Source organism: Fringilla coelebs, assembly GCF_963513975.1.
Source record: "Fringilla coelebs genome assembly, chromosome: 2".
NCBI lineage: Eukaryota > Metazoa > Chordata > Aves > Passeriformes > Fringillidae > Fringilla > Fringilla coelebs.
Genome location: NC_140029.1, coordinates 69,542,130 through 69,613,882, shown reverse-complemented (window position 1 = coordinate 69,613,882; position 71,753 = coordinate 69,542,130). Strand labels below are relative to the sequence as shown.

Sequence of the window (71,753 nt, the reverse complement as noted above, 5' to 3'; positions counted from 1 at the left end):
CCAGGCATTCAAGCTGTAGTGCTTGGTCCTTCCTGTTTTTACTGAGGAACTTTTGGGAGGTCAGAAATACATGAATTGAGCTTTTGCTGCCTTAATAGGTGAAAGGCTGCTGGAAGCACGTGGATAAACTTCCTCTGTGCCAAATGACCGTCATTTAAGTCAAACACTTTTTAACAATAGAGGCAAAATTTTAAAAGGTGTAGTTAAAAAAAAAAACCCCACATTTGCCTGTCTGTCCTCCTTGCTCCGTGCTGCTCTGCCTCTTGCTGCCTAGCTTGATCTCGAGCACTCCTGCTGCAGGGAAGGAGCTTCTGATGTGGCAAACAGGTAGACTAAGCTAATTTATCACTCAAGTCTTTTATTCCATCACAGAGTGGCAAAAGGGAAGGCTCGTCTCTCTTGTGGGTCACCTCTAATAGCAATTGCTTCAGCAAGATGGATTTCAAAATTAGGTGCTCTTGAAGCAGAAGCCACACTGTATTTTTCAACAGCACAAAGCAGCCGTAAGAGGAATCTGACCTTCATTCTTCATAATAAATTCACTGGGGGAAAAAAAAAATCCATCTTTGTTTTTCAGCTTGAAGTACTGTCAAAAGAAAAGCCAGGGCACACACAACATTTACAAAATAAAAATACAAGACAACTTCAGCAAAATGATAAAAAACTCAGGGATTTACTTTTCCTGCTTTTTTCTTATTTAAACATTGGAATAGAGTCTGACAGCTTGCCTGCAAGTACATTGTTTTGAAATAAAGGCTGGTGTTAATTTAAAGTGGATCTATACTAGGCTAAATTAAGACCACCTCAAAGTGGTTTTCAGATGTAGAGTGCAATCCAGTAGCTAAGTCTGGGGAAAAGTTTATCGATACACACCCACATTTAGGCACTCCATTGGACTTGGCATGTTTGTAAAATGTCTCTGAATGTATTTCAGGTGCTAAAATAATATCTGCTGCAGCCTGCCAAAGGAAAATGTCACACAGTTATTTTCTGCTGAAGTGCCCCAAAAAGATGTGATCTGCAGACAAGTACAGACTCGTAAGCCAAAGAATATAATGGAGGAATGCTTGAAAATATTTGGCATTTTACTGTTATTAGTAAAATGATTGGTACATTTGAGTCCTAAAAGCCTGTAGCTGGTCAGCTGTCACTGGCACAGCCTGGAAATGGTGAAAATTAATCATCTCCTGTATTAAACACTATCTTTGTATTTTGCCATGTCTCCATTACAGACTCTGTATTGAATAACTCATTATAACCCAACGCAGCACATTGCCTTTATTCCTTTAATCTCCTGTCAGGCATAGCTGGGAAGGCAGAATAGGAATGTTTATTCTAACCAGCAGGTCTAACCCTTAGGCTAGCAAGAACTAGGAGAGGTTTTTTCCAAGCTCGGCTTGTCCCCCATCCAGAGAACCTAATGCTGTGGCTGCAGTGCACCTGGCTCCTCTTCTGGAGGAGTCACTCAAATCCATCTTCCCACTTTCCAGCAAGCCTAGACCCAGCTGTTACTCAGCCTTTTCTTTCCAGGATGGGCTGGTTACACGGATAAAAGCAGCTGTAAAGAGGCTGTGTCAGCAGTGCCCTAATTAAGCTGCAGAAATCAGCCACTTCACACCCCTTGGTTCAGGTTTCCAGGGGCCCGTTTGCCTGGACAGAAACATTTTGTTAAATAAGCTCAGCTTTTTGCTAGAGCTGGTGTGACCACTGAAAGCTCAGCAAGAGGGATGAACACTGTCCATACATTTAGTTAAACCAGCTTAAAATTACAGAGCATATCTAGCATATCTAGGTGGCTGCAACTGCAGCTCCTTTCAGTACAAATTCGAGATAAACAACCATAAACATCAGTCTGGCTTCATTTGGCATTCAAGGTATCATAACTCCCACATATTAACATTCAAGTTCTCTCCAGACCAATCAATTTTTTGTTGCTGTTTAGACAAGGAAAAGCCTTTTCTTGACCTCTGCAACAAGCATTTATGTGAAGGTTAAAGCCTGAGGAGATGCTTTTTGATAGTGATGTCAAGGCTGTCAGCTCCCCTGTAGGGAACACCTAAACAGTCGCAATTTCACTGCTCATTATCCCTCTTCTACAGCGAGCACCCACTTTTAAAGATCAAGGGCAGGCAGGTTCAAGCTGAAGTGTCAGCAGTAACTGACCTCTGACCAAGTAATCTTGGAGTGGCCAAGTCTGACCTATCGGTGAGGACGCTCAGACAGTTTTGACCAAGAGGATTATTTAACCACCGGAGCTTGCAGGGGAGCACAGCTGCGGAACAGGGAGGTCCTTTCCAGCAACAACCCTCAGCAGCTCTTCCTTAAAAAGGGCAATTAATCTCCCTGTGGCATTCCTCTTCACCGAAGAACACTTCCACTGTTTCAGAACAGTTTTATAGCAGACACAAGCAAAGGCTTCGGTCCCAATATCCATGTGCTGGCTCAGCTGAATTACAGGCACCTATCAAGTGCCTGTGAGAAAACCACGGCCACTACGGAGAGCTGAGGAAGCTTTGGAGCATCTCCCACCCAACGCTGGCCTCTGCACTGAGATACAGGGGGTTCTCTCCTCAGTGAGCAGCACTGGTAATTACATTACCTACCCTCTTCAGCCTCCAGCACGCTCTGTTTGTTACCAGCGTGCTAAAGGCAAGGCAAAGGCCGTGCCTGGCTGCGGGGAAAGCGCTCGCTACTCCTCTTTTAAGTTCAGCTGAATCCTCTAGGTTACTTCTGTCAACATCAAGCACCGAGAACAAGATTATGGGCATCTCATTAAGTATGCTTGTTCCAAGAACAAGAAATGTGTCTACTTTCCTCTGATGACCTGGGGAAACAAAAAAACCCTTCAGCACAGAAAATTTATTTGTCATCAGTTACGAGCATTTGAATGTGTAATATCCAGTTTAAGGAGACAAAAGAAGTCTGTCTGTCCTACCCTTTCTATATCGAGACCTTGCAAACAGCATCATTCTTCTGCTTGAAACAGAAAGCAGGGATGTACATATCTGAGAACACCAACACACACAAAAAGCCCCAAATCCTTAGGGTATTAAGTGAGCCATTTAACTAAGTATTTAAAACCTCTGCAATTATTAGTTTATTAGTATCATCCAGGATTTCAGATGTTCAATATTTCTCCTGAAGTTATACATAAATGCAAATTGAAATAAGAATCTGAAAGTCAAAATTGTATAACAAAACAATACTCCATCACAAAAGCGTGTAAAATTACAAGAATGCTTTTTTTGTTGTTTGTTTTTAAACACTGGCACTTAAGAGAACCATAATTTTGTAACCACAAAATTGCCGAATTGTCCCCCAAACTGGTAAGCAGGTATATGTGAAAATAGTTACAGCTGCCAGCACTTGAAGTTTTACTAAATATGCAAAAAACCCCTTAGCTTTGGTTTTGGAAGAGAACTGTATTCGACCAAATTAGACATTGTTGGTATACCATAAACATTTAACTTTTTAATGCAAAATTTAATAAAATGTACTTTTCCATACAACTATATTTAACTTAAAAATGGGCAAACATCAAGAGTGCGGTATAAAACCTAACAGGAAAAATACATCTTATCTCATTTTCAATTTGAGACAATATACAACTTTGTTTAAAGGGCTAAAACTAGAATTTCAAGAATACAAATATGAATTTACATAGATTTAACAAATAATAATGGTACCATTTATAGAAATCTTAGAAAGAAAAATCATTTCTTGTGGGCCCTTTGCTACCAGGAGTCTCATGGTACAAAGCCCGTGGCCATCACCAGACCTGTCACCAAAAAATAATATGGTCATTTCATGCTTTTAACTTTACACATTTTAGGTACGTTCATCACTCCCAGGTGTTCAGAGATTTACAAATATAACTTCCATTACATGGTAACAGAGTCACACGTGTAAATTTCTCTACACCGGATGGACATACACTCTTCCTATGGGTCCTTCTAGGACAAAATTTAACATTCCCTCCCTCCCCACCCCCCAAAGTATTTAGTTTCTGTAAAATTGAACTCTATACTTCTCAACTCTCCAAGACTGGTAAACTCATGCAACGCAATAGAATATTACATTTCACAAAAATCTGAACAAGTATCCGTTTGCTGAGATTGAATTTTGTTGTTTCCAGTTATGGAAGATTTTCATCATATGCCTATATATTTCTTTTCTTACCCTATCATGATAATGCAGGGTATGCAGATCAAAGCTTTGTTTATCAGCTGGTTATATGAAAGATGAAAACTGTAATATTCCCGTGATCCCATACGGGCATTCAATAAAGCAAAAGATGAGTTCCCCTCAAAAGAAAAAAAAAAAAAAAAAAAAAAAGAAGAAAAGAAAAAGTATGATTCTCAAGGGCACCTATTAAAAGGACAACAATACTAATAAAAAAAAAAATTGTATTTACTTAGAAGCATTCAGAATGTCAACAAAACAGCTGCAACTTTTTTTCTTCCTTTTTGCAATTACAGAGTGGTATTCAGTTAACAGAACAACAATTATTTTTATGATGCATCAGAGACAACTGAAGATGAGAAATGAACTACATCCCCAAATATAACTAAATTTGTGCTGTGCACCAACAAGAACCTGCTTTATAACTCCCATGCCAATTTACAACCCCCACACTGTACCAGGCAAGGTTAGTGGCCATTGAAATACCACTAAGGACAGGGCTATCTAAAGACACATTCGGTAGTGTGTTAACTATACAAAAAAAGAGACACTGTACAGTTTAAAAACAAATCTTACACAGCCTTACATTTCAATTTTTTTTTTCTTTAAAAGGAGTGAGTTGTGTACAGGGGGGTTAAATGCTTTATAGACAAGAAAGAAATTGCTCTAAAAGAGACTTATTCATCATCATCATCATCTTCATCCTCCTCTTCTTCCTCCTCTTCATCATCTTCATCCTCTTCATCTTCGTCCTCATCCTCCTCCTCTTCCTTCTTCTTCTTGCTCTTCTCAGCCTTGGCAACTACTTTCTTGCCTCCATCAACCTTCCCTTTGGCCCGGTATGCAGCGATATCCTTGGAGAAGAAAAGCAGGAACAATCTCTCTAAGATTTAACCAGCTGCGAGGTCTGAGCAACCTCCACAGAGCACTTGTGGAAGCAATCACCCAGCTACCTGCCCTTTCTGCACATCCACTGGGGCAGGACCAGCTCTGAGGTGAACTGAAGCCAAAGAAATGGCAACCCTCTAACACAGAAATGGCACTGGCATGCTACTGCACACTGCTTATGGCTCTTAAAGAATCTCCATTGCTGGGCTTCTGGGAACAGGCTGGAAAAGCTGCTACCTCTGATGGTAAAGGCACAGCTGAGCCCACTATCCCATAAGGAAATGAAGCAGGGAGACCTCTTAAGTTCCCTTTCGAGCCCTACCTTCTATAATGCACAGGAAACCCTCGTTTGAGGCATGAACCTGGGATTAGCCACCCAGAAGACATCAGAATGACCCAGCCCAACAGCTGCAATGTTATGCCCCAGCAAAGAGCAGTTAGACTGAACTCTGCCTAACAGAAGTTTACTAAATAAAGGTATAAGAACTTGATTAAAGGGTAGACACTGCCACCTTCTGCATGCAATAAATTTATTCCAGTCGTTAGAAACGCACAAAATTCAGTTCCTGTTACAGGGAAGTTAAAACCGTACCTGGAAGGCACAGTCATAAAAGCAGCTAAAACTTCCCAACTTTATGCCTAAACAGTAAAACCATTAGGTAGGAGAATTGATCTACAAAGCTTACACACACCAGCTAGAGAGAAACATCAACACATTCACACAGATGGTCCAAATCTTCAAATATTCCCTACCTAATAAACACTACACCACTAATCTTACTGCTCTCTTGGACTCTCTTAAACTTAGCAGGAAATTTTGAGAAGATATGATAGCCACTAAGTCAACAGCCAAGCAGTGAAATAGTGAAGGTTACGACCCCTTAAAACCCTACATGTAAGTCAAAGAAATAAAGACATTGCTAATGAAAATTAAAATAATATCTGCAAATAAAGACTAATAATTCTATCATTTAAAAAATGTCTGAGTTGCCTTGGCTGTGTGTACAAGCAATTACTATGAAGCTGTACAGAAAGCATCAGGTGGGAAAGCTCCTAGATCTGCAACTCCTCTCTGGCACATCAACAGAGCTCCAAGGCTCCACCTTGCACACTACAGTGCAGAAATTTTTAACTTGGATTTGTCTGCTAGCAGGAGAAATACCCAGAGGAAGGTGACAGCACACAATGGACAAAAGTGCTGTATGCCAGCACACATGACCCACTGTGAAGGATGGTCAGGGGATGCCAAGGCGCATCCCTCCTCTTCCTTTGGCTTCCACATATTGGGATGGGAATCTGCCTCTACAAATAAAACCACGTGTAGTGTGCACAACAGAACTCTGAACTCCAATTATGACAGCAGGTTTAGCCTTAATAATTAAAAAAAATGTATGACAAGCTGCTTCACATGCACAATTAACCAAATTCATTACTAGAAAGGACATGGACACAAAGTAGGTCCAGGAAAAACACATGCCTAAAACTATCTCCTCTGTGTTTTGTCATTTTCCCAGGAGTATATTTTAAAAATCAGCTATGTGTGTCAATTATCCTAACATTCAAGGATGCTCACCAGTACCTCCAAAATTAGGGAGAACCAATTCATTCCTTACCAGCATTACTTACTGCTACAACTCTACTCAAATTCTCCTGTGACCTATGGATTTAGTAACAATACAGAGCCCACGGTATTTACTCAAGCACCTGTGACAGCTCAAAATTACAGACAAATGCAAATAGTTCAAGGTAAAGGACTCCAATTTAGTGTAATGCAAATTAATCATTTGCCCCTGCATACAACCCTTTTCAACAAATCTAATGAATTATGTCACTAGCATACTATAATTTGCTACATCAGGTATCAGGGTACACAATAAGGAAAAAAGTGTCTAAAAAACTGAGGCCTGACCTCCCCAAAGCATGTCCCTGACTGTCAGTGTTACCTTTTCGTATTTCTCCTTCAGCTTAGCAGCCTTCTTTTCATAAGGCTGTTTCTCGTCTGCAGCGGTGTTGTTCCACATCTCTCCCAGTTTCTTTGCAACATCTCCAATGGACAGACCGGGATGTTCTCCTTTGATTTTTGGACGAAACTCAGAGCAAAACAAGAAAAAAGCCGAACTACAGAGAAAAAATAAGAGAAATAAGAGAAGATTATTTAAATTTTAGACTTCGTTACACCAGAACTTTTGGGACCTTTGTTACTGTTCCTCAAGAGTATTTTGGAAAAAGCACCTAAAAGTGAGACAGACATTGATTACAATGGAAGGTATCAGAACTGAACGAGCCACTTGGCAAACTCAATGCACCCTTTTCTCTGAAGTAATGCTGCACATCTGGTCCCATTTTTGGCAGGATCCCCAGACAGGCAGATTTTATATACCAGACACAGAAAAGCTTTAGAAATTAAGACTAAGTCAATGATACTAGGGCAGCAAATGTTATGTCAGAAGTGTTAGAGGTGGGAGGCTGCAATATTTGTTAGAAAAGTAGGATTTCCAGACCACAGCACAAGCCCAAGCAAGAACATTAGCTTGTAAAGGAACTTACCTGCCCCTTTCAGCATTAGCTCAGTTTAAAACACAGACATACACACACAATAATGTACTGGTGTCCAGTAGATGAATTTGAAGCCAGCTGTCATTATGTTGTGGCTAAAGTTTGAATTTTCCAAGCTGCTTTTGAGGAAGATCACCCCTCAAACCTGTTCTGTGCAAAAGCCTACAATTTTAAACTGACTGCCAATCAAAAATTCTGCTCAAGCCAACAGGTGATGAGAGCAGGGCCACCAGTACTTTACTGCCATATTACACTGGAATTATCCTCTTAGGAGAAATTAGAAAAATCAGTCAGAATCAGGCATCTACTTTTAAAGGCTGCCATTACTCCAACTTTGATAGTGGGACTGCCTACCTGAAAATAAAAACTTAGCACTCGTAACTAAAATTTCAACCTATCTTTACACCACTGGTGAGGAAGATCATATACTCTTGCATTTCTGAAGCTCCTGGATAAAATTACCATTTTATAGATCCACACCAGTGTGATGGTCCCAAACAAGACAACCTAAAGCTAGGATTCTACTTACGGAGGCCTCTTCGGTGCATTTGGATCCTTGAACTTCTTTTTTGTTTCCCCCTTAGGTGGTACATAGTTTTTCATTTCTTTTTCATAACGAAGCTTGTCAGCCTTTGCCATATCTTCAAACTTCCCTTTCTCCTTAGAAGACATAGTCTGGAAGGCAATTAGAATCACAGAATACCTTAGATGGGACACATAAGAATCAAAGCAGTATTTTTAAGATTCAAAAACAAACCAAAGCCCATTCCAAAATTTCGGCTGGGGGAGCTAAGGGTAAGAGGAGGACGATGGATAGTTACCGCTCACTTTACAACTACATTTCATACTTACCCAAAACCTGAGCTTCCAAAGAAACAATTTACAATCTTGAATGGTATTTCAAAAAACCAGTCATTTAAAGTTTTGTGGCTTTTTTTATTTTTTAAGCAGCTATTCCTACCTTCCATCGTTCTGAGCATTTTTTTGAGAACTCTGAGAAGTTCACTGACGCATCTGGATGTTTCTTCTTGTGCTCCTCCCGACAGGTTTGCACAAAGAAGGCGTATGAAGACATTTTACCTCTCGGCTTCTTAGGATCACCTTTACCCATTTTTGCTGATTTTCTGTAATGAAGCAAATGAGACACCTTTAAAACTTGTATTTTTAACAATCCAAGGCAGGAAGTAAGACACAACCAAGGGTCATGCCAAACAGGACCTGCTGGAGCAGTATTCTGAAATCATATAATGAGAAAAAGATTCGCTTCTGGAAAATTTACTGAAGATTTCTGTCATCCCTGTCTGAGGTGACCTGGATGTAAGCAACCTGAAATCTCAAAGGGCCATCAAAACGTGCAGTTATGGTCTCCTGCAAACAAGAAGTGTCCTTCCAAGCAATCTGAAGGCAAGTATTGCAGGGGAGACTACATAACACAATTATTACCGGTGTATTAATCATAAGCTTGGGAAGAATAAAGGCAATTGAAAGGAGGGAACAAGTGCCCAAGTATCCTGTCTCAGCAGCCCTCTGGATTACGGATTTCTTTCTTTTCACAGCCCATGTTCCCTGTAGGCCCTGCGTGTTTATTTACAACGTATGTTTTTTATTATTTTCTATACCATATGTTTTGACCAATCTTTATGTGTACTGCAAAAGCCTACTCTTTGCAGGTATATCTTGAAATATGGGAATGAAACAGCTCACTTGGTCAAATACGTTATAAACTACGCAGGGAAAAGCACAACATTTATGTACAGCCAGCAGAGCTGTGCTCAGCAAGAGCACTATGTGACACTTTCAGGGACTGAAAAATGCCTTCCTGGGACTTTCACACCCAAGTCAGACATTTGGAGTATTTCTTCATAGCTCCCTGAAAAAGTCACTTGCACCGTGACAAGCTCTGCTTTTCAGCACGAATTAAAAGAAGGGTAAGAAAAAGAAAAACGAGAAAGAAAAAAAAAAAAAAAGGGCAGGCAGTGCCTGTCTGTATTGCCACAGAAGCTGTATTTCCTATCGGTTTGGCGGATAGACAGAAACAGATTTCTGCTCTGTGACTAAACACGTCCGGTTTGAAGTTTCTACCAAGTAAACAACAGGGCTGAAGAAGCAGGAGCCGCTGCTGCCTGCCTCGGGGCCGCTCCCAGCGCAGCCGGGCCGGGGCTCGGCCGGGCCGGGGCAGCGGGGGCAGGCGGCTGCGGGGACGGGGGCGGCCGCGGGCCGGGCTCGGCAGCGCGACCCCGGGGCTGGCGTTTAAAAGCCTCCTCCTTCCCGCCATTTTGGACGCTTCCCCTAGCAGGGAGGCAGAGGGAAACTTCTGAAGTCCCTCAAGAGACCTGCTGGGGGGTGGAAGGAAAAAAAAAAAAAGAAAGGGAAAAAAAGGAAAAAAAAAAAAACTAGTCCCGTTATAAGGGAGAACATGTGTAAGTTTTATCCCGCGTTCAGGGGAGGGCTCGCAGCGGCGAGCACATGCCCAGGAGTCGGACACCCACCGGGGTGCAGCTGCCCGCCGGCGGCGACCCCCGGCCCCGGCGGGACAAAGCGTTCTCCCGCCGCCGCCCCCGTCCCCCCGCGGCGGGGGGAGCGTCCCCATGCCCAGCCCTGCCCGCTCCGGCCGCCATGAGGCGAGGCAGCCCCGGCCTGCGCTCCCTCCCTCCCTGCCGGCCGCGCCGCCGCAGCGGCGGTGTCGGCGGGAGCGGCCGCCATGGCGCAGGCTCCTGGCGGAGGAGGTCACCCGCCGCCGAGCCTCCTTCCATTTTGTGCGCCGAGGAGCAGAGCCGGCCGCTCCCCACCCCCCCGCCGCCACCACACCCCCCGCGGCCGGGCGGGGCGGCGAGCCCGGGCGGCGGGACCCCCGCCGAGAAGGGCCGCGGCGGGGCTGGGCGGCGACCCCCGCCCGCGGAGGCGGCGGTGGCAGCGCAGTCCGGGCTGCGCGGAATGGCCGCTGTGGCGTCGCCCGCTGCCGCCGCCGCACAGAGAACATGGCTCCTTCCTCCCTTCCCTTCCCTTTGTGTGAGCGCGCCGCTACCCTGGCGCACACGCTCAGCCATTGCAGCCGAGGGAGGGCGGGCGGGAGACGGGGGGAGGTGGGTGGGAGCGGGGGGGAAGAAGATGGAGGGGATCAGCGCGCTTTCAGTGCCCGCCCGAGCCTCGGCGGCGCGGTAGAAGCCCTGCCGAGGACGCCCCGCTCGCTCGCTCGCCCCGCCGAGCTGCGCGGCCCCGGGGCTGCCAGCCCCGCGCCCGGGCGAGCGGCGGCTGCTGGAGAAAAAAGTTCCCCCGAACTGCGCCCCCGCCCGCCCGAGCGCCTCCTCTGCTGCTCCGCGCCGCTCGCCTTGTTTTCTCGCTCGCGGCTGCCGTCAGCCATGTTACAGCCGGGCGGCCGCGGGGCCAGCGGCGCCCCGGCCCGCGCCCCGCTTCCCCGCGCTCCCCACCGCCCCGGCGGCGCGGCGCGGCCCGCCCGGAGCCCCTGCCGCCCCGCCGCCCGCCCCGCCGCCGCGGCGATGGCTACGGCGAGGTACCGTGTAAGCGGCTTACGGCGGGGCACGGCGCGGCCCTCGACCCCCGCGGCGGGCGACCCCCGGCCGCTCGCTCGGTTCCCATCGCCCGCCTCTCTCTCCCTACCTCGCTCCTTGCCTCCCGCTGCCCCGCTCTCCCGAAGTCGCCCGCCGCCCCCGCCCCGCCCCGGCCGAGGGGCTCTCCGCCCGGGAAAGGGTCTCCCGGGCACAGCCCCGCTCGCCTTTGTGTACGGGCGTCCGAGCCGGCGCTGCCCCGCGCTCCGCGGTCATGCAGCGGCGGCGGCACGACGGCCACCACAGGCTCACCGCCCGGCTGCGAGCGAGCGGGCGGGCGAGCGGGCGAGCGCGCCCGGCCGGCCCAGCGGCCCCCGGCGCGTACTCACCCGTGTCAGACAGAGTCGGCACGCAGCCCTCGCTCGGCCCCGAGCCCCAGAGACGCTCCCGCGGCCGCCCGCCCGGCCCCAGCGCTGGCTGGGTCGCTGTGCAGCCCGGTGCACCGCAATGGCTGAGCGCGGGATCGATACGCAGCCTCCTCACACTCGCGGCGCTGGTAACATTACTCTCTGCACAGCCCCGCGCCCATTGGCCGCCGCCAAGCCGAGCGCCGCGCCGATTGGCCCAGGCGCTCCCATTGTCCTGACCAGAGCGCGCCGCGGGTTGGGCGCGCGGCGGGACACGTCACCGAGCAGGGAAAGGGCGCGCAAATATAAAAGTGAGCGCAGGGAGCCGGGCGGCGGCGGGGCCCGCACAGCGGCGGTGGCCGCCCGCCGCCGCGCCGCCAACCGCGAGGGGCGCGGGCCCCGCCGCCCCCGCGGCCGCCCCCGCTGCCCCGGGGGGACCGCCGCGGCCGCCCCGCCGGGAGGAGCAGGGCGCCGCCGCCCCCCGCCGCTGCGGCCGCGCCGCCCCGCCGCCCAGGCGCGGAAGCCGGAGCTCAGCGGGGAGCCGAGCCGAGCCCGCGTGTCTCGGCTCCTCTTGCCCCGTTCCAGCCGGGGCACGGGACTCCCCTCCGCTGCCGCGGCGGTGTGCGCGGCTCTGCCCCCTCTCTGAGGGTGGGGGACGTTTGTTTTGTTTTGTTGTTCGTGTTTTTTTGGTTTTTTCTTTCTTTCTCCAGAAATGGCTTCATCATCTGTATGAGCAATAGGCGGAAGATGCTGGCTTTGTCCATAACCTCCCGGGTGACAAGGAGCAGTCCTCCCAAATTCTCAGCAGTGGTGCCTCCTGCTGCAGGGGCGCTCTGAGCCACACCTCACCTGTCCTTCGCTGCTGCTCCCCTCTCTGCTTTTTTACTGACATTTGCACCGCACGAGGCTGCCGTACTGGACTAGCGAAAGGGAGAAATACCCCTTAACATCAACTTCGCTGTTTACACTACTTTATTAGTGCAAACAACGCTGGGAGGAGCGCTGCTGAGAAAAATTCAAAACCACTGCTCTGCCCGAAAGGCAGTGTCAGCGCACTTGCTGTAGTAACACAAACTTGAGCGAAGAGAAGTGTACATTGCTCAAAAATATTCGAGTGTAAATAGCTGATTTCAATAATTGCTTAATTATCATGCTCCCTCAAAATCTATCCATGAAGTTTTGGAAGGGTCTGTGCTCTGACACACAAGGGATAGCAATGGTTGGGGAAGGCACAGTGCTTCATGGAAGGCAAAGATCCTTCTGAACAACAACCCTAATTCTAAAATTGCCTCATTTGTGAAGAAGTGCTAGTTGACGTACGAAGACAGTTGATTCTGCTACCTGAAATCATGCAAAAATACGTAAATAATAAGGAACACTAGTGTTTGTCTCAAGAAAGGTTTTCTTTGTGGTTTGAGGGGTTTTTTTTCTGATTTGCATTTAAAGTTAAAACCTTTATATGGAACAGAAGAAAACTGTAAAAATCACTACTATTTATGCGATGTAGTGTGCAGAAGCTGATAGCTTTGTACATACAGAACTTGAAGATTTATTCTGTGAAAAACCAGACCTGAAAGGAAAGCAAAGTAATACTTTTATTTCTTGCTCTTGTCCATAGCTGAACCTTCAGTAAAAGGCAAGTGAGGAGAATTTGATTACGTGACATACTCCTGTAAGGGTTTTCCTTCATCTCTGTCAGTTATATGCTCAGGCCTGTGCAGGTTTGCATATTCCAGTGGGTTTTTTCTGCAATCCTTGATGACAGAAATACAAAAGAATTTACTAATCAGTTGCAGAGAGTAGCGCTTTTTACGGAAGCAATATATGTTTTTTCTCTTGTTCATGCTGTGCCACATCCCTTCTGATACTTCACAAACATGCCTTCTTCTGCAAACCTCATTGAAGTTCAAATCTGTTTTAAATTACACTCCACTAGACAGGTGCAGTCACTGAGATCACTTGGATAACACGAAACACCTTTGACTTCTTGCACATAAGCTTTGCCCACAGAACATTTGGGTCACAACAGCCCAGTACCACTGCTCCAGGAAAAAAAAGTATGTAGCTGCAAAGGAAGTTTCAAAACCCCTGTTTAGTAATTCTGGTATTTTGCAAACTAGGGTATACTCTGGGAAAAGACACACAGATTGGTTGTCATATTGCAAAGCAAGACTAAAACTAGGATTGCTATCAGAAAATAGAATACTTCAGTTCTTAGGATACCTGTTGTAGCTACTTATTTGGAAACCAGCAGAAATGGTTGTAAGAAGCCTTTTGGTTCAACTATTGTTCCATTTAAGGCAAGCTGAACTTGAATGGAAACATCAGCTATACATTATCAACCTTTTTTAAAGCATCATTTTGTTCTCCAGTTTCCTTTAGAGGTAACAGAGGAAGGCCTCTCCGAAGACAGAACTGTTCTTCTTAACAATGTAGTACTGAGTAGAAACAGAAAAGTTCCAAATGAATGGCGAAAAAAGTTTTATTAAAATTTTCCTCCTACTTCCTATCATCCCCATGTAGCTCACAACCAAAGACTTCTAGCAAACACGAACAAGGGTGGAGAATTCCAGCAAGTACAGACTACCTGGTTGGCAGTGGAGCCTGACTGAGAAAGAGATGCAGAGATCTCATTCTCCCCCATTCCTGAAATAACAGTGAAACACATTGGTGACAATTAACCAGCAGAATTTTTGATGAACTCACAGTATATAAAGAACCTTAGAAAGCTTCTGCCCACTTTAGTACTGTGGTTGTTGACAGAGGTGGGAAAACACACTTGCATCAATTCCAGAAGTTACAGGGTGTGGGGCAGCACACTTCCCGTGGGGCAGAAACGTGGTTCTTCCGTGCCCTCATGTTCTCCTGCAAAATGTGTGTTCTGTGAAGGACACTGCTTACTCCCCAGCAGGATTTGGCAGGAAAGCGGATGATTTCATAGCTTGCTTTGACAACGAAGAGATTCAGTGTCGTCACGGGACCTCCAGATTTTGTCACCCTGTCCTCCCTCCCAAGGAATGAGATCATTGTTTCTTTGGGTCAAAATTACTAGACTATTACAGTGAAAATGGCATAGTAACAACCACCTTGTCAGTCAAATACAAAGCTACTATTAGGCTATTTTTAACAAGATCTGAAAGCCTTTTTCAACAAAAAAGTTACACTTTCAGCTCAAAATGAGAGCAAAACATCTGTGGAGACAGGGCACCTGGGCACACGTACTTCTGATGGAGTTGCTGGTAATGTAGATTTTCACTCTTGCTTTTGAACACTTCCATCCCTACAGTGGGCACAGTTTTTGCAGTGTATTTGAAAAAAAGTCCTGGCCATATTTGCCTTTCTCCTGAGGATGCAGTGCCAGCCTGTGCACAGCCCAGACGAACACAATTCTCAGTTGCTCATTAGATGCAGACTTGCAGTCAGTAAATTACTCTGGAGTCTTTTTTGAAATCTTCAGGAGACAGACTTTAAATATTTCCTTAAAATCATTTCTGGAAGAGAAAGACTCGGTTCAAAGGAATGAGAATCAGCACATCTGCAAACAGTACCAAAGCATGGAACCTGATTTGCTTTACCTCTCTCTGGATTTGCTCACATTGTGTCAAGTCATCTGTGTAGGCTACTGTCCCTCTTCTATCAGTGAGCAGGGTTTCAAGAGAGTTTTTGTCCACTCCCCACGGATGAGCGGCTGGCTGACCCAGGTGTGTAAGTGGTAACAGTGGAGCAGTGGCAGACAGGCAAGGGAACCTTGACTGACAAAAGGCAGCATTCAGGAAGAGGCAGGCAGGGAGCAGGGATGGCACCGGTGCTGCTGCAGCGTTTTCCTCGCCAAGCTTCACGTGTGAACCAGCTGATCTTTGTTGACATGTGAGCCCTGAAGACAATTCCATCGTTTCTAGAGCCGATACATTCTTAAATCAGGGTCAGTACTTAACACAGTGCTTTTATCCACAAAATGGGTAACATGAAAATGTGTACACTTTTTGTGGAATTAGCAGATGCACGGCAAAGTATCCAAGTAAACAGATTTTCATAGCAAAAGCATATATTCACACTGTTCAGCTCAGAAAGATGGTGAAAATACATCAGTATGGACTTCTTCTCAGATGATCAGTATACCGTGAACTTTTTTTTAAAGTGAATATGTGTCTAGAAAGTAACCATTTTATGGTAAGATTAATAGATTTACTCTTATGAAATATGATTCCTTCAGCATCTTATTCCTTATGCATAAGTACATAACTTCTTTAAGTGCCTCTGTGAAGCTCTCAATGTACAGTTTCAGACAGATGGAACTGTGTTCAGCTTCAACAGCAAAAAGGAGTTCAAAAAATGTTCTTTCAGGACTGCACTATTTCTGAAATCGCTGACCTGCTGAGATGCTTGCTTTGCTGAGAACACAACATGCAGTGCAATATCCACTTATCTCTTCAACTTTCTGGAAACATGGCATCAAATATTCAGTCCCCTCCAAAATCTCCACATCATTTATGTATTGTACACTCAAGCCTACCACTGAGATAAGAGTTATCAGCTGCTTCTAATAAACCCAAAATGCTGCTGTCCATCTTCACAGACACTGCTCTAAAGGTGTTAGTACTCCATCTCACTCACTCCAGTATAGAGGCAGGTAAGCTTCTGATGCTGACACCACCGTTAGACTTCTACACCCAAACAGGCAGAATCCAACCAGGCCTAAGGTGATGAAAAATACCTGAGATGCCTTTCCTTCCTATTTTATCCAGCCCAGAAGATTCAACAGGACATGCTCTCTCACTGAGAGGACTCCTTTAGACAGATCTCTGCTCCACGTCACACTGGAAAAATCCTTGAGCTAGGTACAATACTGGGACTGAGTTACTTTTTGCTTATCTACATGTTTTCTGAAAATACACAATATATAAACATCACCTGACCTGTACTCTGGTCCTTTATATGGGACTGCAACACAGACCAAACAATATGCTTCTGCATATGAAGATGACACCTTAATGCCAACACAGTCCCTGATATTAGAAATCCTAGCACAATCTTATGTGAATTTATGGGATGCTGATATCCAAAAAACCAGGATGCAGCACACATCAGTCTATCTAGTAACTACTCAGGACCTACTGTGAATGTTACTGCATATAAGCAGTTACAGGAACTGCTGGAGGAAACAACCATTAGCTCACAGCTTCAAAAGGGGAACTTGCACAGTTTGACAGGACAGTCTTACCCTTTTGCTGAATACAGCCAAGTGTACAAGTGTCACCGAGTAGTGTCTGTCTCATCCCTTACAATGCAATGGAGAGTTTCTCGTTCATTCAAGGAATTGTCCACATACTCGGGAACTTGATAAACCTGCTAACTTCCCATGGAGATATGGTGCTCAAGGAAGATTACAAGTACTACAAGTTATCAGCATATACCACTCACTAGGGAAGGCAAGGAATATATCCTGGAAGAGCAGAAACAGCCTCAGAACACTCTTATCCTTTCTCCATCTCTCTTCTTTCTGTCCCCGTTTTCTTCTCTTCTTTTGTCCACACTTCTGTGCAAAGATAAACTGAAAAATGCATTCTGGCAGCTGTATCTGCTCACCAAATAGTCATTGGTAGCATTATTTAATGGGAAAGTAATTTTCTAGCCAGACCCCTCTCCCCCTCTTCCAAAACAGTTTTCCAGTATGGACTGCACTGCACTGGGTGCTGCATTGGTGAAACACCATTACATGCAGCCATAGCAATTTCTTACTGGTTCAGAAAGGAGGATCACCTTTTAATTGGCTGTTCAGAGAAAAGAAGTCATTCTAGTATTCTCATGGAGACTGTCTCCAGCTTCTACCATAATCATCCTGTTTCTTCTACCTTCTTCTTTCCCAGGGATGTCATCTCCTTCTATTTAATGGTTCTATTCCAAGATTTCTGAGACCCAGGAGAAGAAACCGAGGCAACCTAGGATGTAAGAAATCACATACTTTACACTGACTAAGCCTGTGATACCAAAAAGCATTCAAGGGAATGCCCACTTCTCTTGCCTTGTCCAACAGCAGATGGTTGTTTTGAAAAGGGCTCTGTGAGCTCATCATTGCAGGGGGACAACTTCTACCCCAAGTCACCCAGTGTTACCAAAATCTTAGTAAAAACTTTTCCATTAACACACAAAAAATAATAGCTTAAATCTGTTTAGCTTAGTACTTTCTTAACTAGAGGCCATTTGGCTATTCAGTTCTTGCTCACCTTTACTTCTTTTCTGTGAGTTTTAGAGGATTCTAAGTCTTTTGCGTTACTTTAAATCTCATTCCTTCCTCATTTACCACGTTTCCATGAACTTTCATTTTGCTGAAACAAATGAAGACCCTTGTGGAATATGCCCCAAATTTCACAGAGGGAATGCTGCCACAAGGGAAAGAAGCATTCTTTTCAAAGTCAAAACTCAAGTCACTTTGGACAGAAAGTCAATGCGGTGACCTCAAAGTTTTGTCAGGCACAACATTAACGAACTTGCATCAAACTAATGTGCACCACTGAGAGTTTAAACAGTCTGAAGTTGAATTTAATGTAAAATCTGATGGTTTCCAGGAGGGTTGAGTGTGGGCCTGGGAGTGCAGATCCAATTCAGATGCTTATATGCATGATATGCATGAAAGTCATTGGGTAGGCTGAGATGTTTTGACTAGACAGGCATCTGATTAGTCTTGTTCGTGTAAATTTAACTTAACTTTGTCCTCAAGTATGGATGCAAATCAAAATAAATAGCCACCCCTTTGGAAAGAAATAGTGAACAGGGAAACTTTCAAGAGCCTCTTTGAAGCTCTGGATTTTGATTGTTTGAACTTTTATATAACTTAATAGTGACAATCTTCATAAAAAACTGAATTTTAATACTATGTTATTTCTTCTATTTCAGCATAACAGATAACATAACTGTTCTTGGGTTCCCAAATATAAGCAAGTGGTTTCTTATAGGATTAAATGGATGTAAGGGATATGTATATTCACATCCACTTGCATCTCTATTTCCAGTGACCCACAACAGTGTGTTAATAACAAACATTTTTCATTGTCTTACAAAATTTCTGCAACTATGAATTACTATGCTAAACACAGGACTTAAGTTTTGATGTATTATTGTGGCTTTACAATTAAACTTATTATTTTTATTTTCACTTCAGCTCCTTAAAAACCTCAATATAAATACTTTTGGCATCCTTCCTGCACACCCACTCTTGCTGATTTGTGGATCACTTAAAAATATTTAAATGTTTTTAAAGTAATCCATCATTTTCTTCCTCTAATAACTACACTCAGGTGTGCAGAAGTCATATTAGGTAGGGTTTTTTTATCTGACCTTGCAATAACATCAATTTCTAACCATACTAACACAAGAGGAATTAGAGAAGTAATTTTACTCCTGTGCATGTGACTAGTAACACACAGTTTTAGGGATAGAAAAGAGCCACAAAAAATCATCCAGGAATGTGAAAAAATAATGAGAACCCTAAAAAGCACAATCTGTTTAGTTTTTTCTTAAAACAAACAAACAACAACAAAAATAATATTGAGAAGTAACTTGATAACAGGGTAAAAGCACCTTCCTGGGGAGAAAATAGTGAGTCCTAAAGAGCCCTTTAATCCATCAGAGAAGGCATAACAAGAGTCAATGGCTAGAAGCTGAAGGCAAACAAATGCAAATGAAATAACGCAGAAAATTTTTAGTGGCAGGCATGATTAGCACTTGTATTATCCTAGTACCTGGAAGCCAAATAATGAATCAGGGCTCTGTTAGGTGCTGGTAAAAAAACCCAACCCCAGACCAAAAGAAGATACCCAAAACACAGAAAAAAATTGTGATCCCTGCCAAAAGGTTACAAAAAGCAGGTAAGAGGAAGTAACATAATAAATCAGTGATAATATCTGATATGACAGGCAGCAGTTTCAGGCCATGGTTTCATGATACAAAGTGTTGAGTTGAGATACAGACTTAAGGTGATTCTACGTATCAAGACTGTTTTGTCCTATTCCCCCCATTCCTCTACAGCTATGAAATGTTGAAAACTGATCCTTATTAAAAAAAATCAGCACTAAGATCAGGGTTTTCGTTTTATTTTGCAACAAAATGCCAGTGAATACTTTTGCAAGTATTTTGATTTTTATGAATTTCAGCGAATGGATTGAACAAATTTTCCTTAACAGTATTCCCACCAGCTCTTTTTACAGAAACTTGCTGCATTACTTGCAAGAAAAGACTGTATATACCAGAGAAAAACATGCAAAAGCAAAGTATGAGATTGTTTTGTTTTCCTCATAGCAAATCACTAGGCTTGGTGACCAAATCTCAAGCACTATCCATAGATAAAGCAGACATTACCAAAAACCAAAACTCAGACCATGATCTGGCAAGGTTTCTCTGAAAAAAAACTTATGCTACCAAATTCTAACATAAAAGATTACAAGATGAGCTTGTGTTCCCAACACAATTGCTCTGGCACTGGAGCCTACACACCATTCTTGGTAGCTTACAAACACAGTAGGCTACTACAATTTGACTGGGAAGAAGATTAAAGGGCTAAACCAAGAGCAAAATTTTCTATTATTAAAGTTTTTGCCATCTATTTGTGAGATCAAGGATCAGAAGGATAGCCCCTGAAATTCATTGTGGAGAGAACTGGGAGCATCTCCTCTTATTTTTCAACAAGAAAATGTACAAGAAAAGTCCACCTTCGATTTTTGTTTCTTCATTTAAATTATTAGCAGACTACACCAACACCCCCAATGTCTACTGCACTCTAGAGGAGCTAATTTTTGGGGTGGGAATGCTGAAGAGAAAACAAAACCTAAAGAGCTGGGGTCAACACTCCACAAATAGTCTCTGAGACTTGGAAGCAAATTCACAAGCTAGACAGGGAATTGGTTACAACCAGTTCTAAAAGCTTTCATTTTTCTCTTGTTTCTCGTTAAAAATACTTTGAGCTATGGCTATAATAAGTGACATTAAAAGAACACTGTCTCATTGCAAAGTTTAGGGACACTTAACAGCCTTACTCTGTGGCCTCGTGCACTGTGCTGAATTTTTCCACGGGATTTGTGGCCGCTCCGTGCGTGCAGGACACAGCTCAGGAAGTGAATCAGGGCTGTGCATCAAATTAGATTATTTATTGGTTGGTATACGTGTTGTCTTTAGGAGTTCTGCTGAGAGCAAGACAGACAACTACAGGAAGAGAGCCATGGGCATGTGGTTAAGGCAGTTGAATGCCACACAGTGAAGAACACTCAGTTCTGCCTCTGCCTTCACCAGCAGCCCCCACGAGCCAGTCAGACCTCGCACCCTGGCAGATGGCCAACCAACCTTGTCTTCCTCATTTTCTGGCTGTCCAAACAGAAACACCTTGGGCCTTTCACGTAGAAATGCAAAGCAGATGATGGCAATGGAAGGTTTGGGTCTTGAGGGAAAAATGGAGCTGGAGGCACAAGGTTAAAAGGCAGGAGAATCCATTTAATATCATTGACTTTACTACTGACTAAAAAAGCGACTCGGCTTTCTCCTTGGTCTAAAAGGACAATGGTGCTTTTCTGTTCAGGGAATATGCAAAAAATCATCAAATACTGTGAGGCTCCTTAATATCATTGTAATAAGCCTACAAAAACCAAAAAAGTTTTTCTGATTCTCTGTATAGAAAGGATGTTTTGCATCTTTTAATCTCTTAATTATCGTACACTGCTAAATACTTGCTTTAAAAATATATAAAATAACACAAATACTAACATGAATAGAGATAGAACACATCTATTTTTCCTCTCACATTCCATTTGTGATCACACTCTACCTGTGATTTTTCAAAGTCCTTTCTACAGCTTCTACCGAGGCTACAACTTTACTATTCAGTGAAACTGCAATATGGAATAGGACAGGGAACAGCACTTATTGTCAACAGAAGGTATACACTGGCTCAAAAAATAAAAATATCTTCACTCTCGGTTGTCTGTTGTGTAACCACAGCCACAGGAATAGAAAAGCAACAGGAGAGCTAGTAAAAGGGTCATTTCCTACTTATTTTATTAAATCAGAGTATCATCATATTGAAAGCTTTAGTAATACTAGGCTACCAAATTTGCAAAATAAAATATTATACTTTGTATCCAGCAAGAAATAAACAAATCTACCTACATCTTTAAAAATAACCTGAACAGTTTGAACAGTTACTCTGACTTAAAAATCTGAGTTAAGAGAAATACCACAACAATTGAAAACACATGTGATGATCTTCTCCATTTTAGGTAGAAAGGCACTAAATAGAAAAATCTAACACAATAATCAGAGCAATCATGAGGTTTAGGCACACAACAGAAGAGAAATATTTTAACAATGTCTGACAAGATCCCAAGCACACAGTGTCTGAACACTATAAAGTGGATGTGCATGAGACTCAAAGACAACACCATTCTAAAGGATAATTTTCATCATTTAAGAAGCAAACAGACAGGAAAACAAAATAGAAATTTAGGTTCAGGCCTACAATCAGATCTTCAGAGTGAGAACCTGCAGTCACCAGAGTCCCATGGACTTCATCAGGCCTCCAGGCTATCAAGGTCCATTTGAAGAAATTCAGTTACAGGACTAGGACCTAAATATGTAAAGAGAAAAAGAATTAAATCAGGTAACACAGCACACAGCTCTAATTAAAGAGACACCAAACTAATCACAGAAAAATAATCTGAGTGCCTAGACCATGACAAGATCTCTATTTTTACCCTAAAATGCTGCAGCTACAGCAAAGGCAACAGTAATTTCATATGCCAAGAGATTTATAGAGCATTAATTGATCACAGCACATTCCCCTTCAGGCAAATACAAGTACCTGCAGTGTGTTTGCTCACCTCCTGTGTGCTGCTGCTTTTTCATTGTTATATGTAATTTGTTTTATTATTTTTAATAAAAGAGAGTGGTCTAAAATCAATAAAAGTGATATATTTATCTTCATCGGCTCTTCATAGAGATTTTCAGCCTCTTAGTAACACAATGGCCAAAACTAAAATGAGATAATCTGCCTGTATTTTAAAACACTGTAAAACTGACAGAAAGTAAATAAAATTTCTATAAGACCTCTCACTGCTATGTCTATCTGAAGGTTGGGAGAAGTACTAGCTTGGCAGTGTATCTCCCCAAGGTTTCAGTAAAACCCCATGGTAGCATGCAGCTAGTATCATTCAGCTGCTAATGAGAAGAGAGACTAGCAAAAAAATGCCTACCTCATAATAAGGAATATCAGATTTACGGTGGCACAAGCACATGGAATCCCTACAGGCTACACAGTGGGGAGCTGTGTCATCCAGACTTCCACACCAGCACTTATCATCTACCCCAGGAAGGGGTCCATGCTTTCTCTCTGCCTGAGGCTATCTCTTAGCTTGGGAGGCCACAATGGCCACCTTGTACCTTCACTAGCATGACCTCTTTGAGACAGCCAGACCAAATACAGAATGAATTGTCCAGGAGTATGATACCATTCTTCTTATTACTAGAGCAGAATTATACCTTCAGAGATCAGCAGGTAACCAGACAAATCAATTTAAATACACCTTCTACCCAAAAAATGTTCAAGACAATCAACAGTCTCTGATTACTTTTGTATCTCCTACAGAATGACTTAAAATGCAGCAAGATCCTTTACATAAAAAAATTAGTAAGTTTAAAAATTAACTCAAGATACATGAGGACATGAACATCTTAAATTCACTGAGACATTGAGTTGCCTATAGCACTCATAGAGAGATAAGGACTCAAACTGCTATTATGTCTAGATAGGAAAAAATAGTAGTACATCCAAAGCTTTCCATGCACATGGACATTAAGAAGCTTTTTTGCCAAGATGACACACTGACTTAGACCACTTATGTATAAGGAAACTCAGAGATATGCAAGGCAGATGAGATTTCCAAAATGTGTGAAGAAAGGAAATGTGCTTGTCGTTTTAGAATTGGTGTTAGCTCAGGACAAATAACAAAATTTTTACTCCCATCTTAATATTGAATTCCCAGTTATATCCCACATGTATCTCTGAAACTGGCACATAGTAATGAATCTACAACACTGGACTTCAAAATATAGCGTCAGATTTTGGTTATTTTATCTCCAGAGAGTTACAGCCTCAAACCTGGGGTCACTCTGTAGGCACACGGGGACTATGGGGGAAGATGCAGGCGGCAGGGCTGAGCCTTGTGCAGGCAGAGGTCCCAGGACCCAGTATGCCTGTGGGGTATGTTTGCTCAATGAATTTATGATTTCACAAATGATCATCAAGCAGAGAATAATCTACTGCCTTATCTGGCTAGCACTGCTCTTTCTTTGAAGAACCTGAAACGATTGATGGGCCATTAATATCAAATTCCTTGCCAGATTTGCATTTCCTAAGAAAGGCAGGTTTTCTTTTCCTGAAGCTTTATCTTTTTAATCTGGACACCTAGCTACTCAATACCTAAGACAACCTTTCTTCTTGCTCATGCAAACATACATTAACAGTTTAAATTTCCACACCTGGCAGAAGTTTATTGAAAAACAACAACAACAAAAAAAAAGCTGTTTAGATTTTTTCTTCAGGTTATGCTTCCGTGATCCTAAAGCTGCCTCTTCCCTGGTTTAAGTCAGAAAAGCCTAGAAACAATTCTAATTCATACCAGTGGTGTGTAGTTGTATGGTAGCAAACTGGAAAGTTAGCCAAGGGCAGATGTATTTCCTCCATCCTTTCTCAACCTGTGAGTTCCAGGACATGCTGAAGGGGTAAGGGAAAAATTACTGTGGATGGTATGGGACCTGGCAATAAAATTCTCAAGCAAGCTGAAAGCTTCTTCCTCCTGGGGGGAATTCTTGTATCATCAGGCAGAATCAGAATGAGGAACAGAATCAATTAATTATTACTGAAATACTATGGAGTATTGTTATTAGAAGACTTGACTTCATAATTTAATTGTAAGGAAATTACTGCATCTGTGTTCACCATTACTATAAACCAAATGAAAAGATCAGTACCTTCCCAGCAAATGCAAAATACATCTTTTTATACTAGGCATCCCACTGTGAAATTACAAATCAAACTCAACAATTAATGTCCAGTCCTTTGTGGCAGGTGGGGAAATATTCTAAGCAATATTATGTGGGAAGCAGTTGTAGGAGTGAAGAACGTCAAAAAATAAATAATACAATTATATTTGAGGACAGATTTTACAGCTTTTCCTATGAATGACTTAACTGTTGGTCACACACACAAAGCTGCACAGCTACACCATCATCCTGCCTATTGCTCAGACATGTAACTCTAGCATCACCTTACATCCCAAAGACACTCCAAATCCCAAGATTCATATTCATAATTTGCAGATATTTTCAATGCAACATTTCCAAGATGATATTTTTCTTAATCCTCCCAATCAGCTAAAGTATTCAATCAGGTTAATCATCATCATCATGTTTTGATTCAGCAAGATTTTGCTCTCTGGTTTTTGATTCAGCAACATTTTTTCTCTTTGCTTTTGACACACACAGTCTCATATCACACACATTCACTCAGAGAACTGCTGCAAAGACCCTTTTCCTAGTCAATCACTTGGAGAACACATCACTATCTCCACAGCTCTCCCTGGATACTTCTGCAGCATCTACCACTTGTCTTCACTTTCAAGGTCCATCCTTGCTGATCACCACCACACCTATTACTCCTTAATCTTTTTCAGGAAGACAGCTGTGGTTTACTCATGTTTGAAACCGGGCCAACTTCCATAAAACATAAAGCTCAAAAGACCATTAGATCATACCGTCTAATTTGATTGTTATGTTGTTTTTGGCTAAAACATTTTAAAAACCCTGCACTTTTTACTGATACAAAAATAAATTTCAGGGATGCTTCTTGTATCTCTTCCCTTCCTATCTCCCACCTGCCATTCAGTGTCAGGAGTCCAGTTTCCAGCTTCTCCCACACCCACAAACTTCTTGTGCCTTTTTCTGTCTTACACCTTACACTTTATGGAAACTCCCTTAAATATCTGAAAACATACTGCATTACTGTTGTTCAAAGCTTTCTCTGAAATTCAGCTTACTAACATGCCCCTACAGCCCCTATGAGCAAAATGTGTGATAAGTAGTTATATACACATCACCTGTTTTCAAATATCAAAAGTAAGCAAGAGTGGGATGTAGGAGACAGATCCTGTGCTACAGTAAATAGAGAGAGGCTCCTTGAGAGAGATTTGGTTGAAGGAACTCCTGAAATGCTACAAAATGTCCTGTGAAGGGGTCTCTGCATATGCTGTGGAAATGGCCTAAGGAAATCGGTCTTTTGATTTAATTACAGGAGTTGGATCCCTAAAGTATGAATGTTCCCTGACTACTAGCATTTCCCTTTTCCTCTGTGTATTTTCTACTTTCAACTGTATTGTATTTACACTGCTAAAATTTAAAATTGCAGATATTCTTTCCAGCACGTCTGCCTGATGCAAAGCATCATGGGAACTAACTATTTTACAATCATACAAAAACAATCTTACAATGCTATACAGTATTTCATTAGACAGATCCTGATCATGTAATTATCATAGCATTACACACATATGTCTGGTGAATGATGCACAGCTCTGTGCACTAACTTCAACTCTGGTATTTACTAAATTCCTCAATCCTATAATAAAGACCTGGAATGTGTTCATGGCTGGCACCAGCTTTTTTCTCCCCACTGTGAATCATGGGCAAATCCTCAAGACAAACCAACATAGCTAAAAAAGCGGAGAAGGGAAAATAAGAATCTTAGGAAGAATGAGGATATCAAAAAGAATTTATTCATATAAAGGGTGATTCGACATTGGAATGGGCTGCATAAACAATAATCAAAAGTCATACCAGGCACCATGTAAAAAAGAAAATAGACTAGAACAACTGCTACTAGTGATAATCTAGTTCTTGCTCCAGATAACAGGAAACATGTTCTTTCAAAGCCCAAAGAGAAAAATGCCTCCTGAAGCAATCAAACAAAAAATGAGGACACAGTCAGTCATAGATGAAAATCTGATCAAAATCTAAGCAGGGAAAATATTGAATTAAATTATTTGATTTCATGATAATAAATGTCCTTAATAGCAAAGAGTTAACCGCAAAATGCTGGAAGGGACATATTTGGCCCTGCATTACAATACAGTTGTTAATAATTCAGAAACTGGGGCAAGTATCATGGCAGAAAATCTGTAGTTATTTCAATTACTCATAATGAAGGAAAATTATTAATCTAACCAAAATTAATAAGTGGACCCCAGAAACACTAAATAAAGTTTAAATGATGACAGACAGATAACAGACACATATTAAAACAAACCCTTTAAAAAAAAATAGTCTGTGTTTTATGAGGTTTCAAATTAAAGACACAACTGTAAGGAACTTAGTGCAATAAAACTCAATGTGTTAGGCAAAGGGAGGATAACAGGTACCCACAAAATCTCCAGATAAATTTATGCTAGTCACTAACATTTAGTCTCCCATAGATTTAATTTACTCACAGTCTTACGTTCACTTACTCACAAGCACTGACACTTTTAAGATCTGTTTAAAGGTCTGGCCAAGATAACTTCCATGAAAAAACAAAAGACGAGGGCCATCAGCTATAAAATCCTCGCCCCATTTCAGGAGTTGTTTTAATTATCAATATCAATTAGACAAGTCATACAATTATAAAATGGTTTGGTTTGGAGGGGATCATCTAGTTCCAACCCTCCCTGCCATGGGTAAGAACACCTTTCACTGGACCAGGTGCTCAAAGACCCATCCAACCTGGCCTTGAACTCCTCCAGGGATGGGACATCCACAGCTTCTCTGGGAAACTTGTTCCTGTACCTCACCACACTCACAGTAAAGAATTACTTCCTAACATCTAATCTATCTCCTTTCAGTTTGAAGCCATTAACCCTTGTCCTATCACTACATGCCAGTGTCAGGTGCAAGGGGGTGGTAGGATTGCATCTGTTTAATGGAAGTCAATCATTAGATCAGTTATCACATAATGGGAAAACACACCAGTTGCTTTGGCCTCAGGGAGGAACCAGGGCTCACTTCAGCAGTTTAGTGAAAAATGTCTGCTCAACACACCCCTACAACAAAAATAAAAATAATAAAGCAGGCATCTATAACAATGCAAAACAATTAGAAGAAAACCAGTGTAATAGGATTATAAAAATCAGTGCTGTGACCTTACCAGAAAAAAAAATCCTGTATGAGGTACAGACCACTCTTCCTCCAAAAGGATACTAAAGATATAGACAGAGTTCAAGTGTGAACAGAACTAAACATAGAAAATATCCTATGAAGAGAAATTAGAAAGTTTCAAATCAGGTATATTATGAATGCACATGAAAAGTAATTGCTCTAGAGAGGTCAGATCAGACATTTGTATGCTTGTTATCTCACAACACGAGAAAAATACAAAGAAACACTGAAAGTGTAGAAAATTAAAAACTGAGCAGAAGAAATGTTTTTTTCACATCATATATAATCCACTCATATTGATTATCATGGAAATTGATTTAATAATCCCTATCAATGACAGTATAAATTAAACCAGTTACATAGAGAAAGGAAGCAACTTACTCATAGTTAACATCAACTGAAGCATTAGGAGGTATTTTACCAGTCAAATGGGAAACTGTATTATGGTTTAAGCAAATATCATAATGCCTTTGTAAAAATATAAATTAAAAAAAGAAATAGCAGCTTGATTTCATTATTGAAATTTTATTCACAATCTCATAGTAACTCTTCCTACAGTTTGCATTAAATACTATTAATAGCTCATTAACAACAGTAGTTGTCTTTAGAAGGTTTTGAAACAACTAAAGTTTGGACACATTAAACTTTTATGTAAGCAGCAAAGTCAAGTACATGAAAAATTAAAAACTGCATGATTATGAACTTGTGTACTCCATCACTGCAGGTTCTATCTAAAATATCTTTTTTCCAATCACAGCCAGTTTCTTGGAAGCTTGTCTGTTTTTCAAAGACCTGATATTGAACAGTGTTCCCTTTATCACTTTTTTAAAGGATTATTTTAACAAGGATTCTCATCACAAATCTTGCTAACAAGCACCTAAAAACTGACTACTTACCACTCACCCACAGAGAAGCCAGCTAGAATTAGCTTAAGCACTGAGTCCTTAGCATGCCACAACTATACTGCTTGGTTATCTTGATAAGATCATCCTGGTGTAGTTTAAAATGCACATTGTCACTGCACATACCAAGACCCACACTGCCCTGTTGTATTAACAATTACAAAAACAGATATAACATTACAATCTATATAAAACATATAACATTATAATTTTTTATCAAAGAGCAGAGTCTTAATTTTATTAGGATAAGCAAAAACGAAAGAGAGAATAAGGATGTGGCTTCAATATATATATTTTCATTGATTTTTTCCATCATATCTGAGAGGGTAAAGAGAACATGATATTGTCTGGAGGTGGGGGAGCAGGAGAGGCTGCCAGCACTGTCAATGCAAGGTTGGACTCAGGGGCTGGGTCAGGTAAACAGGGCAGAAGTAAAAGGCTGCAGCATCACACAGTACCAGAGACAGCAAAAGTGAAGACTCATACGTCAATAATATAGAGAGTGCAAAGAACCAGAAAGATTGCCCTGGGAACTGTTTCTTGGACAGAGAGAATACAGCTTGTACTTGGACACAAGAAATTGAGAGATTTAAAAAGCTACGTGAACTTCATGTGGTGATACTTGAGTGTAGGCTCTGGTTGTGGTAGAACAGGGAATTTCAGTCCATGGGCAGCTGTGGGTCTGAGAAGACCTTACTGCCAGCAATGATGTGAAAACTGGCTGGAATAAAGGCAATGCAACAGGTTGCAGAAAGGCCGTATAAAATTTCTGAACCCAAAAGGCAACATCATCTGTACTCTGAAAGCAGACCATTCACCACCAGGATACTAAGAACATAAAAATTATTCTCCTTGCTAAATTACTCTGTTTGGCTGTCTCCATGGGCTGTGTATTTGAACTGTCACTTGGCAGACTTACCTTTCAGTTGTATAGTTTCTACCTATGACCATTTTAATAACACATCCCATTAACAAATTACTCTAAAATAAAAGTGTCATTTTGCTTTTATAAAGCTATTATATGCTTGATAATATCTTCTGAATGTACATAACTTGAAATATACCTCATTGGCTATTAACCTGCAAAGTTGCCCCGTGATTTTTTCCTTTTAAGTAGAAGGTGGGCAAGAGCAATAAACTAAACTCATGGGAGAAACTTCATTTAAAAATTACTTCATTTAGATGTAAAGGAATTTCTTGTTATGGACACTTCTTTGCTCATCCCAACAGTACCAAAGCTATTTATCCGGTAATAAACAGTACCAAAGCTATTTATTTGGCAATAAGAATTTCTGAACTGAAACAGACATTTCTGAACTTGTTGTTGATGATTAATGTGCAGTTTAAGAGAGCCATTACTTTGTGACAGGCACTACAGAAGCCAAGTGTCAGATAATATATCAACTTCTGCTCCAGTCTAATTCTAATTTAATGGTTAGAACTCTTATTCTTACGGTCTTGTCTCAAATATGATACTACAAAGAGTTCAGCAGGATACGTAATAGTTGCTTTAAAAGTTTGCAGCGCAAATATCACGTAGGCATTAAATTCGATGTATTTTAACATTAGCCAAAGCACGTTTTTGAAGACGAACACGTGCCACAATCCCCTGCATAACCATTGAAGGAAGAGCTAAGTTTCTGCTACAAATGCATGAAAGAAACCTGACATGAAGCCAGCGTGGAGCGGGCGCTCTGCCCGCCCGGTGCAGCGGCTGTTCGGCGGGCAAAGGTCCCTCCAGCCCCAGCCCCGGCCCCGGCCGCTGCCGCTCCCCGGGGCCGCCGACAGCGACCTGGCGAGGGAGGGGGAGAGAGGGAGGCATGACCTGCCGGGTCCTAATGCCGCCGAGCCCGGGCAGGAGCCGCTCGCCTCCCGCCCCAGCGGGCTAACGGCACCGAGGCGATGCCCGGAGCATCCCAACGGAGAAACTTCTGGCGGCGCTGGCTCGAGGACAGATCTCACGGGAAACACCCTGAGACCACTCGGTCAGCGCGCAGGTAACCCGCAGAGCTGAGCATTGCCACGGGTGAAACCCCCTCCTCCCTTCCCCGAGAGAAAAGCATCGAAGGATTCCACGGGAAAAGGAAGAGGACGGTACCCCACCAGCCCCCTGACATCGATGCTCCTTCTATACTTGTAAGAAACCCTGATTTGTTAGTCAAAACTCAGCCCCTGAGCTTTACCTGAGAGCTGCTCATCTTCATCACGCAGTACAGGAACAGAAAAAATGCTTTGAAACAGGTGAGAAAGTGAGAGAGCAGGACTAAAACTGTACATGCTGCAGCAGACACGAGCACAATCGCAATCTCTCCTGGCAAACAAAGAAGGCTCTTGACAAACCAAAGACTGTAAGAAGTCCAGCGAGGCAGTTTTTACACCTATAGATGTGGAATACACCAGCACATTTGCTTTCTGGCTCGCTGTTGTTACTATGGTCTATTAAAAGCAAATGCAGCTGTACAAGATTACCACGCTCTGCACCTTCACACCATTCTTTCAAACACATCAGCTGGCCAGAGCAGTAATTTCTGATGTATTTTCACTTTGCTACCTCCTTCTTCTTGCCTATACATCAACACCACTTGAATATTAAACAGTAGACTTGTTATAATTTTATATGTTTTAATAACGTTTTAGTGAGACATCCTAAAGTGACCTGAGATGACTTGGTCTGGGGGCGCTAGAACTGCAAACAGGATCGAAACAGTTGCTTTTATTGCCTTCCAGTGTTTCCTGCGCAATTGCGATCAATGCTGTTAACAGTTGCACATAGTTTTCATTAACGTGCCTAGTCTTGCTGCCAAAGCTGACGGGGGACAGGACAGACAAGCTCCCCACCAGTGAAAGCAGAGTTAGGTGGGCAGTTAGGTGACAACCTCCTCATGAAAACAAGCAGGGACACAGACAGAAAAAGTTGCACCCACTGTGCAGCCATGGGTAATGTTGAGTGAAAAATTTATATTGAAGAGTGGTCTTCCCATAAATGTATCTGTTCACTTTGGCATGAACTCCTCCATTACATACTATGCACGACAGAACAAGACCATTATTTAAAAGCCAAAATACCTGACTTGTGATATGTTTTATCTATCCTGTCACAGCAATCTGTCTTACTCCTATCAAAAACACAGAACAAAAATTCTGGAGCCATACACATGCTTTCACTATATGAATCAATGAAGGCTTAGAGTTACCACCACGATACAGCACATGAAAAAAACCCCAAATGTCCTAAAGATTCAAAACAGTATCAAAAAAGTTTTACTTCACATACATTTCAAAGCCTTTCCTCTCGCTGCTATGAGTGCATATGTCTCTCCCTATTACAGATACTAAAGAACTTGCTGCTAGCAACATTCTGATGTGAAGCTTCTGTAATGTGATAATTTTTGTGACTTCATCAATAGGTAAATCTGTTTCATCTTTCACATTCTTATTAAACAATGAAAAATCAAATGGGTAAGAAAGCCAAAATTCAAAGGAGAGCTAAGGTAATCAGGTCCAACTTGTTCAATCTAATACTAATTAGTGTTTGCACAATGTGGAGAGCATTAGATCTGTGCTATCAACTACCAAAATAAAACAATTTATGAATCTGTCAAAATACTTCAAAAAATGCACAGGTGGCAATGCAAATCAGATACTTCTGTACCCTCTCATCAAATAGTCCAGAAATTAATACAATGAAACTGTACCACCTTGTTAAAAGAAACAAAAAACCAACTAAAAATTACTATTTCTCAGTTCCAACTTGAGCTCACAAGACAGATGTAGCTTACAAACTCAGCAAAACAACAGTGTGAAAAAGAGCAATCAGACATGGTAAACCACAGCTTTTTGAAAGAACATACATTGAGTAATTGCTACCACACGTGTCCAAAGTGCACAAAACTTCCCAAGGATTCAAACGGATATGAGCATCTTCCACATTTTTCTGTGCAATGGCATCAAGTTTCACTGTGGGCTGCAATAGCGAGGGCATGCCTTGGGGCTGGCATGTTCATTTAACATATGAGTCATTCAGTGTGGAAACAACATAACAGAAATATCCACAAACCAATGAATTGTGAAAGAACTATAACATTTTTCCCCTCAGGCCTGCACCTACTAAAGTGTCACAAATGAAGTTAATATCACAGAAATTATTCAGCAAAAGAGGAATTAAGCAGAAAATGACAGTCAACTCTTTTACAAGTCAATAACTTGACTGTTTTTATTTGAAACCATACCAGTCAGTACAGTCATCTTAGAAAAGATCAACAAAAAAAGACACTCCAGACTTGACTTTTATAACTACTGCAACCACAGATAAGATATCTCTACAAATGGAAATTGCAAAGTAGGTTTTTCTTCACTGGTATCCTCCTTCAGAATCTGAGAGAATTTAAAACTAAGAACTTAACACCCCTCCCTTAGCCCCCTCTCCCTCCACCCCTCCCTCTGAAAAAAGTCGGTTTAAAATATAAATAAGATAAAATAATTAACCAAACACTTGATGTGCAATGAACCTGAGTGAAAGATTAGCCTGGTAAGAAAAATGAAAGTTGTAGAGCAGCCTAGTTTCCTCTCCATTAGCTTCTTACTACATTAGCCCACAGAATCACAGAAGTCAAAAAAAAAAAAAAAAAAACATTTATAAGTCTATCAAAGCAGCTAAGTTTACATTCATATATCTAACATGCATATTTGTCCAAGTGCACTAGGGAACCTAGTATGCCCCTAAATTTAAGGTGCTGATTTATGTTTAATGTTTTGGCACTGGAATGAGTACGTAGTACTTTGAGGGTCAGATTTTATCTCCCTCCCACCTTGAAAGTAAGAATGAAAAACTGAATGTTGGAGAAAGGGATATTAAATAGTCACTCTTAGTCACCTTGCTTGCCAATCTAACTACAAATAAGGAGACAGCTTACATTAATCTTTTTAGGTCTAACTTGTGCACTTATATGAGACCTTCGGAGTGTGGCCACAGACCTTTCAGGAGCTCACCTACCAGGCATTCTCTGTCCTTCCTCCCCCAGTATCTCAGTGAGGATGCTCTGTTTCAATTAATGCTTCCCTAGGTACCTGTTATGATGTACATCTATACTGTGCAATGGAGTCCAGAGCAGCTGGGTTCTGCCAGCTTGGCTGGCGCTTACCGCCACGAGAACAGACTGCTGTTTTCCTGCTCTCACTGTGTGTCCATGGGAAGTATCTGTGTTGGCACAAGGATGTGTCTGAGCTCCTTATCCTTGCCTCTCAGCAGGGCTAAGGCCTCTGACAGGCCTGCTGTTGCCACTCAGACATGAGCCACCAGCCCTCTGACCAACACAGACTATCCGATTAACACCTAATCCGCTTGTGAATCGGCTCCCAGCCACCACTGCTTTCTGCAGGGCATGACAAAATTCAGAGTTCCTGAGGTGTGTCTAAACCCTGATTTCACTGGAAGTAGCATGCTCTGGAACAGCTATCTCAGCTATGAAACTGGCTCAGCAGAAGAATGTGCAGTGTCTGTGCTGCTCTTTACTACAGAGCATATGTACATCCAGCACCTCAAAATACCCTTAACCAAGGAGCTTTGAGAGCTGCCAGCTGCCACCAGAACAGTTCCACTTCAATATAAACCAGCAGTGGGATTCAAAGAGTAGGATGGAAAAGAGGCACAAATTCTTTATTGATTTCAAGAAGTCATTATCTACACAGATATGAATATACTTGGCTTTGGTGAAAACAAAAATTTTTGCTTAGGGAATTGTTGGCCTAAGTTATTTCAAATATTAAATTTAAAGGAATCATTTGTACTACATTGCAGTTACAGTAAAACTTTCATTGGTGTTTTTACTTGCACTTTCTAATTGTGTACATCATTTAAATGGTGTGAAACTTCCAACAAAGTAGTACCAATCAATAACTTAGCATGCTGCCATATTTTTTTAACCAATAAGAGGATTAAAAGTTTCCAGCTATGATTAGTTTGCTAATAATTATGTGTTTTGTATCTCCTGCAAAGCTGGATGCAATGCCTATTAGAACATTCTCATGTGTAGTGGTGAAATATGCCATGAGAGATTATACTCTGAGTGAAAAAAAAGGCCATTTTTTTTTAAATGACAGTTCAAAAATATTCAGTTTTAAATATTCAGAGAAACAGGCTCGCAAACAGTGAGCCATAAATGGCTACTAACTCCCTCTCTAAAATAACTTTTCTAAAAAGATGTTTTCACTTTTTTTATATGCAAGAAGTCAATGCTAAGTGAAGTTGTTGTACAATGCTTCAGAATTTAAAATACTTCATGATATAGAGCAATCCTCCTACTTTTTACATTTTAGAAGAATATTTCATCAGACAAATCCTCAGAGAGAAACACACATTTTACTAAGAACTATCACGTAGTGTTTAATAAATTACATGCAAATTCTTACCAGAATTCCACTGCTTTTGAAGGTGCCATATCCATTGTTATCCTCAAGATATCCATTCTTATTCATCATTAGTACCCTGTTCCTTTGCACTCAAGCTTCGGAACGGATTTCTGACAAGCAACCCACACCTACCAAAACGGTTTCTAGAAAGCAAATTATATAGCTGTAAGACATGGAAAACAAACCAGCAATTTGCAAACCACTGCAAGTGCAATGCAAACACAGCAAATAGAAAATTCATTCTGAAATGTTCATCCTAGTATTCTGGACACTAATATAACCACAGCTGTAACATTATACTTTTAAATCACTGGTTCACCTATAGAAAAACTGCAAGAGCAAAATTCCTTTTTATCCCATGGAATCTCATCTATTTCATCTTATTGAGGGTGGTCATTTGCTTATGAATGATTTTTATAAAAGAACAGGATGAAGGAACATTACCCTAAACTATATTTAAGGTCTTCTAAGGACTTATGAAAATTGAAGTTCCATTTATGCTGGATAGAGCAAATACACAGAACAGTAAAAGGTCTCCGACCACATAAAAAAAACAAGTCTAAACAGGTAGGACAGCACAGGGGAAAAGTCCACACACAGCACAAACAGCAGGACTGCAGTAAATGTAACAGTAGTTCTACTTTGCAGGTGGCTTTTGCTTGCAAGCAACATAGAAGGAGGTACAGGGTAAGGAGGGCACATTGGGTGGGAGGAAGCATATGTAGCATGCAGGAATGAAGCAGAAGTGAAGAGGCAGAATGGTCAGTAAGAGGTGGAAGAAACAATCAGTAAGCACAGGACAGAGAACAGCTAATTAAAGTTAGTGAATGTTCTCTGAATGGTCAAAGGTCCCTGAGCTTTTGGCTCTTTCTGTTCCTGTGAGTTAGTCTATGGCAAGGTCCTTTCTTTACTTCTCCCAGGCTTAGAGCAGTATACCTAGACTTATTTTATACTTACTTTCAGTTCTTTTCCACATCATAATCCCCTCCCCACATTTTAAGATGGGATCAAAGATCTCTCCCTCACTTGGAGCTTTAAAACAGAGACGATCTGAATCTACTCAACAATATCTGTATAGAACAACGCATGCAGATCAGCCCTATTTGCAAGTGATCCAAGTTCTTATATTCTGACTTCAACCTTCCTAACTCTTTCTTAGGTAGCACATACTGGATAGTAGAAAAGTGAGGCAAAACACTGTTCTATAAAACAGCAGTTGAAAGTTGACAAGAGTACATAAAACATTGTACTTCAGGCTGAATAACAGAGTTGTTAGGATTCAGGACGGGGACAGCTGCTCTATAGGCTCTGGTGCACACAGCCAGATGGAAATATTCTAACCTTCACAGTAAACTGTACTTGTTCTAGCATTAACTGAAAGGATTAGGCTTATATCAGAACAGAAGATGCATTTTCATTGTCAAAACACTCATTGTTTATATCCTTCAGCATAAATGGAGATAAGTCAGTGTAAAGAGCAAGTCTGCCTACAAAGGCAAATCAAACCTGTGAAACTGAAGTGGTGTAATTTTTTATGGGGCTGTATGGATAAGGGCACATAAACTAGATTGAAGTCACTTTCATCTGGCGCAAGATCTCCAACAGGAATAATTTATACTGGCATAGCAACTGCAATATAATTAAAAACAATTCCTGGAATTGGGCCAGCCCTCCCAGGTTGTTTCCTTCTATGTGGAAATAAGCTACCAATAGATACAGTTTTATACTGATACAGCTCTGTTCACTCCGGGGAAAGGTGGCTGATACTTTAATTATGCCAGTACAGATAAAGTAGAGAAACGTCTGATAGAAAACCAAGTGTCTCAGATATAGTCCATTTACCTATTGCAAGACAGTAACAATATTCTTAGCACAGGCAACACTTTAGAGTACTAATTCTTAACTTAAAAAATAATCCCTCCTGTGTCATTTCCAGAACACTACCAACCTTTGAAATGCTAATGGAATTACTAGAGGCAAATTAGACTTTGAATTTCTGCCAGATTCTGTCAGGAGTTCATCTGACAAAAGTTTTCTCCGTCCCACTCAGGTGTCACTATTCCACTATTCTCTTCATACCTCCTCTTTTAAAACAAACTTTTTTTTTTAAAAGCAACAATGTTGTGGTAATTTTGAATCTTTGTAAAGACGCTGGTAAAAGTAAAGTGTGTGTCTTGGCTTGAAAAATACATACAAAAGTAATTATTACTTCTCTGCCAGACTACAGCTTTGGAAATTACCTGTAACTTGCCAATGACAATAACAGGCAAGTAGTTATCCAGCAAAATTCCTTTAGTTCAGCTGCACAATAATACTTCCACACTACCTGCACTTGGTTGTTTGAAACAGCATCTGCCAATTCCAGCTGTGCTGTTTAAAAAAAAAAAAATCAAAAAACAAACAAAAACCCCAAATGTTTTTCTTCTAAAGGAATAACGTTTAGCTATTTATCCCAGTGTTCCTTAAAGGACAAAATAAATGAGAAAAAAAGTTTTAACTACTGTGTTGTCCCTGGGACACTAAGAATGGTAACTCCCAGACAACTGAGTTGAGACACCAGCATCACCTGATAAAACAAGAATGCATTTCCTCTTGTGACTTCTTTTCAACAGCTTCCAAAACAGACTCAAGAGAAATGCATTGTTTTTGTCTCCCTATCTCTGCCTCCCCCTAAAATAAGACCTCTGCTCTCAGGAATCTTTGGATAAAGTGAAATATCTACAGTTTCAAGATATACCTATCAAAAGAGAACTGCATGTGCCTCACTAAGAATATGAACTGCAGCAACTATAACCTAGCACATGTACTGATAGGTATATTAGTTATTAAAAAAATGGTAAAATATTGACTTTTAATAGCATGAGTGTTCTCATCCAGGGATCAACCTGTGTTAAAAAGTGAGGTGCTTAAAAGTAGGGGGTTTTTGTTTGCTTGTTGACGAACGTCAGTGAGAAGAAAAAAGTTGAAAATGAAACTCAACATTACAATTCTTGTATAGCACACTATCATAAATTAATGAGAAGGGCATACTTATATAGAAAATCTTGTTAAACAAACATGATGTCTCTATTTAGAAAAATTATCTCATGGCAAATAGTTAACAGAACACTTTAAAGACCTGCCAGTAAATGTAGTCTATTATATGCAGAAATTATCATTTCTCAATACCCTGAAATTCTGTAAAAATTAATTTAAAATACTTTTAACTTACAGAAAGCATCTTGAAGGATGCAATACTTAATCTACTCCTTAAAAATCAACTTCACTGCTTTTTTTGACAGTATTCCATAATGTACACAATTACCATTCCACAGCATGATAATGAAGTTAATCTTCAAAGCACTACATAGGCTTCATCACCTCTTCTTGGTGAGCATGTCAGGAATGAGATATTCTCTTTTGGAAGACCCCGAAACTCCCATAGCTGTATTGCAGATAATGCAACAGATTCTCCTCCTTCAAAAATATAACCAGCCAGTTCAATATGAGAACAAAAGAGTGGGATCCAGGAGGAGAGCATTAAAGCTGGACGGTCATGACCAGGATAACAAATTTCTGGGCCTGCTCTCAAAAAAATATCATGATGTTGGGACCCAGAATCAGTGTAGCCCATTGGGTGGTATCCAGTCCTGCCATTGTTGCTAAGCCCTAAGGTAAGCTACACATCAGCTCTCACATGAGCCCTCTCTTAGACATTCTTGGAACACAAGTCCCAAGAACAAGTTAAGATACGTCCTTCTGAGCAGGCAGGAAGCTAACTGTGTTCTAGAGAACATTGGAACAAAGATATTCCATAAAACTAACATATCAGTCGGTTACCCACAGAGAGAGGTACAGGCACAGCTGATGTGTTACTCAGATACTTCTATTTTAAAGTGCTAATGGCACAAACTTACCTATAGTGGTATGAACTCTCTCTTAAAATATATCACTTCTCTATTATTGGATGTGCTGTGTGCTACACAATTTTTTTAAATTATAAAGAACCTTTAATAACTGTTGCACAGATTTTCTATAACCTTACAAATTCAAGAGGTACAGGAATTTGCCCCCAATAGTTTAGTATATCCTGTGGCAAGAATTACAGGGATTACTCACTTCTATAGGGGAAAAAATCTCCAAACCTTGTATTCTTCACCACTTAGGAACACACAACTTATTACAAGCATGTGATTCTTCTTCTACTTACCTAAATGTATTAGGAAGCTACTCTAAAGCCACTTGTATTTTAATAGGTTTTTTTAACCAATTGCTTGGAAAAAATAGTTGCTTACTTTTTAAAGCAGATGATCTATTTCAGATGCAGCTGTTTCTCTCACATTCTATATTGCCTATAGAACTGAACATAGAAAACCCTAAATATATCCATTGATGTTAACAGCCCATTGAAGTTAAATATCTTAAAAGGTAATACATGTACTTCTTTGATTTGTTGTAATCTTTTATCTTAAAATACTCTCAATTTTTATTCTTGATCTCAAAATACTGATCCTTTTATATTATCTTTCTGGTCTTGAAGGTGGCAAGGAAGTAAGTCAATAGTTGAAATTGGATCTTAAAACAAATACCCAAATCTGTCATGTTTTCTCTTTGAAACACTACAACAGAAGAAAATATTTTTGGTTTTTTTTAACAAGGAAAACTTACTGCTTTTTTTAACAATTACAGAACTATTTTCCACTTTTTCCTCCCCATCCCCCCCAAAAAGCAGAGCAAAAAGGACCCTGGATGTTGAACTAGAACAAGCTACCAGAGGTGGCCATAACAGCTCCTGCTGCCGTTGCACACCGTTCCTCTCCAAGTTTCCTGCCCCCAGTACTGAGGCAGCAGCACTGCTGTACTTTCCAAGAGCAGAAATAAATTACAGCAGCATCAGTTGTGGGTGACCTTAAGGCTCTCTGTTACCAACTATACTGAGCTGTCACAACACAAACTGAGTGACCCTGTGCTTGAAGAAAGTGGGGACTAGCCGAAGCAGGAAACAAACCAAGTTAATCCCATGATCTGAACAGAGCCTTTATCACTTACTCTAATATGGAAGCTGTTAGTTCTAAATTATACATTCAATATGAGAAGACATCTCTGTCTTTGCAAAATAAAAACCACAGTAGTTGAACCAACTACACACAGGTTCACATTGGAAAATGGGATTAGAACTAGACATTCATGTTCTGTGTCAGTATAGAAGTCCTCTTTAGAAACAGTACTGCTGGAATGTTAGATAATTATATAAGGCTTAAACTGCAACTAACAAATCCTCTCACAAATATAGACATGTCTATTTTAAATTAAATGTTAAGTGGGAAATATTTATAGTTTAAGTTGCACACTTTGCTACTTAATTATCATAATTTCAAAAAGAAGACACCTTTAATTTCCTCCTCCAAAGAAGTTATTTACCTGATCTGTAGCCTGGGAGTCCCCAGCAGTCAGTTCTGAGATTCTCATCCCACTGAATGTCAAGGACCTAGCATTTGAAGGATGGTATTTCAACATCAGTTATTGACAACTTAACTTTGACTCACCAAAGATAAACCAACCTTCATTCCCACTCAGGTCAGCTCATTGATTTCACAGAAAACACATTTAGAAAGCAGAGCTGAATGCTTTCAGAAATTCCACCCATGAGATAAAAAGGGGAAAAAAACCCACAGCCAGCAAAAAGGAACTGATATAAAATGTTTGAGACTTCTTGATGTGTGATGAATCAAGTATTTTTGTATATTTCTGTGCAAAGTAACAAATAACCAAAATTACTGTTAATTGCTTGCTGAAATGATATAATCTCAAGAATCTTATCTTCTTAATCTTCAGATACAGGACTCTGTTCTTTGACAAAAGCCCAATTTTATCCTTGTACCAGAGGTTGTGTTAGGAAAATAACAATTCTGCTGAAAGAATCTGAAAAAAAAATACACTTGCAGCTCTCAATATCCATATTATAGACACCATAAGCATTATTATGAATAATATGGAACTAGGTTTCTGTTTTACTCTTGTCCTACTTTGGGTTCAACAGAACTGTGTTCCATTAAAGTTTGACTTCATGTGCAGCCAGAATAGATTCTCACCAACAGGACCTAATAAGCTGAAGAATAAATATTGTCCTTCAATTACATTAAAAATAAATTTGGATACACCAAAGCCCTCTATTTTTATGACTCTGTATCATAAAAAAAAATAAAATTGTATCTAGTGAACACTATTCACAGCATTCATACTGCAAAATAGGACCAGATAATTCTGGTTTGTGATGATTTTATTGACACGCATTTCAATTTTTAGAAGTACATTGAAGCAACAGCCTCCTTTTCACTACTGCCATTCCTGTTTGGAGTACACAAACAATTCAAAAGCTATTTTAAACTAGTTTCTGACTTCTAATCATCCATTACATTATACAGCATTTATTTAAATCATCATCTTCATGATTCCTACAAGAAGGAGGGGACTAAACTAAAGGCTTACACTTAAAAAAACATGATGCTCTTTCTATGTCACAGAAGTTCTCAGCATCACTTCTCTACCAGGAAGTCAAATGTGCATAAAAACACACAGAACAGGAGCCTCTGTTTCCAGACCCAAAAGATACCACAGTAATATACCTGAGAGATTTGAAATACATTTAATTCTGCAGGATTTTTAGCATGACAAATTATATTGTTAAGGCTTCTCAGATCATAGCATCTAGAAGGATGCAAGGGATCCAGTAATTTAACTAATAAATCAAATTAAACTAACTAAACTAGTAATTTGACTAACAGAGTAGACAGATATAATAAAAAGATTCTTCATTTGTGCACCACTGAAAAGGCTGACAAACTGTACTCTACCTGACAAGAAGCATTTGGCTGTTGAGTTTTTTTTCCCCAAATGATCATTTATTTGTCTGCTGGTTGAAACACCAAACCCATCACCAGTTAAAGAATCCCCAGAGTTTGCAAAGAGAACACAAGAAATTCAAGTGCCTGTTTAAATATTCACAATTATTTTATTAATTTACTGCTAATAGTTCTTATGGAATGTACATTGCATATAACTCCCATACAGAATATTACTATTCTGTAGAATAGTAATATTCTACAGAAACCAACTTGTGCTGTGAAGTCATGATTAAATTATTAAAATAACCGGATGTCTTGAAAAAAAACAAAACACTACATAGAGAAACCATTAGTCTAAAATTAAATCCTGGTCAGGTGTTACAATGCCAAGATTTAATAACACACTTTAGAAAAAATCAAAGCAAAATAAATTTTTTTAAAATTCCAAGGCTGATTTTTTTAAAGTAGAAAATTTTCCAAGTTGTGAAAACCTACCTGTGCCTTCCTTTTTACTGTTTCTGAATGACTTGAGACTTAATAGCATTTTGATCCAAAACAACAATTCAGGCTTAGCAAAATACTGAACTTATATAATAAACACATTCAAAAAGTCTAAAAAAGTATGCAGCAGAAAGGAATTGTGCCATTAAGATCATAACCTCCATTGACAGCTACTCCAGAGATAATAAATGCCAGAATTATTTTCCAGACTATTTCCCTCGACTCATCTCGTATAAGTATGTCTGCTCCTACATGTGCCTTTTAAATTCAACATACATACTTCATGTGTCAAATGACCAACACAAAGGCTCTGACAGGACACAGCATATATGCTAATGTAAATGAAATGCCAGTAAGTAACCCAAGTAAGTATAATTAAACAAAACGTACCTGGACTTGAAAAAGCACCCTTGAGCTGCATCAGTGCTAATTCCCAAATGAAGACTCTTCCTTGCAAATGAGTGAGCTTTCTTCAGATCATTATTCTGTGGCACAGGCTCCTCCAAATGGCAGAATGAATGTATTGCCATTATTGAAAATTTACAGATCATCTGAAGTAATTGAACTGAAAGAAAGAAATACATCAATTTTATTTCGTCTAAAGTTACTGAAAATACTTAGTTTCCAAGAACTTGCTACTTAACAATAGCACTTAAAATATATAACAGATACGTATATGCAGTGATTCATAAAGTACAAATTAATTCATTAAACTAGACAGACAGTTCATCTAAGCAGAGATGCCCAGATAAGGAACTTCCATTTAATGCTGCAGAGCATAATTTCCATACATTTTAAAGATGTTTCTTATACATTATATATTTCTTCTCTTCAAAGAGGCTTTCATCTGGGTATCTATAATGATACATGTATTTTGCAGAACATTTGCTTGTAATATAGAATTATCTTCAAGTAGTTCAAGTTACTCCTTCCAGCATGAATTATTTTGTAACTAAAACCACCAAATGTCATCTACCACCATGGTGCTAATACAGACAGCTTTAGAAGGCTACCTTCAAGTTTCTCACAACTTTCTCTGATTTTATAGAATGTATTTAGTATTTTACTTGGGATTCTTACTTGAGGGCAAGATGAGTCACAGATTCTAGAGGCATAATCTGACGAGCATCTGTTCTGGTAAAATGCCAGTTCAAATAGAGAGGACCCTCCTGCTGCTTGTTCTGATCCCTAGGCCATAATCCCATCTCCTACTGGAGCCACCCACTAGACCAGAGTGAGGAACTAGTTCAGGTTAGAAATTGCTGCTTGCCACAGACCCCTCTTGAAGTCAGGATCAATTTTCTGATTCAAGTCACTGCATGATGGCACAAATCACTGTGCTAATACAACAGGAGGGGAAGTGAGGGAACAAGACCATACAATTAATTGCAGCTACAAATGTCAGTACTTAAGAAACTGCTGCTGTCATCTGAGTGTAAACTACAAGGTACATCACAGCTTTGCCACAGAAAGCAGCATAATGTACTACTGGACTGCTTTAACTTTCAGTTCCACTTCTGCATCACTGCTCATCATCCCCACAATGACATCAAAAATGACGACTTGTACAGCCTCACCAAAATTGTGTGGGGTACAGTTTCCTGCCAAAGGCCATACAGTGCAAGTTTAAGGTGGGATGAACTAAACAGGGTGAGTGAGTGTATCAGTATATAGGTTCATCCCTCTCTAGTCCACTAATAACAGAAGCAACTTAGTCATTCTTTAGACTGCTAAACACAGAAGAGATTAATGCAGTTAAACATCTCTGCTTAGGTGGCATTTTCTAACTTTCAAATCCACTCCCTGATTTCAAACTTTATCAAAAAGGAAAATTGAAAAGTCATTTATAGTTTAATAAGAAATCAGAGATTTCAGAAATCTAAGTACTGGGCAGACAGATATAGAAGACCAACCCACAAACCAAAGTGAAGTACAGACTGCAGCCTTTGCCCTTGTTATTAAGGAACAAACACGCAAGCAAGAGACACATGACAAGTAGCCCAGCTGCAGCTGGTATTTTTCATTGCCTCTAAGATACAACTGCATAGAAAGCTGTTGTATCTTGTGCTCACAGAACTACTAGACTATCCATACAGAATTCAAAGCTACTTAAGTGGCATTAAAATAAGAGTCCTTGGTCTGCAAATTCCAGCTCTGCTCTTTGTGTTCAGTTTAGAAGTACAGTATGTACAGCACTTGACAGTTTCCGGTCTCCTGGCACAGCATCTCATCCTAACGAGATGCATTCTTCTTAGCAGATCAGCCACTTCATCCTTTAGAACCACTAAAGGAATGAATAGCATCGAGTCCCGGTGACTTAGGAGTCTTTAGCACCTCATTCTAGCATTCAGTCTTTTGCCACTCTAATCCCATAATCAGATAACATCCAATCAACATTATTTGAAAAGAATAAAATGCCCACAACCCCCTTGTGGTTAAGAGCAGCAAAAAAGAAATAACTCCACTCCTTCCTAGCACCTTTTATTCCTTTTAATTGCTTTCCATACTCCCTAAAAGCCCGAGAGACGTGTCAGGTCCTTAACACATTACTTGCGATGTTAGCATACTCCTTGTATTTTTAAATAAAATCACACAACCAAGTGTTTTCGTGAAATACATTGTTACCAATAAGACTTGACAACAACGATAGCCTGTTACTGAGATTAATGCAACTATTGGGAGGCTTAAAATGTTACATAAAAACATTTCTAATTGCATGCAAGTGAAAGTGATTGGCCTTTTACAGGCAGCAGTTAAGAGATTTCCTCTCTTATCACCAACTTCTTGCTTAAAAGTAAGTAATTAACAATACTAAATGAGAAAAGTTACAGAAGTATCAATGGGTACAAAGTTAATCCAGACACAGGAAGAAAATCCATATGATTCCCTGCACATGAGAAGGATTATTGTTTATTAAACTCAACCAGCTGTGTCTCAACATCAACATATATTCAGATTCTACATAGCATATTATAACAGTGGGGGGATTTGTTGGGGTAGCAGTGGGTTTGGGATTTTTTTTAAATATAAGAATGCCCTCTCACATTCTGAGTCCTTGCTTTGAAAAGATTTTAGGGCCTCAAGCCCTTGTTAGGCTGCTAACCTGCACTGATGCCTTCGTTACTGTAATCTCAGTATTAGTGGTACCTCAATTAAGCAGAGTAAGTTTAAATCTATTCAGGAACCTCAGTTGCACATAAAGCATCAAATTTTCAGCCACTCCCCCTGGACTAGTTCTAGAACAAGTCAACTGTATGCTAGGAAAGAATTCCCACACAAGGAATTCAATCTGACATAAAACTGTATACAAAGAATTTGAAGCAATACACAAAAAAGGCATGAGTTTATTCCTCTTACTGTTTTAAATCTTAAACTTGGGTCAAATTTGCTACTCCATGCTACAACATGATGCAATTAGGTAAAATAATGGCAGTGACTTACTAGAGTTTAGCTTATCCAACTAATGATTTTTTTTATAAAGGAAGTTATCTATTTGCATAATACAAGTGTGATAATAAAAAGTTATTCTAGTAGGAATAGGCCTCAGAGGTCATCTAGTTCAATCTCTGCTCAAAGCAGCATTAATATGTGAATACTCATTAATGATACAAGTTGTACTCTCAACCTTGCAGCCCTCTAATCGCATGTAATCCTTAATCAAATGCACTCAACTGCCTTTGATAGGATTACTTATCTGCAGAAGGGTTTGTGGGACCAGTCACTTGCCACACATTATTCCTAAGCATGGAACAGTATAGCACTTCCAGCTGTACTCAGAACCAGTACCACGCTCGCATTTTACTTCAAATGTCTTCTAATCAGGTACTGCTATGAGAGCAGCTTTCCAAGGGGACCTGCTGTACAGGGATAGATTTTGATGGATGACAAAAGGATGGAGTGAAGTAGGGGGTGATGAAACCCTAAGCAAGGTAGAAGTACAGGGCTGGGTCCTGGTTTCAGATGGTTTGCAGGTTGATGAATGTAGGATAGAGGTCCTGCTCTGAGAGATACTTATAAACCTAAAAAATACCTATAAAGAGAAATTAACACCACTGGCATCAACAGTCCTTTAGATATCAAGATCAGGGACCAAACTTCAGCAGAGTAAGTTTGGGAACCTCTGCTATAGCACTGCCATTTTGTTTTGTTCCTCCAGTTTTGCTCTGATAAGGACCTCCACTTTGGATTTATGCTTAAGTTTACACCTTTATTTCATGCATGAAATATGGTATAGCATTGCTAATTATGAAAAAATAAAAAGTTAAGAAATCCTCACTAAAACAATCCACTAGTAATAACAAAAAAAGTTGAAATGTTTTATAAAAACGTGGTTACCCAAATTGGATTACAAAATAAATTTGCCTTAAATTAGTTCAGTAATATCCTCTGTTCTGAAGCATGAAATACAGTGACAGTTTATCTATGCTGTGCGACAATACACGAACTCTGCCAAACAAACTAAATAAAGTTCATCTTCTAAATAATTATTTCATTTGAACATTTAATACCTGATGTTGTAAGTAACTTCAAATATTAATATTGTGGCACTACTGTAAACAATATAAGCACTATTTAAGTGGTAACAACAGCAACAAGAAATAAATAGCAAACTATGTAGGAAAAAAGAAATCTACTTTAGCAACTTTGCTAACCTTGGTCTTAGGACTATTCAAAAGGCATTTTAAAACACTGGGTTCTGGGTTTTTTATAAATACACTGAAAACCTTTTAAATTTTACAGTTCCAGACATTATTTACATGCCTTCCCCAAGCATTCATTAGTAGCCACTGCTGTTTGCTAGGTCACAGAGGGCCTGTCCCTATTTGACCTCACTCACTTAAACTGCAGGATACTCCAACAACATCCACAAAAAGAGTTAAATTTTCCACCAGTGTTTAAGTGGCAGAAGTTAGGTCACAGGATGGTGCACCCACACCAACCACAAAGTCATGAAAGAAAGGGACTTGGTTCAAAGATGCAGATAGGAAGCAGCAAAAGAAACAATCAAGCCAGGAATTCTAAAGCCAAAAACAAGAGGTCAGTCAGATTCTCAGACTAACAGAACATCTTCACTAGCAAATTCCTACCTTAGATATCTTTATTTTATACTTGTGTTAAGAAACTTCAATATTTTTTCTGATTAATAAAGGTGAGTAATTGATTCCACTAAATATTTAAGTTCCCTTTTAACAATAAATTCAATTGTTTTTGTGATTTAGGAAGAAAAAAATTACTTTAGAATAGATGTTGGCAACAAAACTAACTGCATTTCCATGTTTGCAACCCTTCTTAGAAGTGTGGCGTTTGGCATACTAGTTGAGAAAGGAAGGGCAATACCTGACTATCAAGCAACAAGTCCCTGTCCTGGCACCCTGTCTGAGAGAAGAGAGAATAAATTGCAAGGAGATGCTCCATGGTATGTTGCCAACACAGGTATGCCCACACATTGCTAGGTGCTGCTGCCATGTAAAAAACAGATGATTGGTTTTGAGTTTTGGCCAAGGTGCAAGATTACTTTACTAAAAACTTTAACTAGTAAAAAGGCAACCAAAAAAAAAAAAAAAAGAGACAGAGTTGTGTCAATTATACAATATTGTGTACAGAGAATGACATCAGGACACTTCAAAATTTCTGCATTAGCACACCACAGGTTATATAAAAATTACCAGTCTGACTAGTTAATAACATTTCTGATATATAGAAAAAGCACTATCAGGCTGAAAAGGACAATTACAGCCATTTCCTTCTGTTCTAAAGGCAAAGGTAGAAATTATGCTTTACATAGAGCAAAAACTGAACACTACCGTAGCTTTGGAACATAGCTCTAATTTTAAAGTACAAAGAAAGGTTGAGAGATTGACAGAGAAGAGGACATGCAATTAGATGCACTTAACAGGCCAATGGGTTGCAGCATTTGAGAAGGAGAGAGGTGCTACATCTACATCAGCAAACCAGAACTCAGCAATATTTCATTTCAGCTAGAAGTTGAACTATGGATATTTTAAGCTAGAGGGAAAAAAGGTAATTATTTTTTGTTACCACTATGATCCCACTTATCCACTCCCTAAACCCCTTGTCAATCCAGGGTCCAGGAATTACAGAAAAAATGCTCTAAAAAAACTTTGGAGATTTAAAAAAATTATTTATTTAAAAAGCATAGTGGTCTCCAGGCCCAAAATGTCTCCTATTTGAGGGTGAAGAGCCATATGCATTCTTACTGCAACTAGAATAACAAAATCATGTGGTGATTCAGCACCAGAAGCAAATAAAAACTCACACATAATATCTGGGTCCTACACCTTAATAAAGACAAATTATTTTCTTTCACTATCCCTACCTAAGGAATAACTTCATACACAAATAAATTTTTCATACATTAAAAAAACCAAACAAAATCACCACAAGATAACTCAGAAACAAGAAATTTTTTGCAAGGGCTTTAAGTTCACACAGAATTAGTCCTACCGACTTTAACAAACTCTTTAGACTCAAGCAACTCTGAAAAATCAGGGAAGTATGCAATATGCTGGCAATTCCAGAAAGAGGAGACAGGACAGGCATTTGAAACTCTTCAGAATAAGCATAAGTCTTTGTTTGCATTTGCACAGCACTCACTGGAAAGAGATGCCAGAAGCTGGAGCCTCTGTTCACACACAGTGTGAAGTGCCTGTAACAATATCAGCATCCTTACACAGGACGTTTAACCAAAGGGGGTTGCAGAAAGCAAAAACCTCCAAGATAATGGTGATAAAATGTGGCTCAAGTGCTTCAAGTACCAGAGAGTACTTGAAATCTCAGATGGACAGGTAAAGGGAAAGTCTCTAATGGACAGGTAATGTGAGATCAGTATAAGTTTAAATAGTAAGCAAGAATGGATAATTTGCCACTTTTAAATTTCACAAAATGGATCATTGTTCTTTTTTCCTTTGTCAGTACCAATTGACATCTTACAAACTTAGGATCAGTCTACTTGAAAAGACTTCTTCCTTCTGAAAGTACCAGAATATATGAAAAATATCTCCAAGCACATTATGGAGTGTAAAAAGAACTGGCAAATTTCTTGGACAGCAAGTGTGTTACTTAATATTCTTTGCTCTGCTAATATAGGAACCGGGTTCTGCAGCCAAGATATTTTGAATTTTTTTCTCAAGATTCACAAGGGTTCAACTTTAACTAACATGTTTGATTACCACTACTTTTTTCAAGAAGACAAAACAGCCTTTAAACTTACTTTGGAAACAGAATGAAACAACTAAGATTCTTTTTATAAGTGTCATTATACCAATTATTGTTTACTTGCATAGATATAATTTAGTATTAAGTTCCCTTTTATAAACACACACAAAAGAGTGATAGTACCTTTTACACCATCACAGTTTTCCTAAATTCCTGTACAACACTGTCTTTAGCAATTGCTGCTGAAAATCACTATTCTCAAAATGAATGAAACCTTACCGATAATACATCTTGGAATTCTGCTATAAGTCAACCAGTTAAACCTGAAACCACCTGAGAAATTCCAGACTTTCATACAGAGGAAGAGAAAAACAGTATAAAGGCCAAACAAAAAGAAGAGTCAAATATAACCTGTCTTAAAAGAGCAATTAATCCATGAAACCAGAAACCAGCGTATCACATCTGGGCAAGTGTTAACTATTTGTTCATTTAATTTCAAAACACTTGGCCTGCTGTAATCCTTCTTAATTTGTCTTTTAACCAATGAACTCCAAACTTCCACATCAGTTTTCCAAGTCCTTAACATCAAGTTAACCAATATCTTTGCCACTACAGAGACATTAATTTTGTTTGATTGGTGCTATAGTACCTCATTCTGAGTCCTACCCATATCCTTCCATCAACATTAAGCTGTATTTTCTATTTTTGCTGATTTTCACAAGACTAGCAATACAACACCACAATGCCACAGAAACATAAGCTAACTACTGGAAGATTCCTAAGGACAAAAATGCACAGCATAAACACCATGATCATATCAGCAATCAGCTTTCTATGGGTTTCAGAAACATTTCATCACTGGTATTTTCCCACTAGAAAGATTCCTGAAAATATTTATTTCAGAACACACAAGAGATACTAAATTAACTCTTGGCTATTGTTCCCTACTAGAAAGGGGTCAGAAGCCTACAGGCTGTAGGAAATGGAGGTAAAATAACTTTAAGAATAGTATGAAAATTAAGAAATTATTTTGAAGGCCAGCTGCAATTCCCAAATGGAAATCTTTGCAGTGATTTCTGAAAGCACTGCATCAGGTGTCAAGTGTTCAGCTTCTCTCTTTCTACACAGGAAAAACACACTCCTGTTAAGGATGACAAAATAAGAGGCACTCTTATAAGATCCAAGAAGAAAAAAGAAATCTACCTTTACCTCAGAGCAATATATAGATTTCTCCTGCTCTGTCAAGGCTACAGGCACCATAGTAGGGAAAAAATGCAGCACTTTTTTTTTTTTTCCCCTGTACTTTTGAAAATGAGTCATAAAAATGTAAGAGGTTTTTACTCCAGAAAAAATAAAGGGTTTAAACAGGCAGCAGTTGACAAAAAAAAACTGGCCTCTTATTTTAGAATCTCTCTCTTAGAAAAGATCTCCCTCCCTCTGGTAAAGTACCGCTATGCAATAGCAAAAGGATACTATGTGTATATATCACAAATCAGTAATGTTACTAATTTGTGGGCTTAAAAATAGTTGAGTTTTACCAGAAAGTTTATACTATGAAGCCACCTGGACTTCATATACAAAAAAAAAATTATCTAAGTGAGACAATGGCTTTCTCGTGGTCTGTACTTGAAAAACAGAACATAATTAATATATATAAGCAATTAAACAGACAAAAAGAGGTACATATATAATTAGTTACTTAATCTTCTTACATTGAAATTTAAACTTGCAAAGTGCCATTCTGGAAATGTTCTTATGCTAGGTTTTGGAAAAAGGAGGAAAGTCACGCAGAAGTAAAATCCAAGAAACAAAACCTTTAAAGCAAAAGTTTTCAGCTGGTACCTCCATTCTCAGTTTCTCAGATACCATCATGCAGCAACAACATGGTTAGAACTGAGCAGCCATTGGGTGTGTAATTTGCATGCGAAAATATTTTTAGAAGACACACATGAATAGCATATGCTCTCAGCCCAAGTATAATTTTCTAAATAAATGCCCTGAATATTGTTTCCCCAACATTCTTAACTATGTTCCAGATAATGGTTTCTTGTACAGATTTGTTACTCTTTGAAAGCACCACACACATACACATATATACATACATACATACACACACACACACATATATATATATATATATATATATATATATATATCAAGCCTTAAACAACACTCATTTCAAGAAGTCATCTTGGGGTTTGGGGGGAGACTCTGAGTCTTCACTGTGTCCATGTAATCACAAAGTTGGCAAATAATGATTGAACAAAGTGCAACAAGAGGATGATTACCTGATTCAGGAAGTTAAATCAGACATGGATGTTCATTCTCTTGCCTGAACCAAAGGAGCTTCAAAAATTGTATCTTAAAACCCTCCTGATTCTTTCTATGTTATGAAAAAAGTTTCAAAAGGCAGATAGAAATTGATAAAACAAGAAATAAGCCATGTGCTCATGCACTGTTAGTTAAATCAAAACCAAATCTAGTCAAACTGACACAACATGCAAGACAAAACTCCATTTGAGCAAACAGCAGTCTAACTAGATCCCAAAGTCATTACCAGTCCACATCTGGAACACTCAAATCAGTTCCTAGTGACTGCAGAGTTGGCATCATGTAGCAATTATTACTAGAGGACTGCTTTGCTCAGGACTAATGAAGTTCTATGGTAAAATGAGATGAAAAACATCAGTTTATTTTCTTTGCCAACAGACAAATTCTGTTCCTCAGGCATATGGAAAAACTCAGGTTCTGGATTCTGTGTGTGGCAGGAGCTTTCCTTTAATCAACTTGAATGTCAGGGAAGAAAAAAGATAAAGGACATCAGTAAATCCTACTGAGCATAAAAAACACCTGAAATAATGGAATACTTTGAGTTGGAAGGGACCTTTAAAACTCATCTAGTCCCACCTCATGCAATGAGCATGGACACAAAACCAAGTTGCTCAGAGCCCTGGCCAAAATGACCTTGAATGTTTCCATGGATGAGGCATCTACCACCTCTCTGGCAACCTGACAGTTTTTCACCACCCTCATTGTAAAGTATTTCTTCCCAGACCCTGCTAAAATGTCTATCCCCAAATACAAGTTAATTTACCAAAAAAGTTGGGGGTGGAAGGGAGGAGACAAAGCAAAGAATACAGGCATTAGGCAGCTTAAAAAGTTTTAGCAATATTGAGTAGTGAATTCTAACTTACCAGAGAACTGGGATCTAGTACTAGAGCTTTTTCAAAATCAGCTCATGCTAACAAGCAGGAAAAACATCTATCTAATCCTTCCAGAGCACAAACACACCTTTTTACCGCATTATCTCTTAGGCTGTACATACTTGAAACAAAAGTTTGTGGAAGGCCAAAACAAAACGGCAGACTCTAGTCACCCCTGGGAAAAGGTATAACTTGCACTACAATCAAAGCACTAATGAAGCAAACCCCAACATCAATCTAAAAAAATAAGCACTCGTGACATAATTTCATTGCAGTATTTCTCCAGTCAGGCATAAAACTTCCTCCAATAGAACAAAATACTCTCAAACATTAATTCAACCTTGACAACATTGCTGCACAAATTAAAGGAATAACTAGAGCAAAAATTTAGATTACGGATGTTACGACGGACCCGTTATAGTAACACATCATTTCGCAATGCAAATCATACAGTGCTAAGCGCTTTTTAAAAACGCAACCAGGAGTAGCGTGTCAGGAAAGCAGAGGCAGGCAGTAGGAGAGAAGGATTTCTGTGCTATCACTGGAACAATCTCCTGACTCACTGGCTCCTGCAGCCCCGGGGAGAGGGCGGCTGGGGCCGCACTGACAGCTTTCCTGACGCAAGAGAAGCGGAGCACTGACCTAAATGCCGCAGCTGCTCAGCTCCTTGCAGCTCGGCCCGAGGAAAAGGGGCCAGCATGGATTCAAGCGCCAGCCACACTCGAGCTCCTGCAGCCCGAGGCTGCTGCTGCACAGACGCTCGCCGAGACCCCCACATCACCTCGACCTCTCGAGCCTGAAACTTCCAAAAACGACTGCGAGGCGAGCTCTAGGCTGAGATTTAGAGCAGAGATTTTCAACAGGGAGCTGCGCATCCCCGCAGCGCTTCGGCGGCAGCAGCAGAACTGGCCTCCCCAGGGTCTCGGCCAGAGTCACACGGGAGGCACCGAGCCTCGGACAAGGTTAAACCCCACCCTAGGCGCGACTTTAGGCAGGTTCTCAATGGCCCACAGGTTAATCATCAACTCCCTGCCCCGGGCACCCTGCCGAGCGGCGGCGCGGCCCCTCCCGCCACCAGGGCCAGCGCCGCGGGGCCGCCGCCTCCTGGGCCTCAGCTTGGGGGGAGCAGGTGCGGGCCCCTCCCTGCCCGGGGAGGCGCCGCAGGACCGGCCCTCGCCGCCGTCCCCTCCCACCGCGCCGCCTGAGTGACGGAGCGGGGCGGAAGGACGCGGAGGAGAGGGGGAGGGAGCGAGAAATACCTCGGGCGCTGCTGGCCCCGCTCGGCGCAGCCCAGGGCCCGCCCGGCGCTGGCTCCGTCTCCGCCTCCCCTGGCTGCCGGAAGCGAGGCGGGGCGGGCCCGCATGGAGGCGGGAGTGCGCCGGAAGCTGCGCAGCGGCAGTGACCGGGCGAGTAGCGGCAGTGACCGGGCGAGTAGCGGCGGCGGAGGAGGCCACGTGTGACGGGGTCCGGGGGCAGCGGCGGGGGCCGGGAGTGGCGCAGGTGAGAACGGGGCTGCCGAGCGCAGCGGGCCGGGGCTCGGCTGGCGGCGGGCCTGGCCTGTCCCGCTCCTTTCGGTGCGACCGGCGCGCAGAGCGGGGGGGTCTCTCGGGTTCCGAAATGCCGACTGAGTATTTCATGTCAGTAGCATTGCGGGAAAGGGTGCGGGCCTTCCGCGCCTCGCTCGTCAGAGATTTGCCGGGGGAGGCACCGCGTGTGTCCGCCCGCATCTGCCCCTGGCACGGTTTCTAGTGTTCAGCGATTAACTGTGTGAACGCTTTTCCCCTCGCAGTACCGTGTGGATCACTCTGGATGTGGAGTAAGAGCTCAGGAGGCAGTTTACCTATAGGTTTACCTGGAAAAGCCGAGCACATTTTGGGGAGGGAGGGAGGGCAGCAGGCCCGCACTGTGCCGGCCCTGCCCTGACGGCTGGTTGGGTGGCGTCCACACCCCCGTGCCTCTCATTTCCACTGCCTTGGGACACAGATCGCCTGCCTTCCTGAAATCTTGCCTCTCGCTGCAGCTATAATAAATGAACTGCTGTAGTTCAGGCTGTGTTTTTCGTACGTTCGCATTTTTGTTTCCGAAGGACTGAATAATTTGCCAGCAAAGCGTAGTCCCTGTCCCTTGTCATACACCCATTTAATGTGGACATCTCAGAGAAATCTCCATGTAGAAGAAACTCTTAGAACAGTGTAATGATGTTGCACGCTGTTTCATTTCAGCAATGTCACCAGATTTATCTTTATTTGCTTAGTCTACATTAGACTAAGCAAATAAAGATAAGGAAGGGAATTCACGTTTGCTCCTACACCATGGAGCCTTGAAGTTCTGCCCAGTACTTGCAGGCTCGGCTGGAGAGATAATTTCTTTCTCACAGTGATTTATTAAAATTATGGCTATTGATCTAGTACCGATATCCAGCTGTGACGGACAAAGACTCTAACAGTTTAAAGTTAGAAAGTGTATGTTTATTGCGACGCCACGCCGGGCGTGCGCGATGGCTCCCAAACACACACTGCCATTTACAGGTGATTACAGGGTCCTTTTATCTATACAAGTATTGAATACCCAAAATACAGATGCATATTCATAACTTTGGTGCATCCCATTCCCCGCTTCGTATGGTAATTAGTTCAAAAGCTATTAAGCATGCTTAGAAATGGGTCGGTGGTCCTTTTCATGGGGTGGGGTCCCAAAATGAGGAAGTAAATGAAGTCTTCCTCTTTCTGACCTTTCTGCCTTTTCAATGCAAATATGACAAATGAACCCTTGGCAGAACTCCCATACCCTGTCTTCGATTGGTTTCAGAACAGAGGAGGCCTACAATTGTCTTATGTTCCTAAGAGTTTCTGTATTCAGTTTCTGTATTCTTCATTAAAAACCCAGCTAACCAAACACTATGTTGACATGCAATCAATTATTAGTTAATTACTAACTCTTAACTTCATCAAGGCTTACCCATTTATTTTGATTAACTCTAATAAAGCTTATCTCTAACTAAAACCTTAGCTCCTCTAAGATCTCTAAATTCCTTAAAGTTTATGTCTCAGCAGGAACAATGTTACTGTTGCATGAAACAAAATATATTTATGTCAATTTTTGAGTGAAGGACTGGGGTTTGGATATTTGTAGTTATGACCTCAGGTAAAGAAAAACCTTAGTACTCCGATTTCTTATTGTGTAAAGAATGGAAAGGTAACTAACACCACTTTCTTTTTCTTTATATTTGTTTCTTTTAATCGTTTCACTATCCCCTTGATGAAGGAAACAAGACTTGTAAGGGGATCTACAAAAAGGTTATTTTTAAATGTCCTTTTAGCCTGTAAACAAGATGTCCTCTTCACTGTAGTGTAACCATTGTTGTTGCCCGCTTTTTGCAGTTTGTAACTGATTCTAATTCATAAGGTATCAAAAAGGCCCAGGTCCCTTTTTCTGTTCAATTGTTTGATGCAATGGTTTGCGCTGGAAGGGACCTTAAAAGATCATTTAGTTCCAACCCCCCTGCAGTGGGCAGGGATGCTTTCCACTAGACCAGGTTCTTCTAAGCTCTGTCCCACCTGACCTTGAACATTTCCCATGATGAGACATCCACAGCTTCCTTGAGCAACCTCTTCCAGTGTCTCACCATCCTGATTGTTGAGAATTTCTTCCTTTAATCCAATCTAAATCTGCCCTCTTTAAATTTAAAACCACTGCTCATTGTACCATCACTAGAGATCCCAGTAAAAGGCCTCTACCTCTTCCTCATAAGCCTTTTTTAATTACTGAAAGGCTGCAGTAAGGTCTCCCCAGAGCCTGCTGTTCTCCAGGCTGAACAATCTCAGCTCTCACAGCCTTTCTTCATAGGAGAGGCACTCTGGACTTGCCAGCAGGTCTTTGTCCATCATTACTCAGTTCCCAGCACTTCAAGGGGAGTCTCACCAGAGCAGACTGGAGGGGCAGAATCCAGATCCCACAGTCTGTGTCTCCTTGCTGAAGATAATAAACAGCATTGGCCCCACTGTGGGCCCTTGAGGGACACCACTGGTATGTGCTTGGTACATTGAGCTGCAGCTGTTTGGATGTGGCCATCCAGCCAATTCCTTAGGCATTTAGCAGTTCTATTGCAAGGCCATATGTCTCTATTACTTAATCTTTTCCTTATTTTCTATCTTCTGCCCTCCCTAGGTCATTGGAGTTTTCATAGGCCAATTTAATTCCATGGAATAGCAGAAAAGCTTGTTCTTTTACTAAGTTTTCTGCTTTTTTGTGAGTTCATTTAGTTCATAAAAAGTCTGATGAGGACATGAGCTGTCAGGGAAAGTGGGGGGAAAGGAAATAAAGAGGGAAATTATGCCCTTATTTTGCAGCAGCAAGTTGTTAGATCTACTCAAGGAAGCATAGCCACATCATAATGATAATTAAGTCACATCCATAGCATATTTTGCATAACATTTTTCATTATGCAGACTTAAAGAAGGAAAGTAGCATTAATTGTTTAGATCATGACCTAGTAAGGCTGAACGTGCCTTCCTTTGTACTTGCCCATCTGTAATGCAGTTATTGCACGTGGCTGCAGTGAGTTGTTGCAGTTCTTGATGCAGCAGTCTTTTACTTGACTGTTTTTCTCGGCAGTGTTGGTCTGATGCCCAGTGTTTGCACATTGCGCAAAGATCACCAATACCTTCCTGTGATGTTAGAAACTTTGAAGAGTACAGGCAGGCCTCTTGGTACCACTCTGCATATTTAGTACTGGCAGACCTATTTTAATGGCTTGTTGTGTTTGTCTTTGACTTAAAAGGATAATTAATTTTTAGAAAATGTTATTATATTTGTGAGAGAAATAAAGTCTTTCAGTATTGTGGTACGATTGTCTATGTGACTATAGCTGGGGAAGGTATTGTACATCTCAGAACATCTTATACATCTCAGTATTTAAGCTTTAAAAAGAACAGCAGAAGAAACAGAAACTGAACACAACCAGAAAAAAACCTTTCCTTTTGAGAGAGCTGATAGCGTAAACAGGGCCTTGTAATGAAATACATATGTTTTATAAAACCAAGGGACATGCTTAAAACAGAATAACCTGCAGGTTCTTAGTGTTACTAACCTTTTGAGTGTGTGGTGAATTTTTGTGGTGAGAAATTTCTCAGGAGTTTCTGTCATGTGATCTGTTTTTTATTTACTTTGGAGTGCTGAGACTGCTTCATGCCAAGGAATTGACTAAAAGTCCCTTGAAAAATAAAGTTATGTATTATAGTGTGATATATCCTATGATAAAGGTTCTTATCTGTACAACTTGTAATTGTATAAAACAAGTCAGCTTCCTGGCTAGACTAAATATATGATAACAGAGTTGAGTTGCAGTGTGATAGTGCTGCTGCTGCTGTGTGAAAAGTCGGGGTGCTTGTCTTTCCTTTACACTCCAACAAGCTTGTATACCTTGAGCTAATTCATTAAATTTCACCTAGCATGAGCCCTGGACTGTGCTGTTTCTTGTGCACCCTACAACATTACTTGGAAAGCTAAATGTGCTCTAAGGGACATGGATTGTTATTTTTATGCTCTTGCCTTCTATTACAACCATTATTTTGATCAGTCAGGGAATACTGTCTCTACATGTTGCAGACTGGTAATTCTGAAAAGGGCTGCTGGACACACTGAAGGTTTAAATAGGATATCATCTCATTTTGACCCACTCTTAAGTTGCCATGGGTGTCTGATTTGAAATCTGAGTGCTTGTGTTTTTCTGCTGTGCTTTTTTAATTCCTGCTCTGTTGGTTTTTAGCATTCCATGCAGTTCTGTAGGGTCTCTTCTTTCCAAATATTATAAGTAGGTCTAGGTTGAGCTAGTATTTATAGAATGCCTGGAGGACTTTTTTTTTTGTCAGGAGTTGTTGCTGTACTGTATAAAAGTGTTTAAAGGACATCATGGTGTGTGAGAGAATGTTTTTCAGTGAAGTAATGAAAAGGGAACAGTTGTGACTGAAGGAAAGATACTGCATTGATGACTTTGCAATTCAACTTAACTTCCTCATGCATCTTGAAGAGATGTATATTTATTCTAGTTAGTTTCAAGTTAACAGGATCAGGATTGGGTCCTTGTAGTAAAGTTTTGAGTTCACAGTCTGCACTGGAACAAAAAAAGTATTTTCAGTTCAGTTTCAGTATTTTCTCTTCTGAATTAATTTCCACAAACTATGCAAGCTGCATTGTTGTTGGTATCTTTTTTTCCCAAACTTCAGTCTAATTTTTCTTTAATTGTTTTATTCACTTCTTATTTTTCAGGAGTCTCTGAAAAATCCTTAGTGGTCATGACATTGTTACAAGTGACATAAATTAGCCAGTGGCTCAGAATGATGGATACCCAGAAGACTACAAATGGTTTGCAAGTGATTGGAGAAGGGACTGGTATAGGGAAATCGACACTCCACATGGTGGGGTATTTGGGAAAAGTCAGTTGAAACTTGTTTTACATATGTGCAAAGTTTATATTTTTCTCTGTTTTGAGAGATTTTTAATTGGTCTTAATTTTACAAAAAAAAAATTCTAAAAATTATTTTCCACGGAAATCTATAACAATGGCGAAAGATTATTCTAAGTAAATATGTGCCTATGTTTTTTACTGGCACTATTTTTACAACTGTTTGCATTCCTATGAAAATTGATTTATCTTTCAAAGATCTGAGCTTGTGTTCCCTGGCAATAAGGGTCCTGTGGTTTAGTTCAAAATAAAATGTGAATAATTGTGTTGCTAAGACACCTTATTTGAATATTTAAATAAAAAAATAAATTTATTTAAACCATGCTACCATACAAATATATTAAAAATAATAAAAAAGAAACCAATGTCATTTGCTTTTTATATTGTATCGTATTATGTCTAGAAGTTGAACAATGATTTTGTTTAAGTATGTCTTACCTTGGGATAATGTATGAAATACATAAATTTATGCTGCTTTATCTTTCTTGGTTTGTTTTTGTTTTAGAACTGTAATCCTGTGGAAACAACTGCACATGAGTATTGTCCAGTCTGCAAAGAGAAGGGTCAGATCCAAGGTTTACGGACTTACCGCCTTAATTTTCAAGAGTCCATTTTCCTTTGTGAAAATCCTCAGGTATTACACTAATAGAGAGTTTTATTTGGCCTTGCAGAGGCCTTTACCTTCAGCAGTTTCACCTCTCTAAGTCTGTGATTTTGTGGGTCCTAAGCAGACTGTTGGAATAGCACCCTTCTGAGTCTGTATGCTGCAGGATGTTTGCTTGCAAATAGGGAAAAACGGAACTAACCTGTGTATATGCAGTGTTTAGGCATAGGTAGCTAGCCTAAAGGATTAAAAAGAGTAAAAAAATAATGAAATAAAGAGGGTTCTTCTCAATTAGCAAGGGATAACAAGTGGTATTAAATAAATTTTTGTACAAGTCAGAGCAGAAGGTGAATAATTGATGATCCATGGAACTAGTACATAACTCTAGCAGATCTGAGTCTTCCATTTTTCCTTCTTTAAGTCTGGGTAATGCATATAGGTTTATAATTGTAACTACTATTCTTTTATTTCTTTTTTCCCCCCTTTTTAACTTTAACTTTAGCTGTATTTCTGTGCTGCTTAATATTTGAGTTGTGATTTTGCTACCTCTCCCTTCACTGCTCCGTGTATGTGGGTAGGGTATAGCAATTCCAAACAGACTTAAATTGCCCTTAAATTAGTAGAAACTTGACTAGATATGGGTCTCAGAGTTGTTTTTCCCATTCTTTCCTGCTTTTAACTAATTATGGTATAGTTCTGGAGATCGGTAATAGGGATTTGTCTATATTCATTGAGCTAGCCTGATACCTTGTCAGTTTGGGCACCATTAGTCTCTCAGGCATGAGATAATAATGTCAAATCTGTACCCTAAAGGAATGGATTTAGCAGAATAAGACAAGAGGACTCTCCTTAGCAAAATTGTTTGTAGAGGTTGGGAGAATTTACTGGAAAAGCAGTGTTGAAGTATCACTATTGATATATTTATTTTGCAGTTGCTTATAAGACAGTGGTGGGATGACAGACCCTTCCTGTCATACCTATGTTGAATATATGTATTGATTTAATTAAAATATCACTTTACAGGAGTCCCTATTGCTGGGTTGGATGGAGGTCTAAGCAACTTGGTCCAGTAGAAGGTGTCCCTGCCCATGGCAGGGGGTTTGGAACTGGATGGTCTGTAGCATCCTTTCCAAACCAAGCCATTTTATGATTCTGTGATTCAACTCAACATTTTAAAAGTATGTTTTGTACTTTCTTTAGCTCTTGTTCACCTGAAATTGCTTTGTAGATTTCACTGTAACCTTTTTTCTTTCCTTTAGTGTATCTACCCACTTGGTTATATACCATTAAACAGCATAATTACTTCTACTGGTTCAGAAAATCATCAAGCTCCATCTAGTCACAAGAAGAGGAAATTTGGTAATATCAGTGACTTTTCTGCTGTTGGATCAGATCCAAAAAAAGCAAGCACTAACAATGTGCTCAATGTTGAGCGCACCATTAGTGCAGACTCCTTTGTGAAAGGCTGCCAGAATAGTTTGTGTATTCCCAAGGCAAGCCTACACAATGTATTACAAAATGACCAGCAAAACCTTGGCAACCATGTGCGGTCTTGCATGCAGAACTTGGATTTTGAAACAACCACCAAGACCAACAACTACCAAGAAAGTCCACCAAAGACTTCTAGTCCCAAAACACAACTATTGCCAAATTCTCAGAATTTATCAACAGCATCTGAAATTTCACTCAAAGAGGATAAAGGTTCCACTAATAACAAAGATTTGTGTCTTCAGTGGAGAAACATACATAATCTTTGTTGGTTAGATTGTATTTTGTCAGCACTGGTACACTTAGAAACATTAAAATCTGCTCTAGCAGAAGAATGTAACAATGGAAAATGTTTACTCCAGAAACTTATAACAAAGTATAATCAAGCATCTGTTCTTCTGAATACCTGTAAAAGAAGTAAAGTAAAAGGTGAGTAAATTTTGCTGCTGTTTTCTATATTTAGACTGATTTGCTACAAATATGTGGAATTTAGTACAGCACACTTACATATGCCTCCGTTCTATTTCAAGATGGCGAAAAATACAACTATTACCATGAATTTGTAGAATAGTGTGCTTTATCTTGCAAAATCCTGGTAACGTCTGAAATTGTTTTTCTTGGGGCAAACATGTGCTCTTCGAAGGCATCAAACACCAAGCATCTCTTAAATTTTTTTTGTCATATCCAACATAAAGATATTATGAATTATTTATATAATTTACCCTTACTTTGTTTCCTTCCCCTCTGTTGGTTAATGTGTTAGGATACTGTTATAATCTTGATCTTTGAAACAATTTCTGTTGTGGTTTATATCCTTGTGTAAACGGGCAGTTGCACACCAAAAATAGTAAAGCTGGGAACATAAGTTCTTTTCTGGCTCCAGCTGTGCTCATTGAAGGAATGCTTCCCCTGAGGTCTGCAAGCTGCTGTGGATGACAGTGTTTCCTAACCTGCTTCAGTCAGAAGTAGTCAAACACATGAACCTGGATCATATGGTCTGGAAAGGGTTAATGAGTACTCAGTAACCCTTAACAGGGGGTTAGCAGGTCAGCTTAGCTTAACACATCGGAGGAGGATCTGTCACTATTCTACTGGTGTGGCCTTTAGTAATTTTCTGTTCTGTGGATTCTGTTTTAAGACTCCTAAACTAAGATCCTGTGTTTTTTATTTCACTTGAACTGGACCATTGGTGTCATAAGTCTAAACTTCTGAGATATGGTCTGTTACAGAAGGAATAAAGCTCTCTGGTTAGCCAGTGCCTCTCCTGAATTTCAGTGGACACTCTGTTGGACTATGTGTCTTTGAATATAAAAAGCACAGTCACAGAACACCCGTAGGTAACTTGAAAAAGGTCCTGTCTTTCCTGGTAAAAATAATGTGTATCAGAAGTGGTTTCATCCATGTTACGAAGAGGGGAGAAAACCCCAAAATGTTCCAAACTAGTTAATGTACTGTGCTTGCCTGGAAGTCAGGATACTTAAGTTTAGGTGTTCAGCTGTTACTGGGAAGCCCTCTGCTATCCTAAACCTGTCTGAGATGTTTTTCTTTGTTGGGCTGTTTTCTGGTGTGCAGTAACCCTTAAATGGAAATGTTAAGTGTTGGAATACAGTGTTGTTTTGAAAGAACTTAAACCTTTTCATTTCAATTGCTGCAAAACAAATCAGTTTATTTGGGTCACAGTGGAGAGGGGATTGGGTGAAGAGTATTTTTGTGGAGAATAGGTGTAGAATTCATTCTGTTCTTCTGTGTAATTTTACAGTATCTTTTGCATGCAGCTATTTTTAAAAACAATCAAAAGCAATATAGCTGCAAGAAACTTTGTTTCTTTTTTTCTATACACAGTTTATATGTATTGAGCAGTTTCAACAGCTATTCTAAATATTTCCTTTAATTTCTGCATGTTATGATCATGATTTTGTAGGAGAAGTTATGTTCTTTCTTGTGTTTAAAGAATGTATTTGTCTTTAAACAACATGCAAAATTAAAATACTAAGATATATGAAGTAAAAAGTTATTTTTAAATTTAAAGTTATTTTTACTCTTTTAAAGGCTCACTTAGGAAATTGGTATTTAATCTGAAACAATACATTAAAGTATTTTATTATTTGAATTGTATAACCTTAGAAAGCATGTAAGCAAATTTTTGTGCTTTTGGTCTTAATGCTTAAGTTTTAAAGTTTTCTTTTAATGTCTGAATCATCAGGATTTGTAATGTGTGGTCACACTATCCTTAAAAATTGTTACTACTAAGCTGTTGGTGCAGGCTCTTAGTCATAATTTAAGTCAGAACAAGTAGTTTTTAGTCAGCAGACTGCAGTAAACTGTGAGTAACTTCTGTAAATTCTTCTCCAATTTTCAAATCTGTTAATACCAAGAATTGGCTGTTCTACCAACAAGTCTTAGGCAGGTATGGGTCAATATGAAAGGCATTGGTTTGCAGAGAGGGAGTGCGTGCTGGGGGTGCGTATGTGTGTGAAAAGGTGTGGGGGCTGTTACACATGACTATATGAACACATATGTATTTTTCCTTTAGATGTTCTTCCAAAAGCAGAATCTCAGCTCAATGAAATCAGAAATGTAATGTTTACAGAACTTAAGCCTCAGCTGAGGTGTGAATCGGGTAAGTAATTAGTGCAGCATCTCAGTAATTACTTTACGGAAACCCTAGATGTGAAGCCTTTTATGTCATACATAAAAGTATGTGTGTATGTATGCATACAGGAAAGTTTGGAACTATATTTGTTTCTATTGGTGACTTGCACATACTTTATAGTACCACCAGCTGGTTTGTTCTTTGCCCATTTTGACTTTTTAGAGGGCAGATAATCTTTGTAATTACGCTGTAGTCACGAAATTGTCACTGATAACAACCTAATAACATGGATCAATCCCTCTCCTGAGAGAATTGCAAATAGAGCCTTGAAATAATTACTGTCATTTAAATCATAGTCATAAGCTTACCTTCTTTCTTTTTGAGGTACTGAAAGGTGATTTCAGATATTTAGTGACCATTTTTTTCTGCCCCATCTTTGAAGGTAATATGAAGAATCCAGTGTTTGCACTTCAGCTAATCTTACAAGTGGATCAGCAAGCTGAGAAACTATTCTTGCATTCTTTTTCATGGAAGTTTGAATGTATATGTTGTGGCCACAAATACCAGGACCGGTGAGATTTTTATATAAGTAGCTTCTACATAGCTGTTCTACCTTACCTTTTTAAATCTGCATATAATAGTTGGTTTTCTTCAGATTTCCAGGTTTAAGGTTGTTGTTGAAGTTTTACATGATCTGCTTTTTCATATGCAAATAGTTTACTGCTATTCCGTGTCTTAAGCAACCATGTTATCAATTAATTAAGAAGGCAACAGTGGGTAACTGTGAGTCTCTGGACATACTCACTCTGATATTTTGCTGAGAGTATACAAATTACTGTGGTTCTAAAGAATGTATGCCTAGTACACTTTTGCTATTGAGAAATACCTGGAATATTCACTTGAGCTACAAAGAATCAGAGATTCTCTAACATAGTTTGTCTATTTTAAAATAGTATTACAGGGGAGTAATTTCTTGAGAATTGATTTAGTTCTGTGTAGCCACAGGTACGAGCTCATAATTTAGGCTCCTTTTAGAGTGAGCAGGTGAAGAGAGACACCTTCAGAAGACAGCTCATTTTATTTGAAAAACATCTGTATTAGGTAGTAAATTATGCAGATCCTGGTACAAGCTCTGTCTTATGTTGGAAAGGAAACAGAGATAACATTAAAAGGGAGAAACAGCAAATAATGTGAAACTGAAGACCACAGCACTGCTGAAAACAAATCGTGACTGATGCTGTTTGGCAGAACTGAATTCAAGGCTGACTTGGATGTGATGCTGTCACAGTGAATTCCACACAAATGGCATGAACACGAAGAGAATTTGGGTTTTTATAATGGTTTTGTAACTTGTTTCCTGGTAAAGTATGTATATTTATTGTTTTCTGATCACCAAGTCAGCTTACTCTTTAAATGTGTGTGTGTCCAGATTGAAGAAAACAGTAACGACATTTACAAGTGTAATCCCTGATTGGCATCCACTCAACGCTGTTCATATTGGACCATGTATTAAGTGTGGAAATACATCTCAAAGACAACAGATGATCTTGGAAAAGTAAGTTTGAATATGTGAACTTGAAAGTAACGTATATAAAGTTCTGAGACTTCATTTATTGAACCTGTGACTTCTGAAACCAAACTATTACTGTGGGTTTGCAGAGATTCTAAACCTTAAACTCTGATCAGTACACACTTTTAAAGATTTTTAGATCATTCTTATAAGCTGAAATAGCAAATAGTGTTTACTAAAGATGAAACAGAGCAGTGTTTAACATGCTGACCAGGACATGTTTAACTAGGTCATAAATACTTAACTATCAAGTAGTAAAAAGAGACAACTGATATCCAGTGTCAGACTTTTCACAGCCCCTGCTGTGGATAAAAGTTATTTGATCATTTGTTTACTTATTTGACCTGGGAACAATGTCCCTTGCTACTGTGTTTATGGCACAGGAATGTTTTTTCTCAACTTTTCCCCACTCCCCAAATCCCTTATTTGGTGTTGGGGTTTTTTTTTCCCCAAATCCCTTATTTGGTGTTGGGTTTTTTTTTCCCCTAATCTCTAATTAAATGGAACATCCAGTTGGGATATTCTTTTCCCTTTGCACTTACTGAGCAATCTGAAGAGTCTGTGGGGAGTAGAATAGTAAGAGCAGAACCACCTACTCTTAGAAGTGTCTTACTTTTTCATTAGGAACTTTTGCCACTTTATTTGTAATAAACTAGTTCTTTATTGTTTCTTTGTCAGAGTACCCTCAATATTAATGTTACATTTTGATGAAGGCTTGCCACATAACAACCTGGAGAAATACTCGTTTCAGTTTGAGGAAGACACCTACCAAATAACATCTGTTGTTCAGTACCAAACAGATAAGAAGCACTTCATAAGCTGGTCGTTGAATCCTGATGGTAAGAATCACAGAACGGGTCAGGCTGGAAGGGACCACAGGAGGTCATCCAACTCCCCTGCTCAAGCAGGGCCATCCCAGAGCACATGGCACAGGATGGCATCCAGATGGTTCTTGAATATTTCCTGTGAGGGAAATTCTGCAACCTCTCTGGACAATCTGCTCCAGTGTGTGATCACAGCACAGTAAGGAAGTCCTTCCTCATTTTCAGGTGGAGCTTTCTGTGCATCAGTTTCTGCCTGTTGCCTTCTGTCCTGTTGCTCAGCACTGCTGAACAGGACCTGGGTCTGTCTTCTGACACCTCCCTCTGGATACTTACAGACACTGATGAGGTCCCCTCTCAATTGTCTTTTCTCAAGGCTGAACATGCCCAGCTCCCTCAGTCTTTTCTCATAAAAGAGAGAGATAAGATAGAGTTTATGGTTCTTATCTACCATAATATTTCATGAGTCTACATGAAATATTTTATGGGTTACTGCAGTAGTCTCAGCCGTTGATATATAATAACAAATACTTCTTTTGTCTGCATTCTAAACTTTGTATTAAAACGTTGCAAATAATTGTGGGGACTTGTTTCTCAGAGTGAAGGTTTTCGGTTGGTTTTACTGCCCTGTGCTATCTTACAGAGCATTTACTGGAAAAAGTAATTTGGCTATAGAGTTTTTTTCCCTTCATAACTTTGTAAAAGTTAAAAAATGCAGTCTGACCATGACTGTGGAACAAACAGTATTGTTTATTTTTAAACCAGTGATTCATCCATTCTTGGCTGGAAGCAAGGTAACCTATGGTACTATGAGCAATTAATGAAGTTATTTTTTATATCTGAACTTTATGGCACCTCGGGGGTGGGAGGCAGAAATCCATGTTGGAAACATTACTAATGGTATGATGGTTGTAGCACTGATGGAAGATCCATAAATAGAGAAGGTGAAAAGGTGATATTTTGATAATCATGCCTCTGTAAAGAGCATGAGGTACAGTCTTCTGAAGTGTTGTGACAACATAAAAATTGTCGAAGTCATATTGCCAGAGATAAAAAAGAAATGGGAAGAGGAAGCAGCGGGGAAATGCCTAGTTATGCCTATATGTCATATATATCTGTTTTAAATTTCTTTAAATCTTCTTTTAAAATTCTTGAAGCTATACAATTTTTTTTCATGATCTATGAACAGTTTGCAGGTGATGAGACAAGAGTATTAAAATAAGCAGTTTCATTTTAGCCCCTCTGCTTCCTACCCAGGCAGTTAAAAGGTCTACAGAGAAACTTAGAGAGGTGGTTCTTACCTCAGACTTGTGAGAGTATTTTCAGACAAGATGTTTCAGCCAAAAAACCCTTAGCTAGCTTTGTTTTATGGTTGACCTACTCTGACCTGTCATAATATTGCTGAAACTTGTTGTATTTGATCTTTTTACAGTGGAAGTCTCCCAGTTTTCTCTGGAGAAAAGAAACCCAAACTCTATTTTCTGCTTGTCAGGGGAATGGGTTAATAAAAACACTTGACAGGTGTGAGGATAGTGATTTCAGTTTTAAAAGTCTCTGAGTCTCTGCACTGATTGCTATTTTTCAGGAACTTGGCTTGAATGTGATGATTTAAAGGGTCCGTATTGCAAGAGACGTAAAAGATTTGAAGTTCCTCCTTCAGAGATTCATCTTGTTATCTGGGAGAAGAAAGCATCCCATGTGCCACAAGAACTGAATTCACAGTTCCAAAGTAAAAATAGTGAAGATATTCCTCTTAATAATGTACATTCAAATCCCACAGTGTTGCATTGTGATTTTGATAACACTGTCAGCAAAACACCTGCAGAACATCACAAAGATGATTCTGTGAGGACTCCAGAGAAGAAACAGCAGCAAGTAACTGAGGACAAAAGTATTGTTCATCATGGTTCAGAAAATCTGGCAGACGGTGATCTTGTAACACTGATGCTTGAAGAAGTTCTAGTTGACTCAGAAGATAAATTGCTGCCTAACGGAGGGATGGTGGGAAATAACCTTCTTGATGGATGGGGCACACCAGAACAGCAGGAACCAGCTTTTTCACTTAGCACTCCATGTGCAGGAGAGTTTGCTGGAACTAGTCTAGCTATGAACAATAAATCCATATTGTGTGAAAATTCCAGTATTTGCTTGCCTCTAGAAGAGTTGAATCCAGTAAATACTACTGCTGCTGTGCCCATAAAACATGACCCTGATTCATCTGACTCCTCGCCTTCTCAGTTAAATGACAGAATTAATTTAGCTAACAGAGAACAAAGATTAGACTCAGAACTACTGCTAAACAAGAAGTTGTTAACAGTAGAAAATACTATACAAAAACCACCTGACTTGAAAGATGCAAGCAAAACTGCAGTTAATTCTCCAGTTGGCAGTTCTTCTGGTGCCAATAATTCAGTTCAGTCCTCACACAAAGACCGAAAAGGAGGATTTGTAGGAAGCTGGGTAAAGAAATTAAGCAAGAGTACTTCTTTTATGCCTTCAAGTGCCTCAGCTCTCAAGAATGAGAGAAGTTGCAAAACTCCCTCAGTGCAAAGAATAAGTGAAGTTCGGCTGCCAGTTAAGGGTGCAAGTAACTTTGGTGGATTTCAAAGCAGAGGTACAAAGAAAACAACTGAGACCCCAAAGTTACTGCCTCCTCAGAGTAATAATACTCATCCGTTATCAAATTTCAAAAGATTTTCTCAAAGCACTTGTCTTCCAACAGCAAATCATACCACTATTGTAGGTCCAGCTTGGATTAAGCCAGTAAGTATGTTGGATACCTCAGGTAAAGTGACTCAGTTCCCCTCACCTGGCTATAACTCTAGTAAAGCAGAAGAGTCAGACAGTGACAGAACAAAAAAACTTCGCCTAAAATTGTTAAAAAAACTTAATGCTAAAAAGAAGAAATTGGCTTCACTGGATAGATTAGCAGTGGAACAGATGAAACAGGAAAAACCTGTGAGTGGAGACCTGAGCACCCCATCGCAGACTGAATCTCAGAATGACAGTGAATTATTCCAGAGCATCTTAAGGGAGCTGCAGTATCAGATTGGTGTCACAGGTAATGGATCTGAATTGAATGCAAACGCTGTGCCAGGGTGCACTGGCCCTGATAACACTGATGAAATACTGGCAGAATTACTGTCCCCTACTTCCACTGTGGCTTCCTTGGAGGCGCCGAAGAGCGAAGATGAGTGCATGTACATGGAAATGGTGCACGGCAGCGTGGCAACAGCCGTGCCCCAGGAGAGCAGCAGTGTGCCACAGGCAGCAGTGACGAGTGAGGACCACAATTACTACAGTCCTGTAAAGGACACTGCTGCGGAGCTTGATGCAATAAACAAACACAGTGGGAAAAAACTTTCTTTTGAAAGTCCTACAAAAGATGATATCCTCGAAGACCTGTTCTCCATTTCAGCACCAAGCTCAATGGCAGGTGACATGGATTTACCTCATTTTGATGAAACTCTGTTTGAAACTTGGTAAATACTCAGTTTCTTGAGTTTAAGTATTTTTTCAGTATTATGTTTTGAAACATAATACTGTATATTTTGAAACAAAGCACTACTAAGTTATATTTTATAACTAGTTTAATTGCACACTGGCTATACTTGAACAATTTACATTTGAGATTTTTTTTTCTTAATATTTTACTGTAACAAGCAAATTAGGGTTTAATGTATTTTATTCTTCTGAGAAGCAGTTATTTTAGCTGTCAGATATGACAACGATTTTTAGTTAAAAGCTCCTATGAGTCTTAATTTTTGCTGCTTTTAATATGAAAAACTTCCATACTCTAGTGAGTTTGAGAACTAATTAAGTTCTGTAGTTTTGATGATGTAATGGTGTAAGAAACACTATTTATGTAGTAATGATTTTACAGGACCACTCAACTCCTGAAGTTACTTTTTTCAACATTAAAAAAAAAAATTGAAGTACCTTCTGTAGTTAGGGAATTTTGCATCCTCTGATATGAACTTAGAGGTTTTTTAGAATTAATTTAACTGTAAGTTAATGTCTATTACTGTTGTCACTTGGAGTTTTTCATGACTCAGGCAGTGCACCCCCAACTGTGTGTGAGATACCAAGGAGAGGCAAGGTCAGTAGAAAGTAAGTAATGGAAAAATTTGGCAAGACAGCAGTGAGTAAGCAGAGGGATTCACACCTTGGTGTTTCTGGATATGTATAGCTTTCATTTTGTTAGATTAGAGTCTTTTTTAAATGCGTGGCCACAAAGCTGAGGGTATTATATGCCAAGTTAGATTAGCTGTACATTTTTTCTTGTTCTTGGAAATAAGGATTTTATCAGCAAGTCTTTATATCAGGCATATTTAGAGCTGTCCTGCATCTTTTCATTGTTTCAGATCCCAAACTCAAAACATTAAATGCTCAGTCTTACTTTTCCAGTGGATGCAGTTAAACATAATGCTATTATAAGGTATGGTTGCAGATTCTAATGGTTTTGGATTGTTTGCACTAGGTTTAAAAAGTGTTTGAAAAACTATCATTGGCCCTGAACTTGCTGTGTCCATTTATTTCTGCTGCAATTTGGTACATTGTTATCAAACTGGTACTTTAGGCAATGAATTTTTGAAATTCAAGTTATTGTGAAGAACTTGAGCTTCTTCTTTGTTTTAAATACTGTAATTGGTAATGTTACAATAGAAAACAAATGAATGGCAGTTCTGAATGTTAAGGGCTGGTGTACTGCTTGTGAAATGTTTGCCCATTTATGAATTCCTTAATTAAAACCAAAAAAAAAGAGCTGACCAAAATGAGAGTTTGATTTATCCATGAATGGGTTGCAATGACCTGCAGCTGTGACATGGGAGCTCCTTCACTGCTGGCTTGGGACACAAACACAGACCCAGGGGTGAGTAAAGCAGTGAGCCCAGGGTTGCACAGGGCAACAGGAGGAAGAAACCCTGCTAGAAGGTGAGGAGGTCCTGGTGGAGAGGTTTATAATGAGGTTCATGGCAGAGGAGGGAGGGTGTGGGGGCACACCTGCTGTGCACAAACACCTAGACAGAAGCAAGAACCTCTGGTCACCACTGGCACCTCCTCCACAAACTGAAGTTGGGAGTGTTTGGTCTGCAGCTGTGTGGGATTCAGTGTGGGTACAGGTATATATAGAAGCTCCAAGAGCAAACAAATTGCACTTGAGATTAAAGAAGGAATGAAAATAAATCTGTTGGTACTGCATGTTCCTGGCTGCCTTTTTCTCTGAAACAGAAAACTAAAGATGATGCAGTGCAGATTTGTTTGTTTCCATAAATGTTTTACTGCCTCCGATCCTGTGCAAGTGAGAATTCAGCTGAGGTTGAATGAAAACCTCATGACTAAAGAAATTGTTTGGAATTTGAAATGTTACTGGGTGTTTTATATTAAGACTAGATTTTAAATGCAGCTCTTAATTTGCCATGAAGAGAATACAAAG

The 71,753-nt window shown here is 40.1% G+C and overlaps 3 protein-coding genes across 6 annotated transcripts; 1 reads left to right on the top strand and 2 right to left on the bottom strand.

Annotated features, from left to right (window-relative positions):
- Positions 1-3,073: 3,073 nt before the first annotated feature.
- Positions 3,074-11,687, bottom strand: HMGB1 (high mobility group box 1). Its single transcript, XM_084226032.1, has 5 exons — positions 11,522-11,687; positions 8,588-8,750; positions 8,156-8,301; positions 7,014-7,188; positions 3,074-5,036 (listed from the first exon to the last, which is right to left on the bottom strand). The coding sequence occupies exons 2-5, from the start codon at positions 8,735-8,737 to the stop codon at positions 4,860-4,862; spliced, it is 648 nt and encodes a 215-aa protein (XP_084082158.1). The 5' UTR covers positions 8,738-8,750; positions 11,522-11,687; the 3' UTR covers positions 3,074-4,859.
- Positions 11,688-21,668: 9,981 nt separating this feature from the next.
- On the bottom strand, positions 21,669-53,830 carry LOC311166654 (uncharacterized protein). Of its 3 annotated transcripts, none has more exons than XR_014617015.1 (5): positions 53,420-53,830; positions 42,789-42,963; positions 40,474-40,540; positions 35,074-35,216; positions 21,669-22,148 (listed from the first exon to the last, which is right to left on the bottom strand). XR_014617015.1 is itself a non-coding variant. In XM_084226752.1 (4 exons), the coding sequence occupies exons 1-4, from the start codon at positions 53,553-53,555 to the stop codon at positions 22,134-22,136; spliced, it is 393 nt and encodes a 130-aa protein (XP_084082878.1). In that variant the 5' UTR covers positions 53,556-53,830; the 3' UTR covers positions 21,669-22,133. The 3 variants fall into 3 exon arrangements, 1 of the variants encoding a protein (XP_084082878.1); XR_014617016.1 differs by lacking the exon at positions 53,420-53,830 and adding an exon at positions 51,863-51,994; XM_084226752.1 differs by lacking the exon at positions 35,074-35,216.
- Positions 53,831-54,723: 893 nt separating this feature from the next.
- Positions 54,724-71,051, top strand: USPL1 (ubiquitin specific peptidase like 1). Of its 2 annotated transcripts, none has more exons than XM_084201097.1 (8): positions 54,724-59,140; positions 59,746-59,874; positions 61,104-61,761; positions 63,866-63,952; positions 64,368-64,497; positions 65,355-65,480; positions 66,174-66,334; positions 67,902-71,051. In XM_084201097.1, exons 1-8 carry the CDS (start codon positions 59,138-59,140, stop codon positions 69,800-69,802), a joined length of 3,195 nt encoding a protein of 1,064 aa, XP_084057223.1. In that variant the 5' UTR covers positions 54,724-59,137; the 3' UTR covers positions 69,803-71,051. The 2 variants fall into 2 exon arrangements, with proteins under 2 accessions (XP_084057223.1, XP_084057224.1); XM_084201098.1 differs by having other exon boundaries at positions 54,724-59,211.
- Positions 71,052-71,753: the final 702 nt, after the last annotated feature.

What these genes read in the sequence shown, in the direction of transcription:
- LOC311166654 (XM_084226752.1), bottom strand. Translation starts at nt 53,555, where the DNA reads ATGTGGGGGTCTCGGCGAGCGTCTGTGCAGCAGCAGCCTCGGGCTGCA. An exon ending in TGAGCAGCTGCGGCATTTAG is followed by an intron (nt 42,964 to 53,419) that starts GTCAGTGCTCCG and finishes TCTTTCTTTCAG; the next exon opens with TTCAATTACTTCAGATGATC. An exon ending in GGGTGCTTTTTCAAGTCCAG is followed by an intron (nt 40,541 to 42,788) that starts GTACGTTTTGTT and finishes TTCAAATGCTAG; the next exon opens with GTCCTTGACATTCAGTGGGA.
- HMGB1 (XM_084226032.1), bottom strand. Translation starts at nt 8,737, where the DNA reads ATGGGTAAAGGTGATCCTAAGAAGCCGAGAGGTAAAATGTCTTCATAC. An exon ending in AATGCACCGAAGAGGCCTCC is followed by an intron (nt 7,189 to 8,155) that starts GTAAGTAGAATC and finishes TTTTCTCTGTAG; the next exon opens with TTCGGCTTTTTTCTTGTTTT. An exon ending in TGAAGGAGAAATACGAAAAG is followed by an intron (nt 5,037 to 7,013) that starts GTAACACTGACA and finishes TTCTTCTCCAAG; the next exon opens with GATATCGCTGCATACCGGGC.
- USPL1 (XM_084201098.1), top strand. Translation starts at nt 59,113, where the DNA reads ATGATGGATACCCAGAAGACTACAAATGGTTTGCAAGTGATTGGAGAA. An exon ending in TAAAAGAAGTAAAGTAAAAG is followed by an intron (nt 61,762 to 63,865) that starts GTGAGTAAATTT and finishes TTTTTCCTTTAG; the next exon opens with ATGTTCTTCCAAAAGCAGAA. An exon ending in GGCCACAAATACCAGGACCG is followed by an intron (nt 64,498 to 65,354) that starts GTGAGATTTTTA and finishes GTGTGTGTCCAG; the next exon opens with ATTGAAGAAAACAGTAACGA.